Genomic DNA, 61,131 nt, shown 5'->3' with positions numbered 1-61,131 from the left:
AATACCTCCTCATCAGCACCATATAAATACCACTGTGCAGCACAGAATACCTCCTCATCAGCACCATATAAATACCACTGTGCAGCACAGAATATCTCCTCATCAGCACCATATAAATACCACTGTGCAGTACAGAATACCTCCTCATCAGCACCATATAAATAACACTGTGCAGTACAGAATACCTCCTCATCAGCACCATATAAATACCACTGTGCAGCATAGAATACCTCCTCATCAGCACCATATAAATACCACTGTGCAGTACAGAATACCTCCTCATCAGTACCATATAAATACCACTGTGCAGCACAGAATACCTCCTTATCAGCACAATATACATACCACTGTGCAGCACAGAATACCTCCTCATCAGCACCATATAAATTCCACTGTGCAGTACAGAATACCTCCTCATCAGCACCATATAAATACCACTGTACAGCACAAAATACCTCCTCATCAGCACCATATAAATACCACTGTACAGCACAGAATACCTCCTCATCAGCACTATACAAATACCACTGTGCAGCACAGAATACCTCTTCATCAGCACCATATAAATACCACTGTGCAGCACAGAATACCTCCTCATCAGCACCATATAAATACCACTGTGCAGTACAGAATACCTCCTCATCAGCACCATATAAATACCACTGTACAGCTCAGAATACCTCCTCATCAGCACCATATAAATACCACAGTGCAGTACAGAATACCTCCTCATCAGCACCATATAAATACCACTGTGCAGCACAGAATACCTCCTCATAAGCACCATATAAATACCACAGTGCAGCACAGAAAACCTCCTCATCAGCACCATATAAATACCACTGTGCAGTACAGAATACCTCCACATCAGCACCATATAAATACCACTGTGCAGCACAGAATACTTTCTCATCAGCACCATATAAATACAACTGTGCAGCACAGAATACCTCCACATCAGCACCATATAAATACCACTGTGCAGCACAGAATACTTCCTCATCAGCACCATATAAATACAACTGTGCAGCACAGAATACCTCCTCATCAACACCATATAAATACCACTGTGCAGCACAGAATACCTCCTCATCAGCACCATATAAATACCACTGTGCAGCACAGAATACCTCCTCATCAGCACCATATAAATACCACTGTGCACCACAGAAAACCTCCTCATCAGCACCATATAAATACCACTGTGCAGTACAGAATACCTCCTCATCAGCACCATATAAATACCACTGTGCAGCACAGAATACCTCCTCATCAACACCATATAAATACCACTGTGCAGCACAGAATACCTCCTCATCAGCACCATATAAATACCACTGTGCAGCACAGAATACCTCCTCATCAGCACCATATAAATACCACTGTGCAGCACAGAATACCTCCTCATCAGCACCACATAAATACAACTGTGCAGCACAGAATACCTCCTCATCAGCACCATATAAATACCACTGTGCAGCACAAAGTATCTCCTCATCAGCACCATATACTGTACATACCACTGTGCAGGACAGAATACCTCCTCATCAGCACCATAGAAAAACCACTGTGCAGTACAGAATACCTCCTCATCAGCACCATATAAATACCACTGTACAGCACAGAATACCTCCTCATCAGCACCATATAAATACCACAGTGCAGCACAGAATACCTCCTCATCAGCACCATATAAATACCACTGTGCACCACAGAATACCTCCTCATCAGCACCATATAAATACCACTGTGCAGCACAGAATACCTCCTCATCAGCACTATATAAATACCACTGTGCAGTACAGAATACCTCATCATCAGCACCATATAAATACCACAGTGCAGCACAGAATACCTCCTCCTCATCAGCACCATATAAATACAACTGTGCAGCACAGAATACCTCCTCATCAGCACCATATAAATACCACTGTGCAGCACAAAGTATCTCCTCATCAGCACCATATACTGTACATACCACTGTGCAGGACAGAATACCTCCTCATCAGCACCATATAAATACCACTGTGCAGTACAGAATACCTCCTCATCAGCACCATATAAATACCACTGTGCACCACAGAATACCTCCTCATCAGCACCATATAAATACCACTGTGCAGCACAGAATACCTCCTCATCAGTACCATATAAATACCACTGTGCAGCACAGAATACCTCCTCATCAGCACCAAATAAATACCACTGTGCTGCACAGAATACCTCCTTATCAGCACCATATAAATACGACTGTGCAGCACAGAATACCTCCTCATCAGCACCATATAAATACCACTGTGCAGTACAGAATACCTCCTCATCAGCACCATATAAATACCACTATGGAGTACAGAATACCTCCTCATCAGCACCATATAAATACTACTGTGCAGCACAGAATACCTCCTCATCAGCACCATATAAATACCACTGTGCAGCACAGAATACCCCCTCATCAGCACCATATAAATACCACTGTGCAGCACAGAATACCTCCTCATCAGCACCATATAAATACCACAGTGCAGTACTGATTACCTCCTCATCAGCACCATATAAATACCACTGTGCAGTACAGAATACCTCCTCATCAGCACCATATAAATACCACTGTGTAGTATAGAATACCTCCTTATCAGCACCATATAAATACCACTGTGCAGCACAGAATACCTCCTCATCAGCACCATATAAATACCACAGTGCAGCACAGAATACCCCCTCATCAGCACCATATAAATACCACTGTGCAGTACAGAATACCTCCTCATCAGCACCATATAAATACCACTGTGCAGCACAGAATACCTCCTCATCAGCACCATATAAATACCACTGTGCAGTACAGAATACCTCCTCATCAGCACCATATAAATACCACTGTGCAGCACAGAATACCTCCTCATCAGCACCATATAAATACCACTGTGCAGTACAGAATAACTCCTCATCAGCACCATATAAATACCACTGTGCAGTACAGAATACCTCCTCATCAGCACCATATAAATACCGCTGTGCAGTACAGAATACCTCCTCATCAGCACCATATAAATACCACTGTGCAGCACAGAATACCTCCTCATCAGCACCATATAAATACCGCTGTGCAGTACAGAATACCTCCTTATCAGCACCATATAAATACGACTGTGCAGCACAGAATACCTCCTCATCAGCACCATATAAATACCACTGTGCAGTACAGAATACCTCCTCATCAGCACCATATAAATACCACTATGGAGTACAGAATACCTCCTCATCAGCACCATATAAATACCACTGTGCAGCACAGAATACCTCCTCATCAGCACCATATAAATACCACAGTGCAGCACAGAATACCCCCTCATCAGCACCATATAAATACCACTGTGCAGCACAGAATACCTCCTCATCAGCACCATATAAATACCACAGTGCAGTACTGATTACCTCCTCATCAGCACCATATAAATACCACTGTGCAGTACAGAATACCTCCTCATCAGCACCATATAAATACCACTGTGTAGTATAGAATACCTCCTTATCAGCACCATATAAATACCACTGTGCAGCACAGAATACCTCCTCATCAGCACCATATAAATACCACAGTGCAGCACAGAATACCCCCTCATCAGCACCATATAAATACCACTGTGCAGCACAGAATACCTCCTCATCAGCACCATATAAATACCACTGTGCAGTACAGAATACCTCCTCATCAGCACCATATAAATACCGCTGTGCAGTACAGAATACCTCCTCATCAGCACCATATAAATACCACTGTGCAGCACAGAATACCTCCTCATCAGCACCATATAAATACCACTGTGCAGTACAGAATAACTCCTCATCAGCACCATATAAATACCACTGTGCAGTACAGAATACCTCCTCATCAGCACCATATAAATACCGCTGTGCAGTACAGAATACCTCCTCATCAGCACCATATAAATACCACAGTGCAGCACAGAATACCATCTCATCAGCACCATATAAATACCACTGTGCAGTACAGAATACCTCCTCATCAGCACCATATAAATACCACTGTGCAGTACAGAATACCTCCTCATCAGCACCATATAAATACCACTGTGCAGTACAGAATACCTCCCCATCAGCACCATATAAATACCACTGTGCAGCACAGAATACCTCCTCATCAGCACCATATAAATACCGCTGTGCAGTACAGAATACCTCCTCATCAGCACCATATAAATACCACAGTGCAGCACAGAATACCTCCTCATCAGTACCATATAAATACCGCTGTGCAGTACAGAATACCTCCTCATCAGCACCATATAAATACCACAGTGCAGCACAGAATACCTCCTCATCAGCACCATATAAATACCACTGTGCAGTACAGAATACCTCCTCATCAGCACCATATAAATACCACTGTGCAGCACAGAATACCTCCTCATCAGCACCATATAAATACCACTGTGCAGCACAGAATACCTCCTCATCAGCACCATATAAATACCACTGTACAGCACAGAATACCTCTTCATCAGCACCATATAAATACCACAGTGCAGCACAGAATACCTCCTCATCAGCACCATATAAATACCACTGTACAGCACAGAATACCTCCTTATCAGCTCCATATAAATACCACTGTGCAGTACAGAATACCTCCTCATCAGCACCATATAAATACCACTGTGCAGTACAGAATACCTCCTCATCAGCACCATATAAATACCACTGTGCAGTACAGAATACCTCCTCATCAGCACCATATAAATACCACTGTGCACCACAGAATACCTCCTCATCAGCACCATATAAATACCACTGTGCAGCACAGAATACCTCCTCATCAGTACCATATAAATACCACTGTGCAGCACAGAATACCTCCTCATCAGCACCAAATAAATACCACTGTGCTGCACAGAATACCTCCTCATCAGCACCATATAAATACCACTGTGCAGCACAGAATACCTCCTCATCAGCACCATATAAATACCACTGTGCAGCACAGAATACCTCCTCATCAGCACCATATAAATACCACTGTGCAGTACAGAATACCTCCTCATCAGCACCATATAAATACCACTGTGTAGTATAGAATACCTCCTTATCAGCACCATATAAATACCACTGTGCAGCACAGAATACCTCCTCATCAGCACCATATAAATACCACAGTGCAGCACAGAATACCCCCTCATCAGCACCATATAAATACCACTGTGCAGCACAGAATACCTCCTCATCAGCACCATATAAATACCACTGTGCAGTACAGAATAACTCCTCATCAGCACCATATAAATACCACTGTGCAGCACAGAATACCTCCTCATCAGCACCATATAAATACCGCTGTGCAGTACAGAATACCTCCTCATCAGCACCATATAAATACCGCTGTGCAGTACAGAATACCTCCTCATCAGCACCATATAAATACCGCTGTGCAGTACAGAATACCTCCTCATCAGCACCATATAAATACCGCTGTGCAGTACAGAATACCTCCTCATCAGCACCATATAAATACCGCTGTGCAGTACAGAATACCTCCTCATCAGCACCATATAAATACCACTGTGTAGTATAGAATACCTCCTTATTAGCACCATATAAATACCACTGTGCAGCACAGAATACCTCCTCATCAGCACCATATAAATACCACAGTGCAGCACAGAATACCCCCTCATCAGCACCATATAAATACCACTGTGCAGCACAGAATACCTCCTCATCAGCACCATATAAATACCACTGTGCAGTACAGAATACCTCCTCATCAGCACCATATAAATACCACTGTGTAGTATAGAATACCTCCTTATTAGCACCATATAAATACCACTGTGCAGCACAGAATACCTCCTCATCAGCACCATATAAATACCACAGTGCAGCACAGAATACCCCCTCATCAGCACCATATAAATACCACTGTGCAGCACAGAATACCTCCTCATCAGCACCATATAAATACCACTGTGCAGTACAGAATACCTCCTCATCAGCACCATATAAATACCACTGTGCAGTACAGAATACCTCCTCATCAGCATCATATAAATACCGCTGTGCAGTACAGAATACCTCCTCATCAGCACCATATAAATACCACAGTGCAGCACAGAATACCTCCTCATCAGCACCATATAAATACCGCTGTGCAGTACAGAATACCTCCTCATCAGCACCATATAAATACCACTGTGCAGCACAGAATACCTCCTCATCAGCACCATATAAATACCGCTGTGCAGTACAGAATACCTCCTCATCAGCACCATATAAATACCACAGTGCAGCACAGAATACCATCTCATCAGCACCATATAAATACCACTGTGCAGCACAAAGTATCTCCTCATCATTACCATATAAATACCACTGTGCAGTACAGAATACCTCCTCATCAGCACCATATAAATATCACTGTGCAGCACAGAATACCTCCTCATCAGCACCATATAAATACCACTGTGCAGCACAGAATACCTCCTCATCAGCACCATATAAATACCACTGTACAACACAGAATACCTCCTCATCAGCACCATATAAATACCACTGTGCAGTACAGAATACCTCCCCATCAGCACCATATAAATACCACTGTGCAGCACAGAATACCTCCTCATCAGCACCATATAAATACCGCTGTGCAGTACAGAATACCTCCTCATCAGCACCATATAAATACCACAGTGCAGCACAGAATACCTCCTCATCAGCACCATATAAATACCACTGTGCAGTACAGAATACCTCCTCATCAGCACCATATAAATACCACTGTGCAGCACAGAATACCTCCTCATCAGCACCATATAAATACCACTGTGCAGCACAGAATACCTCCTCATCAGCACCATATACATACCACTGTGCAGTATAAAATACCTCCTCATCAGCACCATATAAATACCACTGTGCAGTACAGAATACCTCCTCATCAGCACCATTTACATACCACTGTGCAGTATAGAATACCTCCTCATCAGCACCATATAAATACCACTGTGATGCACAGAATACCTCCTCATCAGCACCATATAAATACCACTATACAGTACAGAATACCTCCTCATCATTAACATATAAATACCACTGTGCAGTACAGAATACCTCCTCATCAGCACCTTATAAATACCACTGTGCAGCACAGAATACCTCGTCATCAGCACCATATAAATACTACTGTGCAGCACAGAATACCTCCTCATTAGCACCATATAAATACCACTGTGCAGTACAGAATACCTCCTCATCAGCACCATATAAATACCACTGTGCAGTACAGAATACCCCCTCATCATTACCATATAAATACCACTGTGCAGCACAGAATACCCCATCATCATTACCATATAAATACCACTGTGCAGCACAGAATACCTCCTCATCAGCACCATATAAATATCACTGTGCAGCACTAAATACCTCCTCATCAGCACCATATAAATACCACTGTGCAGCACAGAATACCTCCTCATCAGCACTATACAAATACCACTGTGCAGCACAGAATACCTCCTCATCAGCACCATATAAATACCACTGTGCAGCACAGAATACCTCCTCATCAGCACCATATAAATACCACTGTGCAGCACAGAATACCTCCTCATCAGCACCATATAAATACCACTGTGCAGTACAGAATACCTCCTCATCAGCACCATATAAATACCACTGTACAGCTCAGAATACCTCCTCATCAGCACCATATAAATACCACAGTGCAGTACAGAATACCTCCTCATCAGCACCATATAAATACCACTGTGCAGCACAGAATACCTCCTCATCAGCACCATATAAATACCACGGTACAGCACAGAAAACCTCCTCATCAGCACCATATAAATACCACTGTGCAGTACAGAATACCTCCACATCAGCACCATATAAATACCACTGTGCAGCACAGAATACTTCCTCATCAGCACCATATAAATACAACTGTGCAGCACAGAATACCTCCACATCAGCACCATATAAATACGACTGTGCAGCACAGAATACTTCCTCATCAGCACCATATAAATACAACTGTGCAGCACAGAATACCTCCTCATCAACACCATATAAATACCACTGTGCAGCACAGAATACCTCCTCATCAGCACCATATAAATACCACTGTGCAGCACAGAATACCTCCTCATCAGCACCATATAAATACCACTGTGCACCACAGAAAACCTCCTCATCAGCACCATATAAATACCACTGTGCAGTACAGAATACCTCCTCATCAGCACCATATAAATACCACTGTGCAGCACAGAATACCTCCTCATCAACACCATATAAATACCACTGTGCAGCACAGAATACCTCCTCATCAGCACCATATAAATACCACTGTGCAGCACAGAATACCTCCTCATCAGCACCATATAAATACCACTGTGCAGCACAGAATACCTCCTCATCAGCACCACATAAATACAACTGTGCAGCACAGAATACCTCCTCATCAGCACCATATAAATACCACTGTGCAGCACAAAGTATCTCCTCATCAGCACCATATACTGTACATACCACTGTGCAGGACAGAATACCTCCTCATCAGCACCATAGAAAAACCACTGTGCAGTACAGAATACCTCCTCATCAGCACCATATAAATACCACTGTACAGCACAGAATACCTCCTCATCAGCACCATATAAATACCACAGTGCAGCACAGAATACCTCCTCATCAGCACCATATAAATACCACTGTGCACCACAGAATACCTCCTCATCAGCACCATATAAATACCACTGTGCAGCACAGAATACCTCCTCATCAGCACTATATAAATACCACTGTGCAGTACAGAATACCTCCTCATCAGCACCATATAAATACCACAGTGCAGCACAGAATACCTCCTCATCAGCACCATATAAATACCACTGTGCAGCACAAAGTATCTCCTCATCAGCACCATATACTGTACATACCACTGTGCAGGACAGAATACCTCCTCATCAGCACCATATAAATACCACTGTGCAGTACAGAATACCTCCTCATTAGCACCATATAAATACCACTGTGCAGCACAGAATAACTACTCATCAGCACCATATAAATACCACTGTGCAGTACAGAATACCTCCTCATCAGCACCATATAAATACCACAGTGCAGCACAGAATACCTCCTCATCAGCACCATATAAATACCACTGTGCAGTACAGAATACCTCCTCATCAGCACCATATAAATACCACAGTGCAGCACAGAATACCTCCTCATCAGCACCATATAAATACCACAGTGCAGCACAGAATACCTCCTCATCAGCACCATATAAATACCACTGTGCAGTACAGAATACCTCCTCATCAGCACCATATAAATATCACTGTGCAGCACAGAATACCTCCTCATCAGCACCATATAAATACCGCTGTGCAGCACAGAATACCTCCTCATCAGCACCATATAAATACCACAGTGCAGCACAGAATACCTCCTCATCAGCACTATATAAATACAACTGTGCAGCACAGAATACCTCCTCATCAGCACCATATAAATACCACTGTGCAGTACAGAATACCTCCTCATCAGCACCATATAAATACCACTGTGCAGCACAGAATACCTCCTCATCAGCACCATATAAATACAACTGTGCAGCACAGAATACCTCCTCATCAACACCATATAAATACCACTGTGCAGCACAGAATACCTCCTCATCAGTACCATATAAATACCACTGTGCAGCACAGAATACCTCCTCATCAGCACCAAATAAATACCACTGTGCAGCACAGAATACCTCCTCATCAGCACCATATAAATACAACTGTGCAGCACAGAATACCTCCTCATCAACACCATATAAATACCACTGTGCAATACAGAATACCTCCTCATCAGCACCATATAAATACCACTGTGCAGCACAGAATACCTCCTCATCAACACCATATAAATACCACTGTGCAGCACAAAGTATCTCCTCATCAGCACCATATACTGTACATACCACTGTGCAGGACAAAATACCTCCTCATCAGCACCATATAAATACCACTGTGCAGTACAGAATACCTCCTCATCAGCACCATATAAATACCACTGTGCAGAACAGAATAACTACTCATCAGCACCATATAAATACCACTGTGCAGCATAGAATACCTCCTCATCAGCACCATATAAATACCACTGTGCAGTACAGAATACCTCCTCATCAGTACCATATAAATACCACAGTGCAGCACAGAATACCTCCTCATCAGTACCATATAAATACCACTGTACAGCACAGAATACCTCCTCATCAGCACCATATAAATACCACTGTGCAGCACAGAATACCTCCTCATCAGCACCATATAAATACCACTGTGCAGCACAGAATACCTCCTCATCAGCACCAAATAAATACCACTGTACAGCACAGAATACCTCATCATCAGCACCATATAAATACCACTGTGCAGCACAGAATATCTCCTCATCAGCACCATATAAATACCACTGTGCAGTACAGAATACCTCCTCATCAGCACCATATAAATAACACTGTGCAGTACAGAATACCTCCTCATCAGCACCATATAAATACCACTGTGCAGCATAGAATACCTCCTCATCAGCACCATATAAATACCACTGTGCAGTACAGAATACCTCCTCATCAGTACCATATAAATACCACTGTGCAGCAAAGAATACCTCCTTATCAGCACAATATAAATACCACTGTGCAGCACAGAATACCTCCTCATCAGCACCATATAAATTCCACTGTGCAGTACAGAATACCTCCTCATCAGCACCATATAAATACCACTGTACAGCACAAAATACCTCCTCATCAGCACCATATAAATACCACTGTACAGCAAAGAATACCTCCTCATCAGCACTATATAAATACCACTGTGCAGCACAGAATACCTCCTCATCAGCACCATATAAATACCACTGTACAGCACAGAATACCTCTTTATCAGCACCATATAAATACCACAGTGCAGCACAGAATACCTCCTCATCAGCACCATATAAATACCACTGTATAGTACAGAATACCTCCTCCTCAGCACCATATAAATACCACAGTGCAGCACAGAATACCTCCTCATCAGCACCATATAAATACCACTGTACAGCACAGAATACCTCCTTATCAGCTCCATATAAATACCACTGTGCAGTACAGAATACCTCCTCATCAGCACCATATAAATACCACTGTGCAGTACAGAATACCTCCTCATCAGCACCATATAAATACCACTGTGCAGTACAGAATACCTCCTCATCAGCACCATATAAATACCACAGTGCAGCACAGAATACCTCCTCATCAGCACCATATAAATACCACTGTGCACCACAGAATACCTCCTCATCAGCACCATATAAATACCACTGTGCAGCACAGAATACCTCCTCATCAGTACCATATAAATACCACTGTGCAGCACAGAATACCTCCTCATCAGCACCAAATAAATACCACTGTGCTGCACAGAATACCTCCTCATCAGCACCATATAAATACCACTGTGCAGCACAGAATACCTCCTTATCAGCACCATATAAATACCACTGTGCAGCACAGAATACCCCCTCATCAGCACCATATACATACCACTGTGCAGCATAGAATACCTCCTCATCAGCACCATATAAATACCGCTGTGCAGTACAGAATACCTCCTCATCAGCACCATATAAATACAACTGTGCAGCACAGAATACCTCCTCATCAGCACCATATAAATACCACTGTGCAGTACAGAATACCTCCTCATCAGCACCATATAAATACCACTATGGAGTACAGAATACCTCCTCATCAGCACCATATAAATACCACTGTGCAGCACAGAATACCTCCTCATCAGCACCATATAAATACCACAGTGCAGCACAGAATACCCCCTCATCAGCACCATATAAATACCACTGTGCAGCACAGAATACCTCCTCATCAGCACCATATAAATACCACAGTGCAGTACTGATTACCTCCTCATCAGCACCATATAAATACCACTGTGCAGTACAGAATACCTCCTCATCAGCACCATATAAATACCGCTGTGCAGTACAGAATATCTCCTCATCAGCACCATATAAATACCACTGTGCAGAACAGAATACCTCCTCATCAGCACCATATAAATACCACTGTGCAGCACAGAATACCTCCTCATCAGCACCATATAAATACCACTGTGCAGTACAGAATACCTCCTCATCAGCACCATATAAATACCGCTGTGCAGTACAGAATACCTCCTCATCAGCACCATATAAATACCACTGTGCAGCACAGAATACCTCCTCATCAGCACCATATAAATACCACTGTGCAGTACAGAATAACTCCTCATCAGCACCATATAAATACCACTGTGCAGTACAGAATACCTCCTCATCAGCACCATATAAATACCGCTGTGCAGTACAGAATACCTCCTCATCAGCACCATATAAATACCACAGTGCAGCACAGAATACCTCCTCATCAGCACCTTATAAATACCACTGTGCAGTACAGAATACCTCCTCATCAGCACCATATAAATACCACTGTGCAGTACAGAATACCTCCTCATCAGCACCATATAAATACCACTGTGCAGTACAGAATACCTCCCCATCAGCACCATATAAATACCACTGTGCAGCACAGAATACCTCCTCATCAGCACCATATACTGTACATACCACTGTGCAGGACAGAATACCTCCTCATCAGCACCATATAAATACCACAGGGCAGCACAGAATACCTCCTCATCAGCACCATATAAATACCACTGTGTAGTACAGAATACCTCCTCATCATCAGCACCATATAAATACCACTGTGCAGTACAGAATACCTCCTTATCAGCACCATATAAATATCACTGTGCAGTACAGAATACCTGCTCATCAGCACCATATAAATACCACTGTGCAGTACAGAATACCTCCTCATCAGCACCATATAAATACCACAGTGCAGCACAGAATACCTCCTCATCAGCACCATATAAATACCACTGTGTAGTACAGAATACCTCCTCATCATCAGCACCATATAAATACCACTGTGCAGTACAGAATACCTCCTTATCAGCACCATATAAATATCACTGTGCAGTACAGAATACCTCCTCATCAGCACCATATAAATACCACTGTGCAGTACAGAATACCTCCTCATCAGCACCATATAAATACCACTGTGCAGTACAGAATACCTCCTTATCAGCACCATACAAATACCACTGTGCAGTACAGAATACCTCCTCATCAGCACCATATAAATACCACTGTGCACCACAGAATACCTCCTCATCAGCACCATATAAATACCACTGTGCAGTACAGAATACCTCCTCATCAGCACCATATAAATACCACAGTGCAGTACAGAATACCTCATCATCAGCACCATATAAATACCACTGTGCAGTACAGAATACCTCCTCATCAGCACCATATAAATACCACTGTATAGTACAGAATACCTCCTTATCAGCACCTTATAAATACCACTGTGCAGCACAGAATACCTCCTCATCAGCACCATATAAATACCACTGTACAGTACAGAATATCTCTTCATCAGCACCATATAAATACCACTGTGCAGCACAGAATACCTCCTCATCAGCACCATATAAATACCACTGTGCAGCACAGAATACCTCCTCATCAGCACCATATAAATACCACTGTGCAGTACAGAATACCTCCTCTTCAGCACCATATAAATACCACTGTGCAGTACAGAATACCTCCTCATCAGCACCATATAAATACCACTGTACAGCACAGAATACCTCCTCATCAGCACCATATAAATACCACTGTGCAGTACAGAATACCTCCTCATCAGCACCATATAAATACCACTGTGATGCTCAGAATACCTCTTAGCAGCCTTGTCTGCTGGCCATCCCTCACCGACTAGAAGCAGTATTTTCCCCCAAACCACCTGCTACAGATATGCATACGACCAATGGTTGTGGAATTAGGCCAAAACTGAAGAGCGTTATTTAAGAACATACCGTGTTCTCACCCTTTAGGTTGTGGACTTCGTTGCAGGTGAACGACCAGAGTACTATCGCCTGGTATGGTTCTGGTGTACTTGGCAGCTGACCAACTAAGGTCACACAGGTGAACACAACAGGCACACAGGCATGGCACAATACAGAACCAGGCAGAATACATGTGAATCCAAGGTAAACATAACCGCAGGCAAAAGAAAAGACACAGCGCAGTGGCAGACAAACGTATCTGGAACCGAGAAATATGGATTTCATTTACTTGGACTCAAAGACTTCAGGAATGAAGTTCAGGAACACATTTTAGGGCCTTGGACATACAGACTTCAGGAACTGACTACAGGAATTTGGACATTGTTCAGACATAGCAATACATGAGCAAAACTAAGACACAGTGGTAGAGCAATACAGACAGAAGACAGCATACACAGACAGGCGGGAAGCTCCATGCAGACTCCAACAGAGCACAAACAATGAAAAAAAAAAATGTTTGCACAGCTCACCCAAAGTCCACAATGTCCAAAATCTCCTGATGAATAGCAAAAATGGCTACAGGGATGAGTCCCGCGGATCTGGGATGATGAACAGCTTCAATTCCAAATTTAGCTTGTCGAAGCGCGATATGTGCAAAATGCGTCTCCTCCAAGAACATCGTAGAGATTTTAACTTGACCTGGATAAAAGTTCTGTTTTAACTCAAGGAGCTGGAATTAAAGAGCACAAACAATGTCTAGGACAATAGGTCAGAATTCAGACACGGACAGAACCAGAACGAACATAAACTACAAACTAGGACTATAACAATTCAGACAGACCAAAGCAAGACATGACGTAATTTCACAACCAGGGCAGGTCACAGAACTCACAAATCCAAACTGACACAGAACTCAGGAAAGTATATCACAGACTGACACACAGCGAGGGAGATCACTAACCTCAGCAACACCGAACTGACGAGGAGTACAAGCGCATTGGCGCAATTCTTACCTCAAATGACCGGGAATTGGAGACACAGAGCAGTGGAAACAACAACCACAATTACCCAAATTCAACCAACAAGAGGCCAAAGCTGGCACGCACAGTACAACGACACAAGTGAAATGCCATAATATCTCCCACTCTCAGTAACATTGTCCCACTAATGCCAGACAAACCTAAGCAGGTTCAATGTGAGGAACTCGCAGAGTGTGTCAGAGTGAGGACCCGTTCAGATCTACGCTCCTCGGACAGGATCACACAGCATTGCTATTATTTATAAGGCTGTGTAACCATGAGAGTCCTGGAATCTATTCTATTACACTGACAGGTTTATGTCAGTGTATTTCAGTAGATGTGGTCACACCAGTGCTGGGATAAAGGAATACTTTTTACACCTTTTATCTTAGCTTTAAATGAAGCAGACTGACATTGAGTGCTAGAATACTTGTGTTGTCCATGTAGCCTAGGACAATGAGAGCTGAATTTCTTCAACTGTATCTCATCTTCAGGATCACCTATGGTTTCTACAGATTAGATCAGAGCAGAAAGTTATGTTTGTCCACACTCTGCCAGAGAAGATGGCAAATTCCCTGCCGGAGAACATGGCAAATTCCAGCTTCTATCCCACCTACTTCCTACTGGTTGGTATTCCAGGACTAGAACATGAACATATCTGGATCTCAATCCCTTTCTGTATCATCTATGTATTGGCTTTGCTGGGAAACATCATGGTGATAGTTGTTATCCTCATGTCTCCAAGACTCCACCAGCCTATGTTTATATTCCTCTCTATGTTGGCATTCAATGACTGCCTTCTTTCTACAAGCATTTCCCCCAAAATCTTGTCCATCTTCTGGTTCAATATCAGAGCCATTAGCTTTAGCGGGTGTCTTCTCCAGATGTTCTTCATTCACAGCTTAACCAGTATTGAATCTGGGTTCTTGCTTTCCATGGCGTATGACCGCTATATTGCTATATATAAGCCTCTCCGGTATAGCTCCATAATAACCACTAGACTGATAACCAGACTGGTCATTGTGTTTATGGTCCGGGCAGTTGTTCTGGTCGGCCCTTGTATTGTTTTGATCAGGAGGTTTCCTGCTTTCAAGACCAACATCATTGCACATTCCTACTGTGAGCACATGGCGGTAGTGAAGCTTGCAGCTGCTGACATCCGAGGGAACAGTATACTTGGCCTATTAGTGGCTTTCACCATCCTTGGTGTTGATTTGCTTTTCATCCTCCTATCGTATACCATGATTTTCAATGCCGTCTTCCGTCTTCCATCTAAAGACGCTCGTCTGAAAGCATTTAACACGTGTACCCCTCATATGTGCGTGTTCCTCAGCTTTTACAGTATGGCCATATTCTCTTTCTTATCCCACCGATATGGCAAGAAGATTCCTCCTTATGTCCATATTATCTTCTCTGACATGTATCTCTTGGTTCCACCCATGCTTAACCCACTTATCTATGGGATTAAGACAACCCTGATCCGTGAGGAGACCTGGAAAATCCTAAAAGAAATATTTAAAAAAATGTAAGAATTATGAATGGTGCTGAGAAGAGAACCTGCCATAAGATCTCAGGAATTAGGAAACTGAACAGTACAGTGTCCTATTGAAACCACAGGAAGCATTGACGTATGTGTAATCGGCTTATGTAACATCTGCTACTGCCTTATACTGTATAGTGCTCCCCCGGTATCCTGCAATACAGTGTCTGGACTGTGGATCCTTTCTGTCCTGTTTTATATGGTGGTAAACTTGAAGCTTGTTGTTCTCCCACCAGATGCAGAGATCTCTGTAGCCTCAGTTTAAAGGGGTTGTCCGCTTTTATTTTCTATAATGATGACCTGTCCTCAGGTTAGGTCACCAATATCAGATTGGCAGACCTTCAGCACCACTGCCAAACAGCTTTTTCAAGAGAAGCGTTCAAGCGTTGCCGTCCCTTCATTGTTTACCTGCTCGCTGTCGTAACTTCAGCGTTGAGCAGGTGTAATTACAACTAAGTCATCCTATTCACTTCAATAGCATGGGTCATCAATATAAAAAAGCGGTCAACCCCTCTAAGTGAATTTACCTTCCTCTGACAGGAATGTTCTGCAATCCTCTTTAGTATGACCCCTAAAACTTTTGTAAAGTCCATTGAGGGCTGGGATATAAATTGTCACTTTTAATCCACAGGGTAAGAAGATTCCCGGTGTTTCTGCTCCATCCTGCTCTCTAGCCGTGCACATTCGGCAATTCACTAGACACTGACTTCTATTTCCTCCTACAGGGGAAGTGGTGGTGCCAGCCTTGCCTAGGTACTTGAGAACTTCCCACACCATAACCAGCCTATAGGACATAATACAGTGCATGAAATAAAGTGACATTAACACTTTCACCAGTTTACAGTGAGGAGACTGCATACCCCCATGCTTCATAAAAGCCATCCCCGGGGTCCTCATGCTATAAGAATAAGGCACTAAAAAGACAGTAGGAGCAAGCTTGCTTTTATGCGGGTCCCCCGACTGATTAAAGAGGGGGAGCGGAGACTGTTGTGACCCCCTCCTCAGCTTTGGTAAGAAGGTTTTAGCCCCCCCCCCCTCCAATCTTTCTCCCTCTCTTGAATAGGATTTATAGGTAGGTAATGCAGGGGTTAAAAGCACTCTGTGCTTCCCCTTGCCTTTCCTTTTCCGGGCTGTATGGGCACCTCCCATTCAGTATTTAGCCTTTTGATGCCGCCCCCCTTTTCCCTTTTACGTTTGGCCAGCAGTTGTGCAGCGCGGTGGCACTTACCTGGCGTGATGTCCGCAGGTGACCCGTTAATGGAGGCTCTCCTGGTAAGAATTCAGATGGAGGGGGATGGCTGGCTGCGTTCGCTCCTGAATGTGCCTGTCACCCTCCTCTTGCTGCTGCTCCGTCCACTCTCCCTCCCCCTATGGCTCCGCTGAGCTCTGCGGCTCAGTTTCAGGCTCCTGGGTTGCATCGCTGCTCGTCTCGGCGCACCCGCCCCCCCACTCATCTAGGCCACAGTCCCCTAGCTCCTGCTGCACCGATACGCCATGCCTCAGTGGTCTCCCAAGCACAGGAGGAACGTCCATTGCAGCGATGTGTGCAGGCCCCGCCCCTTCCTCCTCCTGGTTTTCGCTCGCTTCCTGCCTCTTGTATGCAGGAGAGCGCCATTAGAGTGATAATGGGTGCCCAGGCCAGCTCTTCCTAAGCTTCTGAGCGGCCATCCACCCCTCTGCCCCCTCCTTTATCTCCCTGTGTGGAGATTGCTCCTCCTCCTATGCCTGCTGTCTCTGTGACTGAGACAGGCTCTATTGAACAGTTTGAGGATGCTGTGGAGCCTCCTGCCCAGCATGTCTCTAGTGCCCCTGTGATACTACCCCCTCCAGGTCCCAACCAGGCACCCCCCCCGCCCCCTTCTTCAACGTCACGCAGGCGACATCGTCGCTCTGGTTCGTCCTCTTCTGGTGGATCCAGAAGGAGAGGTTGTCATCATTATCGTAGGTGCCAGTCCTGACGCCGTTCCAGGGATTCCAGCAGAAGTCGGCGCTCCAGGTCCTCGCGATGGCGCTACCCGTCGTCTTCGGACTTTTCGACGGGTGCATCCGGGGAGTCTGGTCCACGAATCCATTCCAGGCGTGAGAGGCGGGAGCTTACCCTTCCTTCCAGGGCCTCCATTCTGGTGTCTCCACCGATTCGTCAAGATCTACATCTGGTAGTCTTGTGGTTATTTCCCTAGAAGGTGGGGTGTTTGAAAGGAGGGAGGGATGGTGGTTATGTGTCACGGCTGAGGATGGGGGAAATCCTCAGCCGCGCGGTGAAGGAAGATGTCCAGTCGCTACTCGCCAAGAACACAGAATCAGGGAGCAGGTCACCTCCTGTTGCGTCCCTAATGCTGACCCTGTCTCCTACCTGCATGGGCCGACCTTGATGGTAGGAGGACCTATGCGCAGGAACCTCGGATCCCTGACTTACCCTCCGACCGGTCCCTGGGCTAAGGAGCAGGGTAAGACAACCCACTCCTCCTAGACACGGAGGAGCAGGAGTCTCACTGGCCAAGCAGCATGAAGAAGGGGGGTACATAAACATGGCTATGGATAAGACAGGTGAACCAAACAGTTCCAACCAAACCTGTCTCAGCCTTGCTGACTGGAACCCGTGCTTAGGAAAGGCTGTCCACACAGACAAAGGTAAACAGCACACACATGAAGACACACAGGGACCAGAACATCCATAGCTGCACAAAAACCAAAGACACAAGACATCAACAACACATCACGGTATTAGAACTTATGACCAGAAGGGTGGCCCTTACAAGAAGATGGAAATCACAGGAGGCTGCAACAGCAAAGCATGACTGAAGCAACCTCCTGAGCCATGCCAAAATGAGAGGCTTCATAGGCCTAAGAGGCCACACCCAACGGTCAGACACACCCAGTGACATCACACACACTGGGAAGGGAGTTAACCCTTCCAGCACCACAGGAAAGGGAAAACACCAACTTAAAGGAACAGTGTCCAACACAACAAACACACTGTGGTTGTTGCCGCAGGCAACGACATGGGTGGCAACCGTGTCCTGGGAGTCAGCCCAAAGGCCGGGACACTGCCACCACATGTACACATCACCAAACGTTGCCACGGGCAACCACAGTGCAGGAAAGGTGTCAGTGCACACCACACAATACACAGAGTGAACACAGACAAACGACAGTGCATACATACACGCACACAAACTCCAAAGGGACCGCACACATACCTGTTGTCCGCGGCAACCGCACTTGAGGCAAACAACATCAAGCCTCAAGCTGCGGTTGAAACAACAACCCAAACCGCGGGCAACTGTATGCGGCTCCCAAGGAGTCACAGCCAAAACTGTGGCCGTGACATTATGGTTCCCCTGGTTATGGTTGGGGTTCTCAGCAGTCTATATAGTACCATATTTTCACTTTATATATGTTGCTGTCTTCTCCCTGCAAAAGACCAAGGTTAAGCATACTTGTAGCAAACATATAAAGCATTAGCTGCAGGGTGACAAGTGCCGTAGTCATTTCAACTGTTGTGACCCCCTCCTCAGCTTTGGTAAGAAGGTTTTAGCCCCCCCTCCCTTCTTTCTCCCTCTCTTGAATAGGATTTATAGGTAGGCAATGCAGGGGGCTGTATGGGCACCTCCCATTAAGTATTTAGCCCTTTGGTGCCGCCCCCCTCTTCCCTTTTACATCCAGCCAGCAGTTGTCCCTCCCACCCGCCCCTTTTGTTTGCTCTACGGGTTTTCGGTCGTGGGTCCGGGAGTTCCCGTTTTTTTCCGATCATTTATGTGTTCCTGATTTCTGTTTCTTAGTTTCTCAATTATGCTTATTCTTATATCACAGCTGGTAGTACGAACATAAATAGCAGTATTGAGTTAAGGAGAAACGGCGGACTTGCCCGCTGGGAGTCCAGCAGCCGGCATACCGCTCCTGATGAGTAAGGTTCGAGCAGTTCAAGGCTCCGGTTTTTCGTTGATAAGAGAAAGTGAACAAAGCTGTGGCCGATCACCACCTAACATCTGGTAGTCTTGTGGTTACTTCCCTAGAAGGTGGGGTGTTTGAAAGGAGGGAGGGGGTGGTGGTTATGGTTCCGCTGGTTATGGTTGGGGTTCTCATCAGTCTATATAGTACCATATTTTCACTTTATATATGTTGCTGTCTTCTCCCTGCAAAAGACCAAGGTTAAGCATACTTGTAGCAAACATATAAAGCATTAGCTGCAGGGTAACAAGGGCCGTAGTCATTTCAACCATGTGACCAGGGGTTGCCGGCCTGGTACCACATCAGTAAAATCCAGGACAGTCCGAAATATCTTTGAATAGATAACTAAGAACATCTCAGAAGATTCAAGGACATGAGTCCACTCCCTGGGCACAATACTGTACCATCTCCAGGCACATGTCTTAAATGTTGCAAACAAGATGAAATAGTAGTTTCTGGAGAGTCTTTAGGGCAAGGCTGGGATAGCCAAAAAAACACACAAGTCTCTTACCCTTACCTCTGTAGCTCCTTTGTAGCTGGTTCCTTGGTCATGAGGGAAACTTCTCCTTGAAGTGTTCCTCCAGGCTGATGTTGTACTGGAGCATTCCCAACTGGGACAAGTAAGCTGATTAATGGTAACAGGAAACAATGTAGTGGATCTACATCTAAGAAATATTTATCTATGGTTGACCTGGAGTAGACCGTTCTGGTTCCTCAGGTCGCGATTTTACAAGTAATGGTTCTTCTGAAACAATTTTATTTAGACACAGTTTAAACCTGTTCTCTTTAGTAATCTTGTAGTAATCTTTAGAAATCACTCACCCAGTCAGTTTGTGGCAAAGGATTTATGGCATCAGGGACTGATACATCTGAAGTAAGATCTGCTGCTAAGTAAGTAAGATTTGGTAAACGTCTCCTTAACAGGCAAACATAACATAGTAAGGACTGTACCTAGTCGAACAGTGGATAATGTCATGGTAGAGGTACACCAGTTCAGTTAGCAGAGCTCAGCTCTCTGATTAGGTGGTACAGCTCTTAGCATCTCAATTAGTGTTTGGTTTATCTTTTCAAAAAAGCAATTATTTTAAGGATGGTAAGTATAGATAAGCAAATTTTTTAAAAAATTCCATAAGGCCGGTTCGCCAATTTTGTAAAAAAAAATTTGGTTTGATCCAAATTTATTTGTGGCGAATCAAGTTAAAAAACGTCTATTTCCTGTCTGCAGAGAGCCTTTATAGCGGTGTAGAACACTGTGCCTGTATAGCGGTGTAGAACACTGTGCCTTTATAGCGGTGTAGAACACTGTGCCTTTATAGCGGTGTAGAACACTGTGCCTTGCAATAACACGCATAGGGAGTCTGCTGTGGTAATGATATAATACTGTGAGTCAGTATGACATGCAGATGACAGACGTCGCTCTTACAATCACTGCACACTTCACTTATTTGGGATGTCACGGGGCCAAAACTGACCAAATAACTCAAGTGTGAACTCAGCCTTACAGGTCGAGGTTAGCGCCAAGAAGAAGCGCACTCCTTTTTCACCATTGTCAGCTGATTCCACATAGATGTCTACAAAACCTGTTCTATTAAATGCTTTATACAAGTAGAGCCCCCGACAGAGTGGAGAGGGGGTCAGCAGTAAGATTGTGTTGACATCACTGATTAATTTGCCCTTCCTCTGATCCATCAGAACAATAACCCCCAAAAATGGATCCTGTCTGTGGATCATCCCCGTTCACTCGGTCAGCATTTGATCAGGAATCCATCAGTATTTCTAATACCAAAAAAAACAGGAGTAAATCCAAAACAGAGATGACACGTAAACAAAATATTTGCATGTCTTCTGTGTTTTGTACCCACTCCTGCTTTTGGCTACCAAATCACAAGCCAATTCTGATGGGACCATACAGGCCTTACAGCTGCTACACATACGGGATCCATTGTGCGTCTCATTTTTCCTTCCTTCTGACAGATCAGAAGAAGGGTCAAATAAATGATGATGTCAGCAAAGGCAAAATAGTGGCCCAGTCATGAAGTGGGGAGGGTGGGAACAGCATGAGAAGTCCACAGAGTGGCCCTATGACATAGTGGTGAGGTGGAAGCAGCATGAGGAGACCACAGAGTGGCCCAATGACAGAGTGGAGGAGGCGGCAGCATCAGGAGGCAAAAAAGCGGTACAATGACAAAGTGTAGAGGTGGCGGCAGCATCAGGAAGCCACAGAGTGTCACAATGACAGAGTGTGGAGATGGCGGCAGCATCAGGAGGCCACAGAGTGGCACAATGACAGAGTGTGGAGGTGGCAGCAGCAGCATCAGGAGGAGGCAACAGAGTGGCACAATGACAGTGTGGAGGTGGCAGCAGCAGCACGAGGATACCACAGAGTGGCAAGGTGACATAGTGTGGAGGTTGCAACAGCATCAGAAGACCACAGAGTGGCAAGGTAATATAGTCTGGAGGTGGCAGCAGCATGAGGAGACCATAAAGTGGCAAGGCAATATAGTGTGGAGGAGGCCGCAGAGTGACCCGGTGACAGAGTGGGGAAGTAAGAGACAATACCAGTACCAGCTGAAGATGGTGGGTGAAAGAAGAAGCACTTGGCATCAGATGTGTGGCATCAGGCAGGTGGCAGCATCAGAACAGTAGCTGACTCAGGTAGCCAGAAGAAACCGGTCTCTTTTGTCAAAGTGTTAATGTGGCACCATGGATGATCTAGTCTGATGCATCAGACATTGGTGGGTGAAAATCCTGGCTGATCCACGCCTGATTCATCTTGACAAAGGTCAGTCTCTCCACATTTTTGGTGGACAGGTGAGTTCTTTTTGGGGTAAATATGGCCCCCGCCACACTAAACACCCGCTCTGATGCCACACTACTAGCCGGGTAGGACACCTTTTCCAGGGCAAACTCGTTCAGTTGTGGCCACAAATCCAGTTTGGCTGCCCAGTAGTCCAGCGGATCTTCAATGACAGCTGACAGGGTGCACTCCAAGTATGCCACCACCTGCTGGTTCAGGTTCTGCTCTATGTCTAGCTGTTGGTGAGTAGTTTCTTCACTATGCGATGCAGCAGCCAACTGACTTCATAGGATAGAGGCTATCCAGAAGATTTGCTGAACAAAGATATGAAGAGAGTAGAGGAGTCTTTTTCTTAGGAGGATCTATTAATGGGCAGTGTTGGTAAAAGAAAAAAACTGATCGGGGCTACCAATGGGGATTCAAGATTTGCATTCTCTTTCAAATATAGCCCCATGGCAGAACAAATTTGTTCAGTGATATTTAAAAACTGGGACATTTTGAGGAGAGATGCAACCTTGAATGAACTCACAGAACAGAAGCCACTTATATATTTTAGAAGAAGCCATACGATTAAGGACAGGCTCGTAAGAAGCAGGTTCCAGACCATCAAAGGCAGTAATTGGCTTAGGAATAATATTCCAAAGGGAAATTTCCATTGCGGCACATGTTCTCTATGTTCACATAACTCCCAAAAGAAATATATTGAGTTTGCTGGCACCCAACATAGAATCAACAGTTTTATTAACTGCAGGAGCACGTATGTAGTGTATTTACTACTCTGCAGCTGCGGGCGATTCTATGTTGGGAAAACAAGGTGTATGTTCGAAAGAGTGAGGGAACATTTCAACTCAATAAAAACAGGCAAAGGTTGCCCGAGATTTATAGAACACATTAGAAGTGCACATGGAGGTAACACTGATTGTGCCTACCCCTCTGCAGGGGGGAGATAGACAGCGCCTCCTCCTGCAGAGGGAAGCGAGGAGGATTCTGCTTACTCAAGCTCTAGGTGAGCTTGGTTTAAATGACAGAAACGACTTGAGTTCGTTCCTGTAGCCACATAATGCACATGCAATCGTGATATGTATTGCAGTGCTGTACTGCCGGATATTTGTTGTTTTGTCTTTGTGTGTTGCATGTATCTATGTTTGTACTAACCTTTGATGAAGGCACAGCTGTGTTGTCAGTCGTCATGACAACCAGCATTGCCGCTATTTAAAAGGGTGACGCGCATGATGTGAGCCGACGTAGAGCCTGAGGAAGCGCTTGCTAGCGCGAAACGGCCGTCGCTCTCTACATGCGTGTATAAGATTTGTCTGCCCTCTGCTACATTCCATCTGGAATAAAAGAAACCTGCTTGTAACAACACACTGGTGAGTGCCGCTACATATTCTTTCTTCTTCATCGCGATTTGGTCAATCTCTCCACTGTGAGTAGCTGCGCACCACCGCAAGTGTGTAGATCCTAAACAGCCTAGAACATTTGCCTCGCTGTCTGATTTGGACTGTTTATGCTGCTGTGCCGCCCCGGTCTCTACTATTGTTGACTTCATAGGATGTCTCTATAGTAGTTCAGTTTGCCCTCCCTATCGGCGGGTATAAAAAAGGCCCCCATTTTGGACCGGTACAGAGAGTCCAACAAGGTGGAGAGCCAGAAGTCATCCCTCTGCCAAATGGTGACAATTTGGCTGTCACTACGCAAGCGAGTGAGCATCCCACCATTTGTGCAAGTGACTTGGAGGGACTCCCTGCCTCCATCTCCACTGCATACTGCCACGGTGTGTCTGGGTCTTCTGTCTCCTCTTCCTCATAGCCCTGTAGCTCCTCTGGCTGCTCCTGCTCCTCCTCTCCTGTCACCTGTGTAGAAAAACCACCCATTTCGCTACACATTGCTTCTGCTCCAATGTCCTCCTCCTCCTCCAGTTCAGCCCCCAAAGGGCTCATGTGGCCGTGAGATGTAGGTACCACATCTCCAGTCCCCTGACCAGCCAGATTTACCATCATCTGTTCCAGGACATGAAGCAGTGGAATGACATTGTTCATCCCGTAGTCCTGGCGACTGACAAATAAAGTGGCCTCCTCAAAGGGCCTGAGCAAACAGCAGCTGTCACGCATGAGCTGCCACTGGCTGACATCGAAGTTACACAGGAGAGTACTCCTATTTGCTTGGATCATCAAGAAATCGTTTATGGCCTTTCTCTGTTCGTACAGTCGGTCCAACATATGGAGGGTGGAATTTGAATGTGTGGAAAAGTCACATATCAGCCTATGTTGGGGGATGCTGTTCTGCCGCTGCAGCTCAAGGAGGGTGTGCTTGGCGGTGTACGAGTGGCTGAAGTGCATGCAAAGTTTCCTGGCCATTTTTAGGATGTCTCGCAGATGAGTGGAAGACTTCAGGAACCGCTTGACAACCAGATTGAACACGTGTGCCATACAGGGCGCATGGCTCAGCCCTCCTTGACGCAGCGCCAACACCATGTTCTTCCCGTTGTCGGTCACCATAGTTCCGATTTTGAGTTGTCACAGAGAAAGCTAGGATTTGATTTCTTGATGAAGGACATGGAGCAGTTCCTCCCCTGTGTGACTCCATTCGCCCAGGCAAACGAGGTGCATAACAGCATGACATTGCCATGCCCTGCACATGTGGTATGCTGGAGGGGCACTGTAAATTGTCCCTGCAGTGGAGGCTGAGGACACGGGGGCGGATGAGTAGGCAGAGGCGGACATTGTCGCAGGACCAACGGCATGCGTCACCTGGCCAAGTTGCTTGTGTGGCTGTCCAGAAACCACATTCACCCAGTGGGCCGTGAAGAACATGTATTGTCCCTGATCATAGTTACAGCTCCACACTTCGGCGCTGCCTTGCACTTTGGCAGACACCGACAGGCTCAAGTACTGGCCCACCTTCTGTTCTACATGTGTGTGCAGTGCTGGTACTGCCTTTTTAGTAAAGAAATGACGGCTTGGGATTCTCCACCTCGGCTCGGCACAAGCCATCAGTTCTCTGAAAGATGTAGAGTCCACCACTTGGAAAGCAACTTGGACAGGAGCACATTCAGCTTCTGCGCCATTGGATGAGTGCACGCATACTGTTGTCTCTTGGCAATCGCTTCGGTGATCGATAGCTGACGGAATGACTGACTAGGAGGAGGAGGAGCAGGAGCATCAGGACCAGCGGATGATGGGAAGGACACTTTCGGCTGAGGTAGTGGAGCCTTGACTGCTGGAAATCGGGTGCGTGCCACTGGGTGTTGCAGCGGTTGCTGTGGCAGGCTGGGCCAGCACATTAGAGCCACGGTTCTCCCAGGCCACTTTATGGTGACACTGCATATGTTGACGGAGGGCTGTGGTGCCAACATCGGCACCCTAGCCATGCTTCACTTTCTGCCCACAGATTCTACATATGGCCATGTTCACCTCCTCTGGCTACTTAACAAAAAACTGCCACACCGCCAAGTAGGTGACTTTACCCCCAACACTACACATTGACTGACTGCTACCACCGCTGCCTCTGAGAACCCGTGCACTGTGCTACTTCCTGGGCAGGTAGGCTCCTGCGAAGCAGGTGCTCTACCCCGGGCACTTTTGGCTACCAACCTCCCACTGCTGTCACCCTGCTGACTCCCGGTCACGCTAGCAACTTGCTGGCTCCGCCGCTGCCTCACGGGCAAGCTGCGACCCTCTTCTCCTGATGATGATTAAGCCCCTTCGTCACCCAACTCCCAAGTGCGATCGGCTACATCATCATCATTGAGTACTGTCTGCATGTCACTGATGTCCTTCTCAATGGTCTCAGGGTCAGGAGACTGACCGCTCGCAACACCAGCTCCCATGCCACTCTCCTTATCACTACTTTCCCGCCTAGTGGAGGAAGCAGTAGATGTCTCCTCCACATCTTGGCTGACCAGTAGCTGCTGACTCTCCTCTAGTAGCTCGTCCTCGCTGTATAGTGGAGCTGAGCCCACAGCATATAATACTTCTCTGGCTGAGGGAACAGAAAAGGACAGAGGCAGGTTGAGGACAGGTGAGGGCACAGGGCCTGCTCCCAGGCCATGCAAACTAAGGGTTGTTTCTGACAAACCCACTGACTCTTGGCTCAAATATCGAGTCAACCATTCAAGAACCGCTGGGTTGCTGGTCAAGATGCAGTGTCCTGAAACACACTGCTTAATGCTGTAATTGTGTTTCATATAAATTGTGCTTGTATAGGAGTTCCAATAAAGTTGCATATGGAAGGGGAGGTTCTAACAAGCCTCCCAGGGCTGACTCCGCCCTGCACACAGTAAAGAGGAGAAGGAGAAGAAGGTCAGTGTGTGTGTGATGTCTGAGGACAAAGCTGCACCTCAGCCGCCATCTTGGAGAGTTATAAAAGCTCCAAAGTTAGTTGCATGAACCAGCCCACAGAAGGGAAAGATTACAGAGGAACCAAGCAACTCAGAGAGAGAGAGTGAGAATAATGGCAAAGGAAGGTAACTGTCGTTTATCAGGCTCTAGTCTCCTTTGCATTAGGTGGAGAGATTCTAGTCTACAAGCTGCCCACCATAACCAAGAACAGAAAGGCCATCTGTCAGAACATAGTAATCCTAGAGAGGATACAGAAGTATATGATTATACAGTACAGCAGACATAGCACATCCCTCCGGCCTGGAAAAATAATGTAGAAAGATTAATTGTCATAGAAAACTGCCTTAAGCAACTTCTGGGAACTAATCTGAATCACTGTAAAAGCTGCCTTGCTGTAAATCACTTTTGCATACATTGATGACTTTTGGATCAGCTTCATTAAAGTACTGGGAGTTTATTAGGAAACCTGGTCTCCTTATTCCACTTTATCTTCGAATTGCACCTAACGGTGCTGTCGTCACGAACAACAGAGGGGCCCAGCCGCCAAAGCACCTTAAATACCCGATACCCTCAAGGACACCTCAATCACCATCTGGCTGATGTTCCCTGGAACAGAGAGTGCCCCGGAGGATTTTGTGGTGTCTTCCTCATCACTGCACGCCGACCCAGGGAGGATCTGCTAACTGTGAGTGCAGACATCTACTACCCCCATCAGTCCACCATAGCCTCACGTGTTGCCCCTGCGGTCCGGTCCGCTGCAAAGACACGACCGCTAACTGACACTGGGATCTCAGGCCTCTGGAAGTGACCCCTGCTGCCACAGCCCCTTACTCTGCTGCGTCCTGTGCCTGCGCCAGAAACATTTAGGCCTCTTCCACTCCCCTGTGCAGGGCCAGGCACTTCTCTGTCTGACATACTGGTAAATCAAATAAATAAATAAAAAGTTGATTAAAACACACCAAAAAACTCAGTAGTTTTCTCAGTTCACCACACAATGGCTAAAAAAAGACTTTAGAACATATAACAGCATCGCTGAACGGCAAATATATTTTTCTTTTGCCACTAATACACGAAAAAAAGGGCTTTAGAACATATAACTCCACCGCTGAACGGCAAATATATTTTACTTTTGCCACTAATACACGACAAAAAAGGGCTTTAGAACATAAATCAAGTAAATAAATAAAAAGGAAATTAAAAAACCCCAAAAAACTCTGTAATTTTCTCACTTCACCACACAATGGCTAATAAGCCCTTTTTCCCCACTAATACACACAAAAAAAGGCTTTCGAACATATAACTGAACCGCTGAACGGCAAACATATTTTTATTTTGGCACTAATACATGCCAAAAAGGGCTTTAGAACATATACAGTCAGGTCCATAAATATTGGGACATGGACACAATTCTAACATTTCTGGCTCTATTCACCACCACAATGGATTTGAAATGTAACAAACAAGATGTACTTTACCTGCAGACTGTCAGCTGTAATGTGAGGTATTTACATCCAAATCAGGTGAACGGTGTAGGAATTACAACAGTTTGCATATGTGCCTCCCCCCACTTGTTAAGGGACCAAAAGTAATGGGACAGAATAAGAATCATAAATCAAACTTTCACTTTTTAATACTTGGTTGCGAATCCTTTGCAGTCAATTACAGCCTGAAGTCTGGAACGCATAGACATCACCAGACATTGGGTTTCATCCCTGGTGATGCTCTGCCAGGCCTCTACTGCCACTGTCTTCAGTTCCTGCTTGTTCTTGGGGCATTTTCCCTGCAGTTTTGTCTTCAGCAAGTGAAATGCTCAATCGAATTCAGGTCAGGTGATTGACTCGGCCATTGCATAACATTCCACTTCTTTCCCTTAAAAAACTATTTGGTTGCTGTGATGGACTGAACCGTCACTGGGGCTGCTGGAGAAGCCTGAGGGCCAGCCTCCTTCCTACAGACTATGGACCCAGAACTATGGAGACCCCCTAAGACCTTTTGGGGTTACAAGGATCTATGAACCCTGATTTAGGTGTGTAATTTATATGCCACATATTTCCTATTGCCCATTAAAAAGGCATGGTGTGGATTCAGCAACACAAAAAGGGTTAACTCTGCACTGAGACTCCCACTGATTGTGTTAGTGATGGGATTAAGATAGTTGATTATAATAGCAGTCGACTCCTAGATGAGGAGTCACCATATGATACACTAAGGAGATAATCCCTTCACATGTGTCTCCTCCCTCCCTATTCATTCATTATGGAGGGGGTAAAGATGTCGGTTTGCATGTTATTCATTGTTGATTGCGTCAAAGGCAATGCCATTGTGTTTGTTAATTGCGTCACAGACAATGCCATTGTGTTTGTGAAATAGGGTTAGTTTTTCTGTTTAAACTGTAAAGCTGTAAAGGATTGGCTGCTATGTCATGTCCTAAGTTCCGAACCAGGTCCACGGGGGTGGTACCCTTGTTTGAAAATGTGTATATAAGTCAATGCTTGTGTGTTCAATAAAGAGTTCCTGTTTTACCCTTCATCATGTTGAGGCTGGTGTTTGGGTAACTGATCAACACTGGGGATTGCTATACGCTGAAGATTTGCTATTCTCCCCTGGCTATAACTACTAGCTCTTGTAAGAGCTGTTCCTGTTAGTGGTTCCTGTGGTGATTTTGGTGTAGAGCGGAGTGCTTGGAGTCCTCGGGAAGTGCTAGGAGCATCCATCAATGGAGGTACCCGGTCGGGGTGCCAGGAGATCCGTTACAGTTGCTTTTGCAGTATGCTTTGGGTCATTGTCCATCTGCACTGTGAAGCGCCGTCCAATGAGTTCTGAAGCATTTGGCTGAAACTTGAGCAGATAATATTGCCCGAAAGACTTCAGAATTCATCCTGCGGCTTTTGTCAGCAGTCACATCATCAATAAATACAAGAGAACCAGTTCCATTGGCAGCCATGCATGCCCACGCCATGACACTACCACCACCATGCTTCACTGATGAGGTGGTATGCTTAGGATCATGAGCAGTTCCTTTCCTTCTCCATACTCTTCTCTTCCCATCACTCTGGTACAAGTTTATCTTGGTCTCATCTGTCCATAGGATGTTGTTCCAGAACTGTGAAGGCTTTTTTAGATGTTGTTTGGCAAACTCTAATCTGACCTTCCTGTTTTTGAGGCTTACCAATGGTTTACATCTTGTGGTGAACCCTCTGTATTCACTCTGGTGAAGTCTTCTCTTGATTGTTGACTTGGACACACATACACCTACCTCCTGGAGAGTGTTCCTGATCTGGCCAACTGTTGTGAAGGGTGTTTTCTTCACCAGGGAAAGAATTCTTCGCTCATCCACCACAGTTGTTTACCGTGGTCTTCCGGGTCTTTTGGTGTTGCATTCCTTCTTTTTAAAAATGTTCCAAACAGTTGTTTTGGCCACGCCTAATGTTTTTGCTATCTCTCTGATGGGTTTGTTTTGTTTTTTCAGCCTAATGATGGCTTCACTGATAGTGACAGCTCTTTGGATCTCATCTTGAAAGTTGACAGCAACAGATTCCAAATGCAAATAGCAGACTTGAAATGAACTCTGGACCTTTTATCTGCTCATTGTAATTGGGAAAATGAGAGAATAACACACACCTGGCCATGGAACAGCTGAGAAGCTAATTGTCATATTACTTTTGCTCCCTTAACCCTTTCATGACCAAAGGTAATTGATGCCCCAGTGTCCAGGTCAAAATTTACAGATCTGACATGCGTCATTTTATGTGGTAATAGCTTTGGAACACTTTTATTTATCCAAGCCATTCAGAGATTGTTTTCTCGTGACACATTGTACTTCATGACAGTCATAAATTTCGCAATTTTCAAATTTTCAATTTCTCTGCTTCTAAAACAGAAAGTGATACCTCTTAAAATATTTATTACTTAACATTCCCCATATGTATAATTTATGTTTGCATCATTTTGGAAATGTCATTTTATTTTTTTAGGACGTTACAAGGCTTAGAAGTTTAGAAGCAATTCTTAAAATTTTTAAGAAAATTTCCAAAACCCACTTTTTAAGGACCAGTTCAGTTCTGAAGTCACTTTGTGGGGCTTACATAGTGGATACCCCCCATAAATGACCCCATTGTAGAAACTACACCCCTCACGTTACTCAAAACTGATTTTACAAACTTTGTTAGCCCTTTAGGTGTTCCACAAGAATTAAAGGAAAATGTAGATGAAATTTCTAAATTTCACTTTTTTGGCAGATTTTATATTTTGTAAAAAAAAATTCTTTAACACATTGAGGGTTAACAGCCAAACAAAACTCAATATTTATTACCCTGGATCTGCGGTTTACAGAAACACCCCACTTGTGGTCGTAAACTGATGTAAGGGCACACGGCAGGGCGCAGAAGGAAAGGACTGCAGTATGGTTTTTGGAAGGCAGATTTTGCTGGATTAGTTTTTAGATGCCATGTCCCATTTAAAGCCCCCCTAATGCACCCTTACAGTAGAAACTCCTAAAAAGTGACACTAGTTTGGAAACTGGAGGATAAGGTGTCAGTTTTATTTGTACTATTTTGGGGTACATATGATTTTTAATTGCTCTATATTACATTTTTTGTGAGGCAAGGTAACAAAAAAATGGCTCTTTTGGCACTGTTTTGTTATTTTAAATTTTTTACAACATTCATCTGACAGGGTAGATCATGTGCTATTTTTATAGAGCAGGTTGTTACAGACGCAGTGATATCAAATATGTCTGTTTGTTTGTTTCAGTTTTAAATAATAAAGCATTTTTTAAAAATAAATTATGTTTTTGTGTGTCCATTTTCTGAACACCATATGTTTTTTATTTTTCTGCTGACTGTCTTGTGCAGGGGCTAGTTTTTTGCAGAAAGAGTTGAGGTTTTTATTGGTACCATTTTTGGGTACATATGATTTTTTGATCATTCATTATTACACTTGGTGACCAAAATTGGCTGACCAAAAAATTGGCTGTTTTGGAACAGTTTTTATTTATTTATTTTTACAGCGTTCATCTGAAGGGTTAGGTCATGTGACAGTTTTATAGAGCAGATCGTTACAGACGTGGCGATACCCAATTAAAATTTTACACAATAATAGCATTTCTGAAATCAATAAAATTATGTTTTAGTGTCTCCATACTGTAGTCTGAGAGCCATAGCTTTTTTATTTTTTGGGCGATTGTCTTAAATAGGGTATCATTTTTTGCGGGATAAGGTGACGGTTTGTAGTATTTTGGGGTGTATACTCCTTTTTTATCGCTTGGTGTTGCACTTTTTGTGATGTAAGGTGACCAAAATGGTATTTATTGGACAGGGTTGATCATGTGATATATTTATAGAGACGGTCGTTACGGACGCGGTGATACCTAATATGTGTTTTTTTTTTCATTTTTTATAGGAAAAGGCAATTTATTTTTTTATTTACATTTTTATTTATTTATACTTTTATTATTTTCACATTTTTTTTAATCAAGTCCCTCTTGGATCTTGAAGATCCAGTGGGGCTGGTGAGTGTACTATACTTTGCAATGCTCTTGCATTGCAAAGTATAATACTACCAGATTTCCAGCGTCCGGTTGCCATGGCAACCATCGGGCGCTGCAATCGCAGCGCAGCAGCCCCGATGGTGGAGAGAGGGAGCACCCTCCCTCTATTAACCCCATGGATGCCGCGGCATCTAAGGGGTTACAGCAGAGTGTCAGCATAGAGCTGACACTCACTGCTGATGGCGGCGGCTCAGGAATGGAGCCGCCACCATCAAACACAGCAGGGGGACCACATCGGGGGCAGGGGACACAAATGGGGCAGAACTGCAAACGGGGGGTATGGCCAGCATGGAGGGGGCACAGATAGGGGCAGGATGAATGTATTGGGCGGGGAGGGGGCGGACCGCATCAGGGGCACGATACATGGGGGCGGGGACCGCATCAGGGGCAGGCAGAGGCAGGGCTCACAGTGGTGGTGGGGGTTGGAGGCGCACAGGAAGGGGGCACAAATCGGGGGTTTCAGGACACTACCTGATTTCAGGCTCTGATCTGCAGAGTGCAGATCAGAGCCTGAAACCGGCATTTTAACACTGCCGCGATCCGATTGGTTAGTCTGCACAGACTAACCAATCGGATCGATTGCCGGCAAGGGACCACTCTGATTGGTCCCTTGCCGGCATTACTGCACTGTATGATGTCTGTGACAGCAGCAGGACAGGGGCAGAAGCTTTAATCCAAGCGTTTTTCAGCGCTTGGATTAAAGAGCTGGCGTGACGTTTATACACGTGCTAGCTGCACGGGGCATGTGCAAATAGAACGTATATAAACGGATTGCAGTCGTGAAGGGGTTAACAAGTGGGAGGCACATATGCAAACTGTTGTAATTCCTGCACCGTTTACCTGGTTTGGATGTAAATAACCTCAAATTACAGCTGACAGTCTGCAGACAAAGCACATCTTGTTTGTTTTATTTCAAATCCATTGTGGTGGTGTACAGAGCCAAAAATGTTAGAATTGTGTCCATGTCCCAATATTTATGGACCTGACTGTAACTGCACTGCTAAATGGCAAATATATTTTTCTTTTGCCACTATTACACGACAAAAAGGGATTTAGAACATATAACTGCACCGCTGAACGGCAAATATATTTTTCTTTTTTCCACTTATACACTCCACAAAAGTCTTTAGAACATATACAGTTGCAAGAAAATGTATGTGAACCCTTTGGAATGATCTGGATTTCTGCACAAATTGGTCATAAAATGTGATCTGATCTTCATCTAAGTCACAACAATAGACAATCACAGTCGGCTTAAACTAATAACACACAAAGAATTAAATGTTACCATGTTTTTTATTGAACACACCATGTAAACATTCACAGTGCAGGTGGAAAAAGTATGTGAACCCCTAGACTAATGACATCTCCAAGAGCTAATTGGAGTGAGGTGTCAGCCAACTGGAGTCCAATCAATGAGAGGAGATTGGAGGTGTTGGTTAAAGCTGCCTTGCCCTATAAAAAACACACACCAGTTCTGGGTTTGGTTTTCACAAGAAGCATTGCCTGATGTGAATGATGCCTCGCACAAAAGAGCTCTCAGAAGACCTACGATTAAGAATTGTTGACTTGCATAAAGCTGGAAAGGGTTATAAAAGTATCTCCAAAAGTCTTACTGTTCATCAGTCCACGGTAAGACAAATTGTCTATAAATGGAGAAAGTTCAGCACTGCTGCTAGAGGCTGGATGTTATACACTGGGGTAATAGTAGACTGCATGGCTAGAGACTGGATGTTATACACTGTGGTAATGGCAGTAAATACTATGGACTAGATAAGAGAGGATTGGATTCCTTAAAATTTGTTTCAGGTCTGAATTGCTGAATTGTTTAAAAAGTTTGATTCAAGAAAAGATCTATTCTACCCAAATCAAATATATTTCAACTGGCGAGTGCACTAAAATGTACTCCGACTTGCTGTCCGCCATATTTAACCACCTCCGGACCGCCTAACGCAGATTCGCGTTCCGGAGGTGGCAGCGCTGCGCAGAGTCACGCATATACGCGTCATCTCGCGAGACGCGAGATTTCCTGTGAACGCGCGCACACAGGCGCGCGCGTTCACAGGATCGGAAGGTAAGCGAGTGGATCTCCAGCCTGCCAGCGGCGATCGTTCGCTGGCAGGCTGGAGATGTGATTTTTTTAACCCCTAACAGATATATTAGACGCTGTTTTGATAACAGCGTCTAATATACCTGTTACCTGGTCCTCTGGTGGTCCCCTTTGTTTGGATCGACCACCAGAGGACACAGGTAGCTCAGTAAAGTAGCACCAAACACCACTACACTACACTACACCCCCCTGTCACTTATTAACCCCTTATGAACCCCTGATCACCCCATATAGACTCCCTGATCACCCCCCTGTCATTGATCACCCCCCTGTCATTGATCACCCCCCTGTAAGGCTCTATTCAGATGTCCGTATGATTTTTACGGATCCACTGATAGATGGATCGGATCCGCAAAATGCATACGGACGTCTAAATGGAGCCTTACAGGGGGGTGATCAATGACGGGGGTGATCACCCCTTATAGACTCCCTGATCACCCCCCTGTCATTGATCACCCCCCTGTCATTGATCACCCCCCTGTAAGGCTGCATTCAGATGTCCGTATGATTTTTACGGATCCACTGATACATGAATCGGATCCGCAAAACACATACGGACATCTGAATGGAGCCTTATAGGGGGGTGATCAATGACAGGGGGGTGATCACCCCATATAGACTCCCTGATCACCCCCCTGTCATTGATCACCCCCCTGTCAGTGATCACCCCCCTGTAAGGCTCCATTCAGACATTTTTTTGGCCCAAGTTAGCGGAAATAATTATTTTTTTTCTTACAAAGTCTCATATTCCACTAACTTGTGTCAAAAAATAAAATCTCACATGAACTCACCATACCCCTCACGGAATCCAAATGCGTAAAATTTTTTAGACATTTATATTCCAGACTTCTTCTCACGCTTTAGGGCCCCTAGAATGCCAGGGCAGTATAAATACCCCACATGTGACCCCATTTCGGAAAGAAGACACCCCAAGGTATTCCGTGAGGGGCATATTGAGTCCATGAAAGATTTAAATTTTTGTCCCAAGTTAGCGGAAAGGGAGACTTTGTGAGGAAAAAAAAATATATCAATTTCCGCTAACTTGTGCCAAAAAAATAACATTTCTATGAACTCGCCATGCCCCTCATTGAAAACCTTGGGGTGTCTTCTTTCCAAAATGGGGTCACATGTGGGGTATTTATACTGCCCTGGCATTCTAGGGGCCCTAAAGCGTGAGAAGAAGTCTGGGATCCAAATGTCTAAAAATGCCCTCATAAAAGGAATGTGGGCCCCTTTGCGCATCTAGGCTGCAAAAAAGTGTCACACATGTGGTATCGCCGTACTCAGGAGAAGTTGGGCAATGTGTTTTGGGGTGTCATTTTACATATACCCATGCTGGGTGAGATAAATATCTTGGTCAAATGCCAACTTTGTATAAAAAATGGGAAAAGTTGTCTTTTGCCGAGATATTTCTCTCACCCAGCATGAGTATATGTAAAAAGACACCCCAAAACACATTGCCCAACTTCTCCTGAATACGGCGATACCACATGTGTGACACTTTTTTGCAGCCTAGGTGGGCAAAGGGGCCCACATTCCAAAGAGCACATTTAGGATTTCACAGGTCATTTACCTACTTACCACACATTAGGGCCCCTGGAAAATGCCAGGGCAGTATAACTACCCCACAAGTGACCCCATTTTGGAAAGAAGACACCCCAAGGTATTCCGTGAGACGCATGGCGAGTTCCTAGAATTTTATATTTTTTATCATAAGCTAGCGGAAAATGATGATTTTTATTATTATTTTTTTTTCCTTACAAAGTCTCATATTCCACTAACTTGTGACAAAAAATAAAAACTTCCATGAACTCACTATGCCCATCACGAAATACCTTGGGGTGTCTTCTTTCCAAAATGGGGTCACTTGTGGGGTAGTTATACTGCCCTGGCATTTTAGGGGCCGAATGCGTGAGAAGTGGTTTGAAATCAAAATCTGTAAAAAATGGCCGGTGAAATCCGAAAGGTGCTCTTTGGAATGTGGGCCCCTTTGCCCACCTAGGCTACAAAAAAGTGTCACACATGTGGTATCGCTGTACTCAGGAGAAGTTGGGCAATGTGTTTTTGGGGTGTCATTTTACATATACCCATGCTGGGTGAGAGAAATATCTTGGCAAAAGACAACTTTTCCCATTATTTTATACAAAGTTGGCATTTGACCAAGATATTTATCTCACCCAGCATGGGTATATGTAAAATGACACCCCAAAACACATTGCCCAACTTCTCCTGAGTACGGGGATACCAGATGTGTGACACTTTTTTGCAGCCTAGGTGGGCAAAGGGGCCCACATTCCAAAGAGCACCTTTCGGATTTCACCGGCCATTTTTTACAGATTTTGATTTCAAACTACTTACCACACATTTGGGCCCCTAGAATGCCAGGGCAGTATAACTACCCCACAAGTGACCCCATTTTGGAAAGAAGAGACCCCAAGGTATTCGCTGATGGGCATAGTGAGTTCAGAGAAGTTTTTATTTTTTGTCACAAGTTAGTGGAATATGAGACTTTGTAAGAAAAAAAAAATCCCAAAAAAAAATCATCATTTTCCGCTGACTTGTGACAAAAAATAAAAAGTTCTATGAACTCACTATGCCCATCAGCGAATACCTTAGGGTGTCTACTTTCCGAAATGGGGTCATTTGTGGGGTGTTTCTACTGTCTGGCCATTGTAGAACCTCAGGAAACATGACAGGTGCTCAGAAAGTCAGAGCTGCTTCAAAAAGCGGAAATTCACATTTTTGTACCATAGTTTGTAAACGCTATAACTTTTACCCAAACCATTTTTTTTTTACCCAAACATTTTCTTTTTATCAAAGACATGTAGAACAATAAATTTAGAGAAAAATTTATATATGGATGTCGTTTTTTTTGAAAAATTTTACAACTGAAAGTGAAAAATGTCATTTTTTTGCAAAAAAATCGTTAAATTTTGATTAATAACAAAAAAAGTAAAACTGTCAGCAGCAATGAAATACCACCAAATGAAAGCTCTATTAGTGAGAAGAAAAGGAGGTAAAATTCATTTGGGTGGTAAGTTGCATGACCGAGCAATAAACGGTGAAAGTAGTGTAGGTCAGAAGTGTAAAAAGTGGCCTGGTCATTAAGAGTGTTTAAGCTATAGGGGCTGAGGTGGTTAAGGGGGCTACAAATACACCAAGTAGGTTGTCATTGCTGTGTCTAAGTACCATTTCCTGTAGTTCTGGCAAAGTTGGGAACAGCACTTGTATAGTTAAAGCTCGGCCGAGCAGGATATATCTTGTTTTTTTTGCTGTTTATCTCCTGGACACTGCAATAGCTACCAGCCAGGTTTTTTTGTTTTAACCATTGTGTTACTGTTTCTACCTGTTCTGAGCCCACTGTGCTAAACTCACTTTGTGCTACCATACTCTGAAGTTCACAATCCTTAGTTGATCCAGAGAAAGCAAAATGCATTCAAAGCAACAATGTCAAAGGACTATAAAATCATAGGAACTAGGGTGCAGAAGAATGCTAGCAAGGGGTCTGAACTGATGAATCAAAATGTAAAATATTTGGCTGTAACAGAAAGCAGTTTGTTTACCAAAGCACACAGGAATGGTGCAATAATGAGTGTCTGCAGGCAACAGTGAAGCATGGTAGAGGTTCCTTACAAGTTTGGGGCTGCACTTTTAGCAAATGGTGTTGGGTATTTGTTTGGAAATACTGGTGTCCTCAATACTAAGAGATATAGGCAAATACATATCCATAATGCAGTACATTTGGGGAGGCAACTAATTGGCTTCAAATTTATTCTGCAGCAGAACAATGACTCCAAACTAGTAAATATCATCCAGAGTTATCTTTAGCATAAAGAAGAACAAAGGGTCCTGGAAGGGATAGTATTACCCCACAGTTCCCTGGTCTCATCATCATCATCTAATCTGTCTGGGATTACATGAAGAAACATAAGGGTTTGAGGAAGCCTACATCCACAGAAGATTTGTGCTTAGTTCTTAAAGATGTTTGGGACAATCTCCCGGCCACGTTCCTTCAAAAACTGTGTGCAAATCTACCTAGAAAACCTGATACTGAAGGTTAAGGATGGTCACACCTGATACTAACTGGATTTAGACTTCTCCTTACTTTATTCACTTTGCAATTTATTAATTTATCAAAATAAACTATGGTTTATGTGGGGTCCACATAAAGAATACATTTTTTGGGTTTCAAATGGTGATTTCTGTATTTCTACAAAGATACTTTTACCCCCCTCCCATTTCCCCCTCAGCTTTCTTTTTTCTAGGAAGAATACATTTCGCTGTGAGAACCGATCTTCCACAGCTCACACCAATTTGGTTGCCCTTATTTAAACTTTCTCCAGCCTTAATTGGACTGCATACTCAAGACCAAACTAGACCTTGCCAGTGCTTTGGTAAAGTAATACTTACTTTTCAAGATGTTGTTTCTTTTATTTCAGCTTTAGATGCAGCAGACTGACATTAAGTTCTACAATGTTCATGTTGCCCTTATAGCCCGGGACAATGACATTTGCACGCCTTCATAGTCATCTCATCTCTAGGACAAACCGTCATCCTCAAAGTACCCCAGAGCAGAATGTGATGTTTGCAGTCTACACTCTGTAGAAGAAGTTTATGAATTTCACTTTCTATCCCACCTACTTCCTGTTGGTTGGTATTCCAGGACTAAAACACGGGGATATCTGGATCTCAATCCTATTCTGTATCATCTTTATATTTGCATTGCTGGGAAACCTCATGGTGATGGTTGTCATCCTCACATCTCCGAGACTCCACCAGCCTATGTTTATATTCCTCTCCATGTTGGCATTTAACGATGGACTCCTCTGTACAAGCTTTGCCCCAAAAGTCTTGTCCATCTTCTGGGTCAATGACAGAGCCATAAGCTTTTATGGATGTCTTCTCCAGATGTTCTTCATTCATGCCTTCTCCACTATTAAATCTGGGTTCTTGGTTTCCATGGCGTATGACCGCTACATTGCTGTATATAGGCTTCTCCGGTATAACTCCATAATAACCAGTAGACTGGTAACCAGACTGGTCATCGCTCTTCTGGTCCGGGCAGTTGTTCTAGTTGGACAATGTCTTCTTTTGATCAAGAGGTTTCTTGCATTCAAATCCAACATCATTGCACATTCCTACTGTGAGCACATGGCGGTGGTGAAGCTTGCAGCTGCTGATATCCGGGTGAACAGTATATATGGACTTTTTGTGGCTTTTCTGTTGTTGGTGATGATTTACTCTTCATCTTTTCTTCAAATATTATGATTTTAAAGGTTGTCTTTCATCTTCCATCTAAAGAAGCTCGTCTGAAAGCATTTAACACGTGTACCCCTCATATGTGCGTGTACCTGAGCTTTTACAGCATGGCCATATTCTCTTTCTTATCCCACCGATATGGTGAGAAGATTCCTCCTTAGGTCCACATTATCTTCTCTGACTGTTACCTCTTGTTTCCACCCCTGCTCAACCCACTTGTCTATGGGATGAAGACAAACCTGATCCGTGAGGAGATCTGGAAAACCCTAAGGAAGCATTAAGATAGATTGTAGGAATAGGGGTGAATGGTCACTTGAGGAAAATCAGCCAAAATCAGATATTCCTCCTGTCAAGAAGAAACTTAAAAAAAACTGAAGACATGGAGTGACTATTCCAATAAGCATGGCCTTATTGCTCTGTAGGGTGGATGAAAGTCTTTTTTGTTGACAAGAGCCTATGTGTTACATCAGTGGCCCATGTTCCTCACCGGCCCACAACTTCCATTAGTAACTTTATTCATTGAACAACTACTACTCCCATTTTTGCCTTTACCACCACTTCCCTCCTGTCCTTTCTCTGTGTGAATTTGTATGGCTGCTTTTAACTGCTAATCAGCTTCTGTTATAAATGCTGGGCTGCCCTCTCACTCTTTGCCTGAGCTTAGGTTCCTAGTTTACTAGTTTAACCAGGGAAGGTGTGCTATTCTGATAGTCTGTCAATGTGCTGAACCTCAGCCTGTTTAATGACTCTGATCCTCTTCTGCCTGTCTACTGTACTGACCTTTTGCTGCCTGCCCCGACCTCAGATTAGTTTCATGGAATTGCCTATTTACTGACTACAATTATTGCCTGACCCCCTTGGCACTTCGCACCTGTGTTTCTGACCCCTGAGGGTCAGCTGTCGACTACAATAGGACTGTTTAAAGAGGCAGCGGCCTGGTGGGTCCTCTGCAGTGAAGGCCAGATGACCATGTATGGGAAAATCAGGGTATTGCCATTTTAATAACCTTAGGACTGGCCTAAAGTCCCAAAGTGGTTAGTTGGTACAGTAGGTTCACACCCCCTCTCCGTTACAGTATGCGACATGGAGGATGAGTCTTAGTCCATACTTTCTTTAGATAGCTTCTCTTTTTGTAGGCTCCACTTCTTCTTTTGGGTTCTCAACCTCTCAACCTTTTGAAATTCAGTCTTAAAAGAAAAAATCACAACTGCATTAGATTTATCAGTAAAATACTGTATATACAGCATACAAAATTTGGAGATGGTAGAGACTGACAAATCTTTAAAACTCAGCTCTAGGTCTACAACTCTGAATGAGACTGCAAATGGTAAGAATATTTTTTTCCTTTCAAAAAAGCAATTGTAACTAATGAATGTCATAGGGAGGAGCCGGTCCTTTACTTAGGACCCACAACCTGTTAACCGAAGCTGAGCTTTTTTTAAAAGATTATTTTTATTGAGATTTTAACAATAAAAAAGTGACAAACATTTGGTCACAGGTCTTCTACATGAACTAGTCATCTCAACTAGTGATGATCAAGCATGCTCGGCCGAGTACCGGTTCGGCTCGAGCATCGCTATGCTCGGCAGATCCGAGCTCTCTGCCGAGTACCACATGTGCTCGAGCGCCATGCTCGAGTCTCCTCCCCGGACGTTTGGCGCCTTCTAAGCAGCCAATAAACATGCTGGTAAGTATTGCCATCACTGTAATGCCATTAGACATGTTTTCTACTGGCATTACAGTGATTGGCTGGCCGGAACACGTCATCGGGTGCTATATAGTACCCGGCCACGCGGGTTCGGCTCATTGCGAGTCAGGGAGAGCTGCTGTTAAGAAGGGACAGAGCGAGTGTAGAGCGAATTTGATCTCAAACCTTTCAGAGACCCAAAAGTCCTTTTAAGGACTATTGTTAGAGGTGGCAGCAAAATTTATTTTGGCGGAATTATTTTTTTGTGTCAGGGCGAGCGTTAGTGACATTCTTTTTCTGCATTCTACAAACTCTGCTTGCTGTGACCAGTGAGAAGCAAATCAGCACTGATATCTAGACAGTGTGTGAGGCCTATATTTAATCCAAATAGCAGTTACAGTCAGTTTCTGTATTATACAAACTCTGCTTGCTGTGACCAGTGAGAAGCAAATCAGCACTGAGATCTACACAGTGTGTGAGGCCTATATTTAATCCAAATAGTGGTGACATCCAGTGTCAATATGAAGAAGGCGAGTATTAAGGGACAGGGAAGTGGACGTGATTCTGATGGTTCACGCAGAGGCCGTGGCTCAGGGCGTGTTGCAACTGTGCCTGCTGCCAGAGCACAAGGAAAACAGTCATCCACGATACCTAGCTTCATGTCCCAGTTTGCAGGGCGTCACAAGACAACACTCTTGAAGTCAAACCAGTGCGACCAGGTGGTCGGTTGGATTGCAGCAGATAATGCTTCCACTGGGTTAAGTACCACCCTGTCTTCCACCAAGTCCAGTCTCAGTAGCCAACAGTCTGGTCAACAACACAATCCTCACCCTGATCATCCTTCTTCCCACCATGTAGAGTCTGGCCAAACAAGCGATCCGGTACTCAGATGTTCCGAGGAGCTATTTTCACCCCCATCACGTAATTTGGCCCTCTCCCCAAGCACTCTTGAAGAGGGACATGAGATCTTGTGCCCTGATTCTCAACCTCTAGAGCCTTCACACTCACAATATGATGTGTTTAAGGAGGTGGATGATGACGAGACACAGTTGCATCAAGTCAACCACAATTACTGTCTGCAGAGGTTGATGAAGAGGATGATATACCGTTGTCAATCACTGAAGTTGTGTTAGGGTCAGCAAATGAAGAGAATGATCGGAGTGGGGAAGTTGAAGAGGACTTGGTGGACGATGAAGTCACTGACCCAACATGGGAAGGCGGAAACGCGAGCGAGGACAGCAGTCCCGAGGGGGAGCGATCTGCAGCACCGCAACAGGCTGGAAGAGGCAGTAGGGTGGCAACAGGGAGAAGGCGGGCCACGCCAAACAGGCCCGCAAGTGTTTCGCGGAGCACCCCCTTGCGGAAATCTTCCTTGCCAACAGGTAGGTGTTCTGCGGTATGGCGCTTTTGCGGAACACCTTGCGGAAAGTGCAGACGACAAAAGAATAGTAGTTTGCAACCTGTGCCACACCAGAATGAGCCGAGGTGTGAACAGTAGCAACCTCACTACCACCAGCATGATCCGCCACATGGCAGCCAAGCACCGCAATAAGTGGGAGGAACACCTGGGTCCACAATCTGTGTCCGTGGGTCACACCACTGTCTCCTATTCCCCTATGTTGGGTGACGACCAATCGCCTGTCGAAGGCGCAGGCCCGGATGCCTCCCGCGCTGCACCTGTACTGTCGCAAGCACCATCAGCGACCACATCCACTTCCCTGTCCCAGCGCAGCGTCCAAATGTCTTTACCCTAGGCATTTGAATGCAAGCGCAAATACCCAGCCACCCACCCACAGGTCATGGCACTAACCGCCCAACTTTCTAAGTTACTGGCGGTTGAAATGTTGCCATTTAGGCTTGTGGACACCGAGGCATTTCGCGACCTGATGTCGGCGGCCGTCCCTCGGTACTTAGTCCCCAGCCGCCACTATTTTTCCCGGTGTGCCGTCCACCAGCATGTGTCTGCTAACATCACCCGTGCCCTGACCAACGCAGTTACTGCTAAGGTCCACCTAACGACTGACACATGGACAAGTGCTTGTGGCCAGTGACACTACATTTCCCTGACGGCACACTGGGTGAACGTAGTGGAGGCTGGGAGCGACTTGTACCCTGGGATGGCACAGGTGCTACCAACGCCCAGGATTGCGGGCCCTACTTCCATCAGGGTTACCGCCAGCACCTATGTAAGTGGCTCCTCCTCCTCCGCCTCCTCCTCCACTTCCACCTCCGAATTCTCCGCGTGCAGCACCAGTCAGCCATCAGCTGGTAGCTGGAAGCAGTGTAGCACTGCTGTGGGGATGCGTCAACAGGCTGTGCTGAAGATTATATGCTTAGGGGATAAACAGCACACCGCCGCAGAGCTGTGGCAGGGGATAAGAGACCAGACTGAGCTGTGGCTCTCGCCACTCAACCTGCAACCAGGCATGGTTGTGTGTGATAATGGGCATAACTTGGTGGCAGCTTTGGAGCTCAGCAAGCTCACACATCCCATGCCTAGCCCACGTCTTTAACTTAGTGGTTCAGCGGTTTCTCAAAACCTACCCCAATTTGCCTGAGCTACTGGCGAAGGTGCGCCGCATGTGTGCACATTTCCGCAAGTCATCAACAGCTTCAGCCGGTCTGTTGACGATGCAGCAGCGCTTGAAATTGCCAGCTCACCGGCTGTTGTGCGACGTGAGCACGCGCTGGAACTCCACGTTACACATGTTGGCCAGGCTTTGTGAGCAGCAGAGGGCAGTAGTGGAATACCAGCTGCAGCATGGTCGTCGCCTTTCCAATCAGCTTCCGCTCTTCACAAGCGAAGAGTGGGCATGGATGTCTGACCTCTGTGAGGGGTTAAGAAACTTTGAGGAATCGACACAGATGGTGAGCTGCGATAACGTATTGTCAGTGTAACCATCCCACTTCTGTGTCTACTCAAACGCTCGCTGCTCAGAATTAAGGCCGACGCTGTTCGTGGGGAAGAGTTGGAAATGGGGGAAGAAGACACGACCCTGGGTGATAGCCAGAACACCCTCAGTTTGTCTTCTCAGCGCGTATTGGAGGAGGAGCAGGGGACGGTTGCCTCCGCTACACAGGGTAGTAGCCATGGAACTTTAATTCCATCTGTTCAGCGTGGGTGGACAAAAGAGGAGGAAGAGGATGAGGAGATGGACAGTCATCCTCCTGATGACGACAGCGAAGTCTTGCCCACTGGTACTCTGGCACACATGGCTGACTTCATGTTCGGCTGCCTTTCCCGTGACCCCGTGTTATACGCATTTTAGAAAACAGGGATTACTGGGTGTTCACCCTTCTGGACCCCCGCTACAAAGAGAACTTCTTATCTCTCATTCCTCTGGTGGAGAGGATGAGCAAAACGGTGCAATACCAGAAGTTCCTTGTTGACAGATTGCTGCAAAAATTTCCATCTGACAGCGCTGGCAGCAGAGTCCGTACTTCCTTGGGCAACCGAGGTGGGGAGACAAGGGGAACACACAGCACTTCCAGCAAAGGCAGGGCAACACTCTCCAAGGCCTGGGACAGTTTTATGACACCCCGCCAGCACCCTCAACATGATGCACGTCCTGGTGTCACAAGGAGGGAAACGTTTTAGAAGATGGTAAAGGAGTACGTAGCAGACCGTGTCAGCGTCCTCAGTGATCCCTCAGTGCCTTACAACTACTGGGTGTCCAAGCTGGACATGTGGCACGAACTGGCGCTCTACGCCTTGGAGGTGCTGGCCTGCCCTGCCGCCAGCGTTTTGTCTGAGCGGGTATTTAGTGCTGCTGGAGCATTATAACAGATAAGCGTATCCGGCTGTCAACTGAAAATGCTGACAGGTTGACTCTTATAAAAATGAACAAGGCCTGGATTGCCCCTGACTTCTCCACTCCACCAGAGGAAAGCCACGACTGAACATAAAGGCACTTTAAATGTGTTGTTTAGAATGTACTGAATACTTTGTATTCCCATGCACCCCTTCTGCCACAAAAAAGGGTATATGGTTGAATCTTCCTTTTCTCATTCTCCTCCTCCTCGTCCATCACGGCCTTCTCATATAATTTTTTGGATGGTGAGCTCACCAGCAGGCCCTCACCCATAATGTTTTAGATGGTCAGCTCACCAGCAGGCCCTCACCCATAATGTTTTAGATGGTCAGCTCACCAGCAGGCCTTCTCATATAATTTTTTGGATGGTCAGCTCACCAGCAGGCCCTCACCCATAATGTTTTAGATGGTCAGCTCACCAGCAGGCCCTCACCCATAATGTTTTAGATGGTCAGCTCACCAGCAGGCCCTCACCCATAATGTTTTAGATGGTCAGCTCACCAGCAGGCCTTCTCATATAATTTTTTGGATGGTCAGCTCACCAGCAGGCCCTCACCCATAATGTTTTAGATGGTCAGCTCACCAGCAGGCCCTCACCCATAAGGTTTTAGATGGTCAGCTCACCAGCAGGCCCTCGCCCATAATGTTTTAGATGGTCAGCTCACCAGCAGACCCTCGCCCATAATGTTTTAGATGGTCAGCTCACCAGTAGGCCCTCACCCATAATGTTTTAGATGGTCAGCTCACCAGCAGGCCCTCGCCCATAATGTTTTAGATGGTCAGCTCACCAGTAGGCCCTCACCCATAATGTTTTAGATGGTCAGCTCACCAGCAGGCCCTCACCCATAATGTTTTAGATGGTCAGCTCACCAGCAGGCCCTCGCCCATAATGTTTTAGATGGTCAGCTCACCAGTAGGCCCTCACCCATAATGTTTTAGATGGTCAGCTCACCAGCAGGCCCTCACCCATAATGTTTTAGATGGTCAGCTCACCAGCAGGCCCTCACTTATAATGTTTTAGATGGTCAGCTCAGCTGAAGACCCTCACCCCTAATGTTTTAGTGGGTCACCAGCAGGCCATCAATCATACTTTACCTCTCCTGTATAACGTTTCCTCATCCTAAATACCTATGACATTCCCTGTAATTTTTTTGTACTCGTTCCAATGACAGGCTCTCTTAAGAGTCCTGTATTGTTATTTATCGTCACTACCTCCCTGAGTCGGTACTGAGAAATTTGCGCGCCCCAGGCTGCCTTTCTTGGAAGTGGTAGCCGTGGCCATCCCTCAGGCTCCCTCTCCGGAAGCGAACCCTTATTCCCCATTACCCGTGGTCATCATGGTAGGCGCAAAAAAGAACATCGAAAGTTGATAGAGCAGACATTCAAATAGATCGTCAACATCACGGGGATGTGCGATCAGCTTAGAAGTTATCTAGAGTTAACAAAGCGGCAGCAGGCTCTCACCTACAATTTTTTACACGGTCAGCTCAACGTCCGTTCCTCTTCCAAGTTCATTATCATCAGATGATAGTCTGGTCAACACAATCGTAATCACCGGGGGTCACGTAACTAATTAGCCCGGAGGAGTGTCTTTGGTTATCGGAATGAACCACACAAATCGACTCGATCCACACGCTCAAAACGGCCATGCCCCACCACCCAAGGAATCGCAAAATAGGTATCAATCTGTCAATCCTTTCTGTGTCCGGGCTGGGTGAGGCTTCCCGTGCGTAGTCCCTCTTAGTCATGGCCCTAGTTCCGAAAATCACGAAAATTTTGGTCTGAACTTGCTCTTTATATAAAAGTAAATATACAGGAAAGAATGTTTCCTAACAATTTTTCATCTAAAATCGCTTTTATCTTCGGTTTTGTGAGTTTTATGGTCAGTCTGTAAAAGTGGCGTACAACTAGGGGCAACATCGTTACCAGCAGCGACATTGTAGTCCAAGATGCATCCAGACATCCTCCCCATGCTATCCCTGATCAATTTCGGTGGTGTTTCCATCAATTTCTGACCTTTTCCTATGAACCAGGCACCCTCCCCTCTTCAGAGCAGGGGGTGCTTGGTTTAATGCTCGGGTCCTCCCATTGACCTCTATAGGGCTCGGGTGCTCGGTAGAGCACCCGAGCATCCCGGTGTGCTCAGGCAGAGCACTCGAGCACACGAGCATCGGGGTGGTCGATTATCACTAATCTCAACCATTATCGGGAAGCCTCCCAGCCATAAAAAAATCCCTTGTCCAATACAAACTAGTTGAGATAACCTACAAGAGAATTATAAAAAATTAAAAAGAACTGAAACCACAGGGAAATTCACATTCACTCCATTACATTCATAGAGTACTCCACGGACTCAGTGCCAATTTGTAGAGTAGCCAAGAGCTGAACTGTTAACAAAATATAATTCTTGCTCTCGTGGATCACGCCCCTTCCATGTACAGTATGACATGACCTGCCAAGGCTTGGCCTTGTTCCTGTGAGGTTAGTCAGGCTGTGTAGGAATCTTTAGCTGGAGAGTAAGCAACGAGCAGCTAACTCCAGTCCTGCAACTAAGCAGCTTTAGGAGAACTTGGGACCCAGGAAGACTCCAGAGAACCCATAAGACTGAGAATAAAAAATAAGTATTGATGAGCAGCCAAAAAGGAGGTGCATGGAAGTATTCTGTGAAGGTAAGGGATATTTATGACTTCTGGACTTCACAGCCCTTGGCTTCTGGACCCGAATCATACCAGTGTAACAGACTGTATTTCTGTCTTTGGTCTACACCCCACACTGGTAATTATAGACTCATTTAGGGAGAACTTTAGTATCCCCTGGCAAGATTGAAGTGCAGAAAAGTACAAAAAAAAAAGCATCTAAAGGGACCTGGAGAAAACCCCTTTGATTCAATCCTGAACCTATTGGAACTGTTTAGGAAAATTGTGTCTCCCTTTCAGTGATGAGCGGCAGGGGCAATATTCGAATTTGCAATATTTTGCGAATATTCGTCATATATTCGCGAATTCGATAATTTGTGATCTCCAGTCATTATTTTCTTGATTGCGAGAATCGGCAATCAGAAAATTTGCAATAAAAATCATGATACGAAAATTTGCGATCAACACTACTCCTATAGGCAACTTTCTTATTGGTTGCTAGGGATGTTGCTATTAGTGTTGAGTGCAAATTTTCGAATTGCAAATTTTAATCACGAATATCGCCATTTTGAGAATTCGCTAATATTTAGAATATAGTGCTATATATTCGTATTTGTGAATAGTGTTGAATATTCTAATCGTGAATTTATCGGAAATGTATTGCGAATATATTACATTGCCGATTTTTCACAATCAAGTAAACAATGACTGGAGATCACGAATTCTCGAATTTGCGAATTTATGGCGATTATTCCCCAAAAAATTAGCAAAATATCGCGAATTCTAATATTGCCTATGCCACTCATCACTAGTTGCTATGTGCCGATATTCGCAATAAATTTGCAATAAATTTGCATACATTATCAAATTTATAGCACTATATTCTAAATATTAGCGAATTCTCAAAGTGGCGATATTCACGATTACAATTCGCGATTCGAATAGTCGCTCACAACACTACTCCATTTCATGTGAGTTTGTGCGGAAATGCTCACCAGAAAAGACTTCTGATATAAGTAGAACTGCACCACCTCCCTAAATCATCTGGTCTTCTGTCTTTGTACCCCATCATCTTAACACTATGGGCACTAGAAATGAGCAAATTGATTCTAAATTTATTGGATTCATTACAATTTTCACAAAAATTTGTCTGCAAAACGAAACCAAATATTTTTCCTCATTTCGGATTAGGCACCGAAAAACCTCATCCCAGTGCCATTTTACTGTGAGAATTGGCAGGGAAAAACCATGAGGGAGGAAGTAGGATGGTCACATGACACTGGGAAGAAGTGGAGGGGAGGGCTTGTCGTGATTTCCTCATTAGCCAATCAGGAAGGGAGATGCCCAGACAGAACGAGCAGACGTCATTCTCTGTTGTGCTGATGATGATGGTGGATGGATAACACACCAACCAGGCTCTGGACGAGAGACAGGGGAAGGGTCACCTCCTAGTTTATCCCTGACCTCTTTCCCTGCACTGCTCAGCCCACAGGCAGACCTTGAAGGTAGGTGTGCTGTGTCCTCCAGCCTGGACTGCAAAACCCTGAACTCCCTGAGATGGTGAAGTGGGGAGATAGGAGCAGCCTGCTCGCACAGAACCTGGATGGGAAAGATGACACCAACAACCAAACTAGAAATGACACTTATCTCTTGAGAGCAGGAACTGACAGCCAACCTTCCCTCCAAACTTCTCAGACCAAAATGATCAGTATAATCCGCTCAGAGCACTTAGCTGGAGACCATTTAAACTAATGACTCCACTCAGTGCACCTGATGAGAGGCGGATCCAGCACGGCACCAAAACAAATACTAAACTCGTGCTGCTATCCTGGCCGACCTCCGCACATCGTCAGAGTGGGGCATGACAATAATACAGCCGCTGCTGCAGAGCCTCATCATAAAACCAACCATATATATATATATATATATTTTTTAACAGATTGCTTTTATTTTAAACTGTAATGTTTCCACATCTACTTCTAAAGCAGAGCACCCCAAAAGCATTCTGCTGCTGAGCAATTGTGTTATTAAACGCATTTCAGTATAACAGTGGAATGAATTGCAGATTATACAAAAATTTCACCGCCGACGATGAATTGTTATATTGGTGGTAGTGGATGTATTAATGCATGTGTTTTATGGTACAGAAATTGCCTTTTTGAACCAGTCATTTTACCGCAATAACACTTTTTTTTTTTTTATACCAGTGATATGAAATGCAAATAACACAGTACAATCAGTTCTTGTCCTCTTTCCTTTCCCTTTTTTCCTATTTTCCTGATCCCTCTGCACATTTTCTGCCTCTTGATTAACTGATTGTATATGTTGTACTATTTTTGTATAATATCCTTATTTTATATACAGATGGGACTTAATAAAAGTCACTCTGACAGAAAGGTCACCACCAATTATATATGGATTGATTCTAATACAGTAGCTGAGCTGCAAAACAGGAGAATATTATTTGTTTCCGTATCTGACAAGACTGAATAAATGAAATGAAGACTGTCATTTAACTCTTTAATGCGTCTGAGTGTGCACTCAATATTCTACAATGATCTGCTATTGGTGTCATTGTGTTTAAGAGCTTAAAATGTACCTGTCATGTTTTCATCAAAAAATAAATTTTTAGCATATGTTACTGCTGGTGGAGCATTTTGCATACAGCAATCTTTAGTTTCTTCACATACCACTTTGAGTTTTTCCCTTAGTTACGGTTGTTTTAACCTCTACAATATGAGGATCTTCTCAAAATGGCTCCTCTGCCAGTTCTCTGAGGCCAAAACTGCCTTCCCTCTCTTCCCATACATACTTGCTGTAGCCAGCAGCTTTTTGCCAGCCAATCAGATTGGATTACTGAGAGACACGCCTCCTCACTCTGAAGCCTAATGCAGGCATGCAATGTGAAGGGACCGCCCCTCCGTCTTCTGTTTATACTAAAAGGAAGACAGGCAAGCCATAGCAACGGTCTTTTAAGGGAGCAGTGGAAAGAGACAGAGGACATTAATGAAAGCTTTTTTTATAAGGTAATTTCAGATCTTTATTATTGACAGACTAACTCAGGTATACATGACTAGCTCTAATAAACTAGCAAATAAAAAAGATGATAGTTAAAATTTAAAAAGGAGGAGGAGAGAAAGAGCAAATATTTTTAAAAAACATATTTTTATCAAATAAAAAAAATCGGAGCCCTCGGAGACTAGAGGGTGTTAATTTTCAGCAACGTAGATTTATGTAGAATCAATTTGTACACATAGAAGGTTTATTAATCTGAAATACTTCTATATTAGGCATATTTCAGATGCGGATTGCAGAGCAACAGTAACTTATAGTAATATGCGACCCCCCCCCCTCCTCACGCCAGGCCTAAAAAAGTTGGCGTTGAGTGGGTGGGGAAGGGGAGGGGCCGGCAGGCCTGTCTCATTCATCACTTTCTACACCTGTTTCAGGTGAAGATGCGCCAAACTTATAGAGAGGTCTGCGCCTTTGAATAACTCTGGCGGAACCACCACCAGCTTAGGAGTTTATTAAGACGTCTAAAAAGCCAGTCTTAAGATATGTGCCCCATATTGTATTTTCAAAAAATGTGATGAATCGGACAAGGAACAATTCTCAAAAAAATCTCCAATCGCATCCTTCACCAGCCAGGACACCACAACCAGGGAGTTCCTTGGAGGAAATAGGTGAACTCCCTCTTCACTGCACGGCCCAAGGAGCATGGAGTAGGACAGCCAGTACCATGAGTAACACCACCATCCTCACACTACTACCACACCTGTCCTCTATTCTCCACACGTATTTTATGAGAACTTTCAAGAGCTAACATGTGCAGTCAACAAACCAGGTGCCCTCTGCTTCACTCATGTTGCTTCTTTTCTGCTATTATGTCCCTTGTTGGAGTCCTTTCAAGATGGATGCCACTGTCTCTGACCTCTAGATGCAGAGCGCAGTAGGAAAGTCTAAGACATGCCTCCCCCAGTCTACTGTCCTCAGATGGAAGCAGCACCCACATCGTCAGCAGTGGTTCATGCAAGAAGTATGAGACATCAGCTAAAAAAATGTGAACATCTCTATATTCCAGAGAACGGATGTCCCTTTCACCTCTGAGTGGCATCTGTAGAGGTCTCCTGGTTGGTCTCCTGGCCCATTGCACGTCAACAGCTCTGATGGGCAGGCTTTAGCGCTGCCCTCGCCGTTTTAAAGGATAGGACAGAGCTAAAGCCCGCCAATCAGTGCCTCCACCTGGCAGCCCCTATGGAGAGCCCGGTTCATCACCGGAACTCCAGAAAATGCCTTTGTCCTGCACGATTTAGCGCAGGGCAAAGGAGAGCAGCTCAAGTCAGGGGGGCTTCCTGGGTGAAAATGGGGGTATGTCCGGGTTCAGCTCTGAACCCCGACAACCCCTTTAAGACTGAAAGGGTTCTTTAGAGACAAATGAGAGACAGAGACAAATTTATCAAGCAGCCAAACACAGGTAATGCTATGGGAGAAGAAGTAATCTAAATGGACACTCCGCTTGAAAGTAAAATCATTGTGGACTAATATATTCACTCCTTTCAGCATGTGGTACCATCCACGTCTACTCTTATGAGGAGTCTATGACGGAGTTTGATCACTGCACTGGTTTGGTGCCGTCCCTGCTGTTTTTGCAGGCATTTGGTGGGAGGCCTTGTGTTTTCCCACTGTGAGCAGGGCATTACCAAAAGGGGCTATAGCTGGAGATGCAGCTAGAATTGTTTCTGTCCCATAACCCATCGCTACTCTGCAAAAAAAAACTAAAAAAAAACCTGTCTCCTTCAATCTTTACATGGCAATAAATGTGGAAAAGAACAAAGCCTCAAAGGCCCAGAAAAAGTGCTACTATTTGTGCCGCAGATTTACCTCTGGAGCAGCCGAAGGGGAGTATGGAGAGGAGCATCAAAGCGGTAGTGGTTTATATGGTAGTGATTGTCATGGTACTCACAGTGATGGGATCCATCTCCTCCACTCCTAGGGCTAGCACAGTGAAGAGGAGGCTGCAGGATAGGAGTAGTAGTAGTTCCCCTGGGGCAAACCCCTTTGGAGTCTCCTAGCTGATGGAAGGTGAGGTGGCCTTGATGCTGAGGTGCGAATAATAGGCAGAAGACCAAAGTAAACTATTAGAAATCTGTACTGAGCAGAAAAATGCTAAACGCTTCCACACATGGAGGAGGCTCTCAGTCTGGGGAGATTGGTTCTAATGAAGTTCTGGCTCGGCTGTCACAAGGTTTTCTATTCCCAATATCAACTGAGATGTATTTCCTCAACAATAAATCCCTTACAATCCAAGCTACGGGGCGCTCAACAATTCTAAAGTCCATTCTGTAATTCCTTCAGCGGTGCGGATTCACATGCAGCAATGCAAGTTACAGACTAAGGCCTCCTGCACACGAAAGTGTGCGCCCCGTTGCCGTATTGCGGATCTGCATTTGCGGATCTGCAACACACGGGTGCCGTTCCGTGGGCATTCAGCTTCACAGATGCGGACCCATCCACTTCAATGGGTCCGCAAATCTGGAGATACGAAATGGTGCGGGAGGTAAGCACGGAACAGAACCCTACGGGAGCACTACGGAGTGCTTCCGTGGGGTTTCATCCCGTATTTCTGTTCCGCAAAAAGATAGAACATGTCCAATCTTTTTGCAGAATGGCCGGAACGCGGACCCATTAAAATGAATGGGTCCGCGATCCGCTGCAATTTGCGGGCTGCAGCACGACCACAGGGCGAACGCGTTCGTGTGCAGGAGGCCTAAGGCTACTTTCACACTCGTGTTTGGTGCGGATACGTCTTGGATCTGCACAAATGCATCCGTTCAGATAATACAACCGCCTGCACCCGTTCAGAACATTTGTATTATATTTAACATAGCCAAGATGGATCCGTCTTGAACACCATTGAAAGTCAATAGAGGACGGATACGTTTTCTATTGTGCCAGATTGTGTCATAGAAAACGGATCCGTCCTCCTTACATTGTGTGCCAGGACAAACCCATTTGGCTCAGTTTTGTCAAACGAACCTCCAGAGCAGAATGGAGACTGATTGGAGGCAAACTGATGCATTCTGAGCGGATCCTTTTCCATTCAGAATGCATTAAGGGCAAAGTAGCCTAAGATGATAGGGTGGCTGGAAGCCGTAAACCCCGTCAAGTGCTGTGAACCCGAAGAGCCAAGGCCTTCTCTTCAGAGGCAATAGCTTGCACTCCCATTCAGCTGCACACAGCTTCCCTTACACCTAAAACAGCACAGAAGGTTCTGCAACTGTTCTACTGTACAAGAGATGTGCCAACCAAGTGTGAGCGTAACCACCAGGCTTTGGGCCTCATTTAGAGACTGCAACCATTATACTTGTGAAATACAGAAACCACCCAAGTGACAGAATCCCTGAGCTTCATTGTGAGAAAAGTAAAAATTCCCAAAAAATATCAGTGAATTTTCAGACATTGCACTTGAGCTCTGTTGAGTTGATAATTCCAGGTGATCTAAAATAAGAACCGCTCATCTAGTGTCACTCTTTGTGGAAACTTTTAGAGTTAATCCTAGCACCAGCTCTGAAGGTCTCTCCAGGGGCCGCTCCACACTGTCCCCAGATTTCCTGATCATTAGTGCTCTCCAGATCTGTGTCCTCTACTCCATGGAGTCTGGGAAGATCATTACTTTTTCTGTTGAGCTTTGCAGAGAATCCTGTTGGGACGTCTCTCAGATATAAAGTCTCGCAGTCGGAGAGGATGTCAGATCTGCACAGAGCACAAGTGAGTCTATGGATGCTGCAGCCAGAAGATGATGGGAGTGGAGTCTTCAGGTCAGTGCGGGCACCGGGTCACCATGGTCATTGTGTCCTTCATGTTATGTATGATAGAGACATGTGCTCCCAGTACAGATCTGTCTCCTCAGCTCTCCATGATCGCCTCTCAGTAGACCAGGAGGGTAGATATGTTGCTGGATTTGCACTGTTGGCCCTCAGAGATGACAATCATCACTTGTACGTATTTATGGACAGATCCCAGGGAGTTAATATCTACTTCTTCTAGTTTTTTATACTGACAGCGACTCTCAATGTCTCCTCTCATTCTCTGGACTTTGTATGTTGATAGATAAAGGAAGGGGAGTCATCATATTGTGACCAGCCCTGGATGGTGGAGAATGAAAGTTCCTATAGACAGTGTCTTATGTGACCCCATAAGTAGGGTTGAGCGAACCCGAACTGTAAAGTTCGGGTTCGTACCGAACTTTAGGATTTTGGGACCCCGGACCCGAACCTGAACATTTCCGTAAAAGTTCGGGTTCGGTGTTCGCCGCTTTCTTGGCGCTTTTTGAAAGGCTGCACAGCAGCCTTTTATGTTCTTTTATGATCTTTTATGTTGTTTTAATTCATTTCCCTATCCACATTTGTTTGCAGAGCATTTGCCATGCTCTTAAGCACATTTTGATCCCTTTTGCAGCCCTCTAGATCTTTCCAGGGCTATTTTAGAGCCATTTTAGTGGCCAAAGGTTCGGGTCCTCATTGACTTCAATGGGGTTAGGGTTCGGGTTCAAGTTCCGGTCAAGTTCGGGTCCCGAACCCGAACTTTTTTTTCAAGTTCGGCCGAACCTGCCGAACCCGAACATCCAGGTGTCCGCTCAACTCTACCCATAAGCTTCACCCTGGGGGCTCTGCCCAGATGACGGATGAGACCTGAAATAACACAATATATAATGTTCTAGAATAGAATGCCCCACAGGTATGGGCCCAGCCATGAAAGCTCAGAGATCAATAGGCCCTTGAATTTCTGAGATTATATTCACTAGATTGTTACTTCAAGTGGGTAACAGACCAGTGTCCTCCTATATGGAAGCCTCAGGCTAAGGAGAGAAATGTAAGAGTCACAGGGTGTTCTTTAAATTTTAATTGACAAACTTTAATTTTTCCAATGGACCGTGGATCAGGGAAGCTACATGCCTGGGCTCTGTCTAGAACACATGATCTTGTAGATAAATCGTCTGACCCCACCGGCTCAAAATAGAGGAGAAGGACATGTGAAACAGTGACTGGGACAGTCATCGAGAGAAGATGTTGTCTCTAGAGTCTTGTCATTTGTGTCCTAAGCTCCAGGGAAAGTGTGATCTGTTATGGAAAGCTGAGACTTTCTAGAAAAGCTGGGAAAGGACCTGGAGTTCAATTGGGGAAGAGTTGGGCGAGTGTCTCAGTCTCAGCAAGATTTATTTTCTGTTTCTTGTCTTATCCGCGTGTCCATCATATCTCTGTCTCTACCTGTAATGAGACAGTTCTGCCGGCCTTACATCCTGCTGATCTGAGGTCCAGCCATTTTATCTACAATCCAACCTTGTAGGCAAAGACAGCGTCAAAAAGTTGAAAAATTCCCCCATGTCCGGTAATGGCCACCCAACAGATCCCTGCAGCCACATTGTACATTGTAATAAATTGTGTTATTAAGTCAATTACCGTATTTATCGGCGTATAACACGCACAGGCGTATAACACGCACCTTCATTTTAAGGGAAATTTCAGGAAAAAAATTAAATTTCAAATAAAGAACTTTGAAGCAAAATAAGGGTAGCTCAGAACTTTTTTTTATTAATATTATTACCACTTATAAGGTAAATAATGTAAAAGGACAGTAAAAGCAACTGCTGATCTGTGGATGGCACTGTTATGGGGTGGGGGATCTGTGGATGGTGCTGTTATGGGGGATCTGTGGATGGCATTGTTATGGGGTGGGATATCTGTGGATGGCATTGTTATGGGGTGGGGGATCTGTGGATGGTGCTGTTATGGGGGATCTGTGGATGGCATTGTTATGGGGTGGGAGATCTGTGGATGGCATTGTTATGGGGTGGGATATCTGTGGATGGTACTGCTATGGGGTGGGAGATCTGTGGATGGTACTGCTATGGGGTGGGGGGATCTGTGGATGGAACTGTTATGGGGGGGATCTGTGGATGACACTGCTATATGTCATCCACAGATCCCCCTCATAACAGTGTCCCCCAATACACCGGGCCCCGCCGCTCACCGAAGTATTTATAAACATGAATCCTTATCCTGTTATTAAGCTGCCCTCTCCCATGTTCCCATGTTCCCCTGTATCCCCACAGCACTTACGATTCACACGCTTCCATAGCAGGCAGGGCGGACGGCACCAGTAACGTCACTCACTGACGTCGCGCGTCTGCTCCGCCTGCTTCATTCATAAAGTGGGAGGAGCAGGCGCTCGACGTCAGTGAGTGACGTTACTGCTGCCGTCCGCTCTGCCTGCTATTGAAGCTTAAGTAAGTGCTATGGGGATACAGGGGGGACATGGGAACATGGGAGAGGGCAGCTTAATAACAGGATAAGGATTCACGTTTATAAATACTTTGGTGAGCGGCGGGGCCCGGTGTAAGAGTACAGTGACTGCACCGGGCCCCGCCCATAGTTACGGACTCCAGCCCCTCCTCTCTCCCGGCTCATACAGCGCAGTCTGTGATGCTGCATCTTTGCCGGGCCGCAATGAATATCGGCGTATAACACGCATACATCATTTGCCCCCTATTTTCAGGGGGAAAAAGTGCGTGTTATACGCCGATAAATACGGTATATTACAGCCCTTATAATTTCTCAAAATAATTTGCCAATAAGTTACAGTTACAGTATTTTCGGGCAATCAGTAGGTAATGACCCAGAATGTCATTACCACTCCTTTTGACACCTTGCTACCATTTCCTATGTGCTAATATTGTTCATCTGATGTATTTCATGTCATCTTCTGATAATGTGCATATTTACTCCAAGTAATTGTAATGTTCATGTAATGTGCCTGGTTACCACAAGGTGGCAGCAACACTTGGCAGTGCTAGTAGCAGGGACTGGACCGGATTGTCCATTCTCTCTCTCCCTCTACAGCAGGGGTGCACAACCTCTTTTGGTATCGGGGCCGCATTGTCACATTGCTCTATTTCAAGGGGCCGCAAAAAAAAAAGTTCATCAGCACTTGTTTGCATCGGCCTATTACACAGACTGATGCAAAGTGAATGGGGAGGAATGATCGCTACCACAGTCACTGCTCCCTCAGTCACTTCTGCTGATTATTGGCAGCACACTGATTACACAGTGAGATGTGCTGACAATAATTGTAATCTTTCATCCTGATAAAACATGCAAATCAGACGACAAACGAGTGATCGCTTGTTTATCAGCTGATCAGCGGCAGTGGAGAGAGGGCGGACTAGGACGCCAGGTAAGGGGAGGCCGTCATGATGGGTTTTGGTAGGAAGGGCCTGGGTTGGAGTTAGTTAAACTGGAGTGGAGAGGTGTGGTTAGGGTGGTGAGATGGGAGGAGTTAGGGGTTAAATAGAGGTGACCGGCAGGCAGACGGTGCCATTTTGTTGGAAGCAAACTCCCTCCCTCCTGCCCTAAGGTTTTGGGTGGTGAATGTACGGGACAGTGTTATATGTCGCGGCAGTCGTGGCGGTGGGAGATCATAGAAGCTGGTGGTATATGACGGTAGTGGAAATGGGAGGGCCTCAATGGTGGGGCTGGACTCTCATAGTTTCAGGTACTTGGTTAATTGGAGAAGGCGTCCATCACTTGGTGTCTCCGAGCTGGTGCTTACGGCTGGAGGCAAGATGGAGTTGCCAGGTTGGCTTTTTGTGGATGGTAACATTTTGGGCTTCTACGATCTCCCTCGTCAGGGGTTAATGTTAATTTAATGTTATTGTTATTTATGGATGTATTTATTTTATTAATAAAACGGCTGCTGTGGCCGATTTAATCCAAGCAAAGTGTGTGGTGTTTTATTGGGATGGTACTTAGATGAGGGAAAAAGGGGAAGTTATGGAAGGCCCTGAGTAAATAACTAATAACCCTATCATGTGCCTAGGTTGTTTGGCACCCGGGGCGGGTCCTTTCTCTGGCACCCCCCCCCCAATACTTTATATAAATGGTACCCCCTCACAGTAGTATTGCCCTCATTATACAACCTTCACAGTAGTTTTGTACAGATGTGTGCCCCTCACAGTCGTTATGCCCACATTGTGCCCCCTTAAAGTATTTATCCCTTCAGTGTGCCCCATTCATAGTAGTTATGCCCTCATTGTGCCCCTCTCACAGTAGTTATGCCTTCTATGTGCCCCTTTACAGTAATAATCTCCATTGTGTCTTCTTTACAGTAATAATGCCCCGTAATAGTACTAATGCCCATTGTCCCCCTTAATAGTAGTAATGCCCATTGTCCCCCTCAATAGTAATAATGCCCATTGTGCCCCCTTAATAGTAATAATGCCCATTGTGCCCCCTTCACAGTAATTATGCCCTCTGTGTCCCCTTCATAGTAGAAATCCCCATTGTGCCCCCTTAATATTAATAATGCCCTCTGTGCTAGTAATTCACATTGTGCCCCCTTCACAGAAATAATGCCCTCTGTGCCCCCTTTAAGAGTAGAAATGCCAATTGCGACCCCTTCACATTAGCAATGACCTCTGTGCCCCCTCCAGAGTAGAAATGCCCATTGTGCCCCCTTCACATTAGCAATGACCATTGTGCCCCCTCTGTGTTAAAAAAAAGCACAGTAACTTCTCACCTTGTCCCGTTCCTGAAGCTCACAGTCCTCTCTTTCCTGCAGGCACAGATCTCGCTGCCGCACGGTGTGGGCGGAGCTTATGCGGATTCCCGAGATGCAGGCTCCGCCCACACAGGCCGTCAGCGCGATCCGTGTCTGCAGGCTGAATGGTGGAGCGGGGAGAAGTCTTCCTGCTCTACCATTCAGAGAGCAGCTGGCCCAAAGGAGAGGAGGAACGCTAGGAGCTGAGCGGTGAGTGACAGGACCCAGCTCCCTGCGCTCCAGCAATGATTGCTTCCGTCTGTATTGATGGAAGCTGTAACGGATCTCCTGACACCCCAACTGGGTACCTCCTTTTATGGGTGCTCCTAGTGCTTCCCAAGGGCTCCAAGCACTCCGCTCAACACCGTAAGCCCTGCCGACCCCACAAACCGCCGTAGCTTGGTGGGATCTCGTCATTTTCTACCCACCCTGGTGAACCTCTCTTTCTTCAGAGAGCGATGCAGGAACAAGATCTTACAAGAGCTAGGGATTATACTCTGGAGAGTATAATGATTATAGCAATCCCCAGAGTGTAGTTCTCCAATCCCCCAAACATGAGCCCAGACTTCATGAAGGGTAGAACAGGACACTTTAATATGGGGCAACATGTCAGCCTTATATGCAGGTCTTCCAGCAAGGGACACTGCCCCTGGGGACCTTGTGGAAGACTGAGACAGTTTCTTACATAAACCAATCACATGCAGTTACAGGCAGAAAACAGACACATGTGATACAAATAACCAACACGATGGGATAACGTAATCACTCACAGGCAGAAGCTACACACTTTACACTTTGTAGAATAATGAGCCTGGGGGGTCGGTG

General features: G+C 45.1%; 1 protein-coding gene and 1 pseudogene across 1 annotated transcript; both read left to right on the top strand.

The window, feature by feature from the left end:
- Window positions 1-15,612: 15,612 nt before the first annotated feature.
- LOC120994128 (olfactory receptor 52A1-like) lies at window positions 15,613-39,762 on the top strand. Its single transcript, XM_040422584.1, has 3 exons — window positions 15,613-16,513; window positions 21,078-21,142; window positions 39,757-39,762. The coding sequence occupies exons 1-3, from the start codon at window positions 15,619-15,621 to the stop codon at window positions 39,760-39,762; spliced, it is 966 nt and encodes a 321-aa protein (XP_040278518.1). The 5' UTR covers window positions 15,613-15,618.
- A 169-nt stretch (window positions 39,763-39,931) lies between these two features.
- LOC120994127 lies at window positions 39,932-40,857 on the top strand (annotated as a pseudogene).
- Window positions 40,858-61,131: the final 20,274 nt, after the last annotated feature.

Source organism: Bufo bufo, chromosome 3 (assembly GCF_905171765.1).
Source record: "Bufo bufo chromosome 3, aBufBuf1.1, whole genome shotgun sequence".
Classification (NCBI taxonomy): domain Eukaryota; kingdom Metazoa; phylum Chordata; class Amphibia; order Anura; family Bufonidae; genus Bufo; species Bufo bufo.
Note: the sequence above shows the minus strand (reverse complement) of the source record. Positions and strands in the feature narration are given on the sequence as shown.

Coding starts and splice junctions, on each gene's coding strand:
- LOC120994128 (XM_040422584.1), top strand. CDS start 15,619: ATGGCAAATTCCAGCTTCTATCCCACCTACTTCCTACTGGTTGGTATT. Junction 16,514..21,077: donor GATTAAGACAACCCTGATCC/GTGAGGAGACCT, acceptor CTTGGTCATGAG/GGAAACTTCTCCTTGAAGTG.